This window comes from Rhineura floridana, chromosome 4, assembly GCF_030035675.1.
Source record: "Rhineura floridana isolate rRhiFlo1 chromosome 4, rRhiFlo1.hap2, whole genome shotgun sequence".
NCBI lineage: Eukaryota > Metazoa > Chordata > Lepidosauria > Squamata > Rhineuridae > Rhineura > Rhineura floridana.
In genome coordinates this window covers 54697030-54769118 of record NC_084483.1, presented here as the reverse complement: position 1 = coordinate 54769118, position 72089 = coordinate 54697030, and positions in this window count along the sequence as shown.

Below are 72089 nucleotides of genomic sequence, written 5' to 3'. Positions count from 1 at the left end.
ATTGGCCAGGAGGCCAGGTCTAGTTTAGTAAATACATTATCATTTGAATGTTTGAATCTCAAACCAATTTCTGCAATCAAGGACAGTTTTATTCAAGACTGATGAACTAAAGTAATCAACACTACCAGCACCTACCAGCTTTGGATGCCTAGCCTGATGATTCCTGACCATGCCAGTGCAAATAGGTTTCCATTATATTTCCATTTTAATTATAAATGGAGCAAGACTTTCAAGCCAAAGAAGAATGACTAGTATAATAATTGAATAGTGTGATTCCACCACCAATGTCTCTCCCAAGGGTCATGGAATGTCTTTGCAAACTGGTCTCAAAGCCAGAATGCGAGAGGTTTGTATGCTATTTCTCCTTCATCAAACATTGCTATGCCATCAGCCCTCTCTCCTTTCCCAAATGATACCATGGCAAATCAACCAGGGTGGGTGAGGGGAGTGCATGTTTGGGTAGGCAGCCAATTTGCCTACAAAAGGAAGGAAGAATATTAAAGGAATGAACTGCCAAATGCAACACTGTGAAATGTGTGTGGCAAATTGCATAGAAGATACACCGCAGTATTAAAACCATGTTGCTGGGCATTCCTTTTAGATTGTGCGGTGTTCCCCCACCTCCGCAAAAAGGAAGAAAGAGAACGGCAAGATGTTGCAAAAAACCATTCACCCTCATCATTCTCACACTAAGATGAATCACTACTGCACACATAACAGGTTCAAATGAAGCAAACAGCTGTTTAATGAAGTTTGCTTTGCAGCATCTGTCACAGAAACCTCAAAGTAAATGGCAAAATTGGCCTAATGGTTTTGTTTATTGCCCATTTTTCAACTGTTTATACCTGTCTTGAAGATAATGAACTAACAACCAGCAACTGGGACTATATGGAATGGGAATCCAGCTACAAACGCATTAATTGTGGGGCTAAAATACTGACAGAATATGTCTTACACCTTTGGACAAAATGAGACCCCTTCACACCATTTTACATGGGCTCAACTAGCGTTGTGCTGAAAATTTCTCCTAATTATTTCTTTAACAAAACATTCTCCATTGCATTCAAACATTATTAAAGGGGAGAGAAAATTTCAGTGAAATTCTTATGAATGGAATGCAGAGTTTTTATTGCACTTATCTTACTTTCAAAGTGGTCAAGGAGGGCCAATCTGCCTTGTCCCGAAGATGGGATCGTTCACACATCCCTGGATCCGTCCCCAAAGTTATTTGAGGGGGCAGGGTTAAGGGGTTTTTAAATTAAAAGTATGGTCAGGATGGTGGGAAGAAGGAGATGCTACATCTTTTTCTCTCCCCTTTCACTGAGAACAGGCAGGCATGGGAGAACCAAGGAGTCAAAGTCATTGCTGCTGCCATGACAGAGGTCCAGTCGGCCCCATGCAGCACCTGATGGGAACCACTGCCACTAAGCACCATGGCAGAATGGGGTAGTCTCTGAGGAGAACTAAGACAACAAAGAGGAAGAAGGAGAGCTGTTACAGCAGCCGCCTCATGAGAAGATGCCCTTGCATTCCCCCACCTGTCTCAGCCTACTGGCATCCCTCCCGTATGTGCCCCAGCCTAGCTCTGTCCTCAGCCCCTCACTTTGATCTTGCCTCACTCTCACACTGCCTCCACCATCGCCAGCACCACCACCATGTCCTATGTGCACTACAAGTTCTCTTCTTCTTGCCCTCTGATGGACCCAGATCACTCTGGGCCGCTGTACCAAACCCAAAGTGTTCTGCGGCTATCTGAACCCGACTCAGCTAAGCCCAAAAGCCTCCAAAGAGGCCTGATTAAGCTCGGGCCTTTTCTGAAAATGGAGCACAGCCCTAGTCCTTTCTTTCATTCTACAAATCATCTCTCCAACGTTCTGCACTCTGCAGCCTTCCCAGCTGCTTGCACTTCCTGAAAATGTTCTTATGTTCTCAGTTAGGCATTTCTGGAAGAATAGAAAGGTGGAAAGGCTTCTTATTATGCATCTGACAACCTTTCTTTCTTTTTCTTTCTGAGATTTTTTTTACTTTTAAAAAAGTCTAACGAGGAAATATATTTTTTAAAAAAAGATGAAGGGAAGGGCTTCCCTTTTAAAAAGAAATAAATCAGCAAGTGCACCTGTCTGAGGTGCTCTGTAGGCAGCTTCCCCAGCTTCCTGTGTTACAATTAAAACTCAGAGGAAGACGTGTGGTGTTTTCTCCCATGGGATATTTCTCTCATAAGGCATTTTCAGATCACTGAGGTATTAGACCAAGGCTTGGGAGCGGTGATGGGCTGGATGTGTTCCAATAATCTGAAGCTAAATCTCAATAAAACAGAGGTGCTATGTGTTCTTGGATCTGAGAGGTGAGGAGACAGCTTGTTCTAGGCAAATTTGCACTCGCATGGAAGGGACGGGCCCAGAGTTTGAAGATGCTCTTGGAGCCAACATTGTCACTGGAGGCTCAGGTGGCCTCAGTGAATAGGAGTGCATATTTCTACCTACAGCTGTTTTGCCAGCTATGGCCCAGTTTGGACAGAGTGATCTTGGCCACTACACTCCATGCTGTAGTGATTTCCAGATTGGATTATTCCAACACACTCTGTGTGAGGCTGCCCTTGAAGATGACTTGGACATTTCAATTGTTCTGAAATGTTCCCTTTAGAACTCACATAACCCCTGTTTTGAAACAGCTGCATGCTCACAACCTGTATGTCTTAGACCCCAAGTATCTGAAAGATTGCCTTCTTCCAACTTTCCTCTTGGGTGTTAAGACTGACAAAAAGGACCCATGGTAGTTCCACCTTCTCAGGAAGTTTTTTTTGGTGGGAGGCAACTCAGGAGAGGGCATTCTCTGTGGTAGCCCCGACGCTGTAGAATTCCCACTCTGCACCCCATAACTTATCAGGTTGCAGGGTGAGCTTTGCAACTTGGGGCTGAAGACTTTGCCACCATCTTTGTTGGGGGAATACAAGTGCTCGCCTAGTTCACATGTGCTGACATAGCACACTGGGGGGATGGCTGAGCTTACTTAAGCCCGTGCCATTGGCATCCCTCTCTCTTCAGATCTTCAGCATCCACCCTCTCCTCCCTGTGTAATAATGTGATTAATTTGGTTGCTATGGTGCCGACTAGGAATTTTTGGCTAGCCAGCCCTGCTTTGCCATCTTTTGTGTGTGTGTGTGTTTTCCTACTTCACACTGTGGTTAATAGGGATGGTGTCAGGGTTAGCATAGGTGTTTTGGTTTAATCTGGTCTGTTTGGCTTGTTTAATATCTTAATCTGGTCACTTTGGCAGGGAAGTGCAGGAAGGGAAAAATTGGTAGAGATGGTAGGTGACACTCTTAGGCACCTTTAGGGTTATCAGTGGCTCCAGACGCCTGCAACTCAAGACTATCAGACTTGGGGACAGGATATGGGTTGCCTGTGGGCCAACATGCCTCATCCGCTCAGAGTTTTAGGGCCCCAGAGGCAATGACCTAGGTGGGCCTCCCTATGAACCTCCAGGATCTGGCCGGAGCAGGCAGAATGGCCTACACTTGTCCTGGCAGGAGTTGTCATGGGCAGGCTTCGACTGAGTTCATCATACAGCTCCCACACTTAGGTTTTCCCTCTGCAGGTTCTTTCATCTAAAACATAATTTAATCCAATTTAATAAAGTGGCCCATTAGTCCAACCCAGCTGTTTCTGTGTCCATGTCTTATTTCAGCCCTAGACTTCAATTCTCTCCCCATAGGGATATGCCTGGCATCTTCATTGTATAGCTTTTGTCATATGCTGAAGACACACTTCAGGCCTTTGATACCTGAAATATGTTTGGAACCCACCCTATTATTCTGATTGCAAATTATTATAACTGATTTTAATATTGTATTTTTATATTGTTGCAACTCACTGACACCTTATGGTGAAGGACAAGTAGGAAATCATCATCATCACTACTACTAGTAGTACTGCCTTCAAACTTTTGCTGTACTTTACCGTAATGTGGGCCTTACCTATTTTATTACCTTTTGGAACTAAATTACTTTGCTGAACAAATAATTCTGGAATAAAGGACTGTGGAATAAAAGATCTAGTGCTGTTCTGCAACTCATTCATCCCACCTTTCTTTTCTTGTCTTGCATCCTTTGGGGACACTACTCTGAAAGTAAATTGTTCTAATCCAATTCCCAGAGGGGATGAAAATTAATCTTTCTTCCCAGGGAACTCTGGGAATTGTACCTCTGTGAGGTGAACAGGGGGGAGGTCTCCTAACAGCTGTCAGCACTCTTAACAAATGATAATTTCAGAATTCTTTCAGGGAAAGCCATGACTATTTAAAGTGGTATATCTATAGTGCAGATTGGGCCCTAGATGTTTATTGTTACTGGTTTTAGTCACTATTTTCTGCTTTAAAATCCCTAGTGTCACAAAAGAAAAACTGCAGGAAATATTGCACATATTAATTCACCTGAGGGAAGTTTTCACAATATTAACCATTCCTGATGTTCTTGCCACACCTGCATTTCCTATAAATGCTCTGAAAGTAAAGAATATTATTCTGCAGTTTACCCAATTACAGGCTCGAGCTGCAGAAAAACCCTGGTTATAGAGATTTCCACAGGTGTTTCAAAATTAGATTGTATTTAAATTTTTACTATATCAACACTGGAGATGGGGGGAGCCAATTATGTTTTTCTAGGACTTGTTTCCTCTGTATTATGCAAGACCCTAATAAATTCTTCTATAAGGAAAATTTAACCAGACATTGAATACATTATCAGCTAATGGCCTTTCACCTGGGGCTAGGCAAAACAAGTGTAATATTTGTCGCAAGGCAATTTTATTAATCAATAGTCCTGAATAAAATATATAAACTTTAAGGTTGAATTAGAATCCACTAAGGCAGTGATGGATTAGAGATATTATAAATTGTATCACATTTTACCATTTAAATGCCAAGCAAAGTTCATTAAACAGCTTTAATAAACATGCTTTCTCTCTAACTAGTTCATAATATATCTGTGCTTTCTCCCATCTCTGTTGTCAATTCCTGTTGAATTCAGATTTAGCACCAGATTTTTCAATGGTCCACATATTCTCCATCTTTGTGGAGTGATCCTGCTTGCTCTGAACTTCAGCAGCTTTTCCCCGACAGCAATTTTTTTCCTCTTGAATATTCCCTTTAAGATATTGTTCTTTTACTCATAGCACAGCACAGCAGTACTGGCAAAAGTAATGGGTAGTGGACAAAGAATGAACTCAAACTGATGCTGCCTGTTAGGTCAATAGAATGCTTTCAAAACGGCACTGGCCAACAGATCCCATCCCAAATTGTCTATCACTATCACTTCATTCTCTTCACTGCATCCCTTCCATCTGCTGCTCTTAGATTTAAGTCTTTTCCAACTCAACCTTGCCTGGTCCATATTAAGCGCTTTGGGAGTGAGCAGAGCCCACCACCGGCACTTGCTAGGGATGGAAAGGTCTCTCAATCTCAAATCTCTCAGTAACTCATTTTTCCAATCTTCAATTCAGTTCTCTGCATTTCTGCAGCAATTTGAGACTATTGTTTAAAGAAGAAATCCTCATTAAAATTCATAAGCAAATTTTGGGGAAAATTTTTCCTAATTAACACATTTTCGTATGCAGTTTTGATTTATTGACATTTTTGCAAGCAATATATAATGCACTTTCTAGGTTATTTTCACTAATATATCTATTTTGTGCACACTTTCCTCTAATATATGCATTTTTGTAAACATTGGTTGGAGAACTGCATCACAAAATTCAGATAAGTGTGATTTTAAAAGGTGGGGGTTCTTATATTGCTTCAGAAAGTGGAAAATTGATATATTCACTTTAAATGTGAACAAAATCAATTTTCTCCTACATCCCTAGCATTGGCAGGTCTTATGTGAAGGACCCATTTGTGAGAACTGGTACCTACATGTATTGACTCCACATAGGGCCACTGTATTTTACACAATCTTGCCGTACCTGTTTTTGGAACCACTGTGATCATGCACATAATGATAGATGAAACCCGTACACAAGAAGTTGATGATGGGGGGAGGGGGTGTCCAGCTAACACTCTTGTCCCACACTTCTTCATTGTGTGAGGGCTTACATGAATAGGTCTAGTACAAATATAAGTACAAAAATTGGAAAGTGAATTATTATTAGTACTGATGATTATTATTATTTATATCAGTCACTTTTTCACAAAAAGTGAACAAAAACAACTTACAAAGCGATACAAACATTCAAACAAGGAGAAGATACACAATGCTCTCTCCCACTCTCCTCCACATGATTCTAAGCGTGGGGTATGGGTGGAATGTCTGAATAGGGCCACCTTCATTATTAAATCTTGCTTTTACCATTTTCCAAATTAATGTTTGTTACCTCCATCATCTCATAAATAAATACCAGCAACAATGGTGCAAACAATTATATTAATAATAAGATTAATATTATGAGTTGGTTACCTCCAAGCGACTTACAACAGTGTTAAAAACTAACATAAATGCATAATACCATAAACATAAAAAGATGGTTTTAGTGTTTTGTTCTTTGTTTGCCACGCTGGGCTCCTTCTGGGAGAAGGGACAGGATAGAAGTTGAATTAGTAATAATAATAATAATAATAATAATAATAATAATAATAATAATAATAATAATAATAATAATAATAACTATATCAGGATTTGGGTATAAACCTTCTTGCCATAATACACTAGCCACACATTTAGTCCAATTGCCAGGGTCACATGGTTCCTCCCAGCCAAGGTTCTCAGTCAAGCAGGGAGCCTCCATCGATGCACATGTCTCTACACTGCAGAAGTGTGCTTTAACCAGATGAGAGGCTAGAAGGAGTCTCACAATCCTGGGGCTGTGTAGCTAAACACACTTCCCTGAATCCCTGCTGTACCCGTGATGCCTCTTAGGATAATGACAATGACTATCATATATCACCAAACATCTGTTCATCAATCCATACATTTTAAAGGGAAGCTGATTCTTTTCTGAGTAGCATGGCACTCAACATGATTTGGCAATATTTAGCAAGTAGTTAAAGGCAGATACAGATACCCAGCATAATCTCTTGTTAGCCAGGGAAAGCAGAAATTGTGATAAGCAAAATCACAGATCATATAAATGGTATCCACCTCCTTTATTCACTCTGCCTCATTCTGTGGAGGTCACCTGTCATCTCATTTACTAAATCATCTTGCCTCTGGCCATTCCTTATCACACCTCAATACCCTCACCTCTTTCTGAAACTCAACTGCCAAATTAGATTACTAACTTTGCTTATGATATTCCCTGTCTAGCTTCTCCTCAGTTACCCACACTAATTCCCCTGTCACTTTCTACATCCTTGTTGTTACTTGAAAGGCACTCTGTGGCATTATCTTGCTCCCATTATGATTCTTGTTCCATACCTTCATACAATTACTGGTCTTGTAACTCATCTTTCTCTCCTTCGCTGTTGCTCCTTTTCCCTGGAATTTTGTCTCAGAAAATGAAGGTTTGCCACCTCTTTCTTATCTTTAAAATCACTTATCACATTCTGTTTCTCTCATAGTATGTCTTTGAATCTTGTCTCTCTGGGGCTTTCCTTAAATGCAAACTTATGCTCTGGAATCAGAAATGCCCCCATAATCTTAAGGTGTCACCTTTGTCACTCATCTCTTTAAAGATGCTTTACACATTATGTGGTACCCACAATATCCAGATACTCCACTAGTGTTTGTAAATATGTGAACTGTTAAGGCTGCAATGTGCACCTCCAAGGATACTGTTCTTCTATATTGAACAGATTGTAGGCCATTGCATTGTTTCTATCTGTCTTCATTAACTTGCAGGCCATCCTGGAGGCAGTAATACTAAAGGGTGGGGTACAAATTTACTAAATAAATAAATGCCAGCATGCTGCAGCTGATCTTAACTACCTGAAATATGTCTCTGAGGGCTGGGAGAAATGTAGACCTCTTCTATGTTGTTGTTTTAAAAAATTAAAATTAAATTAGGCGTATATAAAACAGGAAGTTCTCATTAAAACATTAAAAAAGTTAACAATTCAATAACTATAAAAATAAAAGATATATAATATGAAGTCCCGGAAAGCTGGAAAAGCAGACAATAGGTATATTTAACCAGACAAGACAGAGATGGGGAACTTGTGGCCTTCCAGATGTTGCTAGGCTACCACTCCCATCACCACTGAACATTGGCCATGCTGGCTGGAGGGCCACAGACACCCCACTCCTGGGCTAAGATTAGACTGGAGAGACTTGCAGAGCTGTGGCCCTCATATATTGCTGGACTGCAGCTCCTATCGTTCCTTAGCCTTGGCCATACTAACTGGGGCAGACGAGAGTTGGAAACCATCAACATCTGAAGGAATCCATCAATGCCTATCAGTGACTTAATGTTTCATGAAAATGTATATGTGTATATACCATCATTAACATTGCATGATGTCTTTAATCTGAAAATAGTATCAACTAAAATGTCTTTAGTTGGAAGCTGGGAAAAGGGCAGATAGCTCTATTACTCAGTAACACTTCTTGATAGTCCCACTGCCCACACCTTAGTTAAGATCAGATATTTTTCCCTCTATTGTTAAATCGATCAATGTGTCCAAGTGAGGATTTTTTTAGGTGCAGGAAATAATTGAATTTTTACTCTCTGTAGATGCATTTAGCTCAAAGGCTACTTTGCTTATAGAAGATTTACAAAAATAGCAGCTAGTGTGACAAGGCATATGACAATGTCTGAAGAATAACCTTCTAGCCAGACTAGCTGTCACTGTGTTCTTTTGTTCCCTTTCTCGGTGACATTTCAGTGCATGTTGAACACCACCTACATACAGTACTTTAAAAAAAATCACAATGGGGCACATTCTGCCTTTCCATACACAATAAAACTCACAATATCTTCAGTGATGATTGCCTGGACTCATAGAGCAAAATTTAACCCTATGTCTCCACGGGGGGGGGGGGGTAACAATATTTTGTCTTTGAAGAAAGACATCATTTCACTGAGAAAAAGTGATTAACACATTTTTTATCAAGTAAGTTCAGTTCAAACAATTAGGCATCTCTCACACAAAAGAAATATTACGGAAAACTAACATAACTTTAATTATCACCTTACTTCGTGGTCCAGATTGGTCTGCACATCACTTAATCCATGATTGGGGAATATAAGACCTGAGGGCTCTCCCCAGGCCATGCCTCATCAACAGGCCACCCTTCTTTCCCCAGGCCGTATCCCTCTCCAGCCCTGCTTTGCACCCTCCTTAAATGGTTTTGCCCAAAGCTTCTTGCTGGCCAGGATGGAGGGGTGTGTATGAAGAATAGCAGGCTGGGATGTAGCATACAATAGTAGTCACCTCTACAAAGGTAAGTGTCACATCCGTTTCTTCATCCACTTTTGCCTCTGGCCACACCCACTTTTGTCTCTGCAGGGAATGCACTGGCAAAGCAGAAGCCAGCAGGATTGGACCTCTGCTCACCAGCTGGTCAGTGGTGGTTTCAATCCTGCTTTGTTTGGCTATACACATATGTCAACCATAGTGGGGCAAATGGGTACACTGCCCCTCCAAGCTAGCCACCACCCCTAGGATTTTTAAAGAGGCAACTTGTTTTAAGAACAGGAACCATTTCGGAATAGGACCCTCTGAAATTCAATGAATAAGGTAGGGTGAGTGCACAACAAAAGCCTCATCTGGAACACACACACCCAACATATGCTCACTCAAGACTTTCCCTGACTGAGGGTGAATTTTTCATGATCACAGTCATTCTATAATTATTTAAGTGATCCTGAAAATACCAGCCCATATAATAACATGACCCTTGAAAAGTTAAATATTAGAACTTTGTATTATGGGCTAAAGTTAGACTCCACCCCTTGGACTTTCCTTTGCTTTGCTTTTCCGTTTCAGTTGTGTTCTCAGCCCACAAACCAGGGAGAAGAGATTCCTCAAGGTGCTAAGGCCAGATGACACTGCAGAGTGGTTGAAATATTAAAAATAATTTATAATGGTCCACTATCTTAATGTGATGGTGTATTTATTTACTCTTACAGATTGTCCTTGACAAAGGGTTGTGTGATAACCTGGAACATGTTGGGTTGCAATAAATTATTTCTAATTTTCAACCACTCTGCAGTGTCATGTGCCCTCAGCAAATTGAGGACTATCCTCTCCCTGGTTTGCATGCACATTGGTGCCTTCCTGTCATTCTTGGGTGTTTTCTGCCCAGCCAGCAATAAAGGAGCATGTTTGCCTGCAGTAGGAAGTAAGAATTTGTTTATTATGCAGTTATTATGATGAACAGAGCAGGACTGAGTGCTTATTATTAAAGGGTGAAATAAAGAGATAACTTAAAGAGTTATGAAAGAATATACTACCCTAAGTTACCCTTTACTTTTTTTAAGCATTCACTATACTCACAATCACAGTGGCTATTTTTCTTCTTCTTTTGCTTGAGTTCTTGATGGCAAAGGATTAAAACACCCTCAGAAGAACAGAAAAACTGCTGTGCAGACTACAGTTACCTGGCTGGCTGGTCATGTAGGCTGTAACTCAGCTTAATTTCTGCTTTTCCTAATGTGTATAGCTCAGCATGAGGCCTTTTCAGGATTTCCAGGTAGAAAAATTAGCCCAGCTACTAGTTTAAAAAAATTGCTTTCAACAATCACTTCGTCCTTTATATAGCAACCAGTTAAACATTTTCCCTTGATTGTCCAACAGGAAGGAAATTCTAAAGGTCAGGAACAAGACTAGAAGGAGGGGCCCTAAAGGAAGAGTTAATACCTTTTGGTATCCCTTTGTTCATTGTTATGTTATTGTTATGAAGCAAGCAAACAAAAAATAACAGTTATTTAATTCCTGGTGTTTGCACTAAATGTTCTGTTAACTTCAACTTTACATAGCCCTGTATGTGACTTAACACGCTGTATGTATAGAGGAAGGGTGAAGGGGAAGGTCGCTGTCTTTTCCTTTCCATGCCTTAATCCTCACATCCTCGACCAGTGAGGGAGGTGAGGTGGATGGGCTGGTGCTACACATTTCCCCCTAAAAAATGTCCCACCTAGAAATGTGGCTGCCCTACCTAACCAGAAAGGCTGGCTACAGGGCTGACATATGCTCCTGTTCTGAAAACAGATGCATACAGCCAAAGTGTAGCACAGAGCTTATTGAAAGTCCTCTGGCAATCAGCCTGTGCTGCTCTTTGCAGAGGGTGTCTACCTCTCCTTCCCCGCTCCCTAGTATCCAGTGCCCCACCTGTTGACAGCCCCGGATTGGTCCAGGTGAACCAATATAGGCTGAGGTGATCCAGGGCTGTCTCAATCTGACTTAGCCGAAGCCTGGAGCTTCCCGAATCAATCCAATTCTGTTCAGGATTCAGCATAATCTGGTGCACAGCCCTATCAGTTATGTCGAAGTTGCATGTGCTTTGTCAGGGTGTTTTCTTTTTTTCTTTTTTCTTTTAAAAAGCCCATCTAATTATATGCAAAACTATAGCCAAAATGTATATATTATAAATATAATATGTATAAAAGATCACACTCCTTGCAGTACTGCAGTATAATTGATACATAAGTATTGATACATAAGTATTTGTATACAGTTATACGTATATATGTGCATGGTTGTTTGCATCTGTTTACTTTAGGAAACCTGTATATGAGTATAATATCAGGCATATAATAATAGTATGATAATGTATAGAATATGGGAGAAGTTTTCATATTTTTAATGGAATCGGTAAGAAAAAAACTTTCTCCTTGTCAAGATCAAGGAGCAAGACAGAAGTTACAAAAAACCACATCTATTTAGATAAACTCGACATTAAGATTTTCAGAAAATCCCACCCCTAATTAATATTAAATAAGAGTGGGACACTGAATGGGTAGAGGCTGGACCTTCAAGCAATCCTCCATCTCCCATACAGTTATGGGCAACCTTATACTGACTTGGTGTAGAGAAGCAACTCCCAATTTGCTTTCATTTCTTCCCACTACACTTCTGTTTCCATCAAGGGGATGCTCTGAAAGGCTCAGCCTCTTATGGAGTGACCAATGGGATCCTTGTGCATCCCTATCCCAAACAGATATAAATAATCCCATCTCATTTCAGTGCAAGGAATACCTAGTAAGAAGCTACCTAACACGGGGCTGTTGCTTTTAGGGATTCACAGGTCTCAGCTGTGACTTTGATATGGAAAAAGGATCGCACAATCTAAAGGAGAAAGGAGGGGAGAGACTGGGGGAAAAGGGAAAACACAAACAGATACTGAGAGAGTCATATCTGTGAGATCTTGTGAAGTACCCATAAGGACTTTGACAGCTGACATGAAAAATCACTCCTTAAGAGACTGAAAGCAAAGGTAGCTCAACGATTGTTGTGTTTGGAAAGCTCTGGAAGAGGAGATATTTAATATATTGTTGAACCTGCACAAGTCTACTGTTGACCAAAAAAGACTGGTTAAAAACTTACTACTTTTTTTAAAAAAGTAAGTTCTCATGGACCTCCCTACAGAAGTCCCTGTTACCTTCCCTGCAAAAAATAAAATAAAAAATGCAATAGTAAACTATTTGAAGCCTAACAATCTCAGGGTTAAATCCAAACTCAACTGTTGACCAAAGCACAATTAAAACAAAGGCAACTGTATGTCAGTATAGGTTCTTTTCTCAGGTAAAATCAGCTCCAACCACCTTCAGCTTTCAGAACAACAAAAAGCATTCGCAGTTAGCCATTGTTTTAATTAAACACCAGAAAGCCTGAAGGGAAGTTGTCAGATGTGTTCTGAATGTAGAACATCACTATAGAGAAGACATATGGCTCTGTGACCTTTGATTTCTCACTACTGTTAGATATAGGACAGGGGCAATGCCTCCTCTGCAAATATGAGAGACCAATGCGGTTCTCCCTGAATTCCATAGGTGCCAAAGCCACAAACACTTTGAACTGTCTCTGGAATATAATAGGAAGCCAAGCAGCCGAGCTAGAAGAAGAGGAAGAGCAGTCTATCCCAATGAAGTCTATCCCTGTCATTGAGTGAAGCGCAGCAGTATGCACAAGGCAAGCCATCTTCAGAAAGGCAGCCCTACAGTTAATACAAATATTGATCCAAGCCCAATAACAGAGATACAAATTCACAACTTGGCTACTGTAATGTGTTATGTAGGCACTCCATGAATAACCTTACATACTTGAAACTCAGATTAGCATGATGTTTCTCCACAGTTTTTTGAGGGGAATAAAGGTGCAAATTTTACACACATAAGTCTCTAAGTGGAGCATCCATGCTACATGAGCCGTGCGGTACAGGGGATGGGGAACTGGATCTGCAGGATCCCCAGTAAACATTTGAATTGGGCTGCTGTCTTCTTCTACAGATTGCTAGTTTCTTTAGTGATGGATCATATAACTTCTTTCTTATGCACAGTGCCTAGCACAGTGTTGATGATAAATGGTGAAATGAGTGTTGATGCAATGAGGAGAGTATTAGGCATCCAAAATGCTGTGGCTTGTTTTACCAGTTACCCTTTTGAAACCATTGGCAGACCTCATACTTCATACCCCCCTCCCTTGTTAGTCAAATTGGTACATATGGTTGAAAAAAATGGTTGAAGAAGAGGAGAGATATGAACAGGTGGTAGGGAAATTATTCTAATTATACAGCCACAAGAGTGGCTGTATACTGTAGCCAGCATGGATTTTTTTGCATTCTGCAATGTTAAATTGGAAATACCCCCATGCCATTCTGATGCTTCCCATAAGCTCATTTTAAAAAAAACACCTTACAAATCTTATAGTCCTGAATGCAGAAACAACCCTCTAAATTTTCATGGGGATACACAAAACAGTCAGAGAGAATTGAGAATTCACTGAAAATGGCGTTCCCGCTTTGAGGGGGTGTGTTTGCCACCACCCATAATTAATAGAAGGCTCTGGAAGGTTTGCGAAGAAAGCAAAGGGGGTCAGGTGGTAATTTTAGGGCCAATTATGAGGCAGGGATCAGCGAGTATATAAGACCTTGAAGACCTGCCTTTTTTGCCTTGCGGCACCTGCCCTCCCTCCCTTGTCAGTATGGGCTTTTGGCTTAATATTTGTTATATTTTAATAAATATAAAATTATACCATGTCTGTGTCCCGAGTCTTCTTTGGTGTGGTGGCAAACACAATGATACAGTTCACAAAGTTTTCCTTTTGGAAAGGAAAGGGGCTTTCCCTCTGCCCGGTGCCCACCCAGCCAATCCCCTCCTCTTCCTTTCCTCCCTCCTCCTCCCCTTCCTGCCCTCCTCCTCCCCTCCCTGCCCCTCCCCCAGGTCATTTTCACCTATCCTAAGCATGATTACCCAGGAGTAAATCCCACTGAACTCAATAAGCATGCAAATGATCACATCTGTCCTTCTCCCCTACTCTTCCTGCCTGCTCTCCTCCCTCTCCCCTCTGCCCTTCCTCCCCTCCCTCCTCCTTCCCTACCCCTGCCCTTCCTCTTTGACACAGATCTCTAGGATGAATAACGAAAGAAATATAATTTTCTAGGTTAGATTCTCTGTTGAAACAGTAGTAACACAGAAAAGAAGCAAAGTAAGAACACCAATGAACATACAAAAATGTAATTCTCCATCTTTGGAGATGGCAGGTGTTGCCACCAATCACCATATGCTCAGAGACACATATTACCAAATTCTTCCAAGCTACACAGGAAGTGGATTGGACTGTGAAAGACCAATGCAAATTGTGTTTGCATTTTGACAAATGTGTAGGACGGTACAATATCTCAGAGAAGAGGTCAGGTCTCCTGCTCCCCTGGTGCATTCACTATAGCTGTCCAATTCCCCTGCTTTTTATAGTTTGATAGAAATATCTCTTGGCTATAGGTACATTCTTAAACTGCAAGGTTTTTTTGCCTGTGAATCTACTTGACATTCCACTTTAATTTTAAACACACCAGTGAAAATCAAATTGAATACATATTGCTTTCATATTTTTCCTAGCTGCCCAATTCCCCTGCTTTTTAAAGTTTGATAGAAATATCTGTTGGCTATAGGTATGTTCTTAAACCACAAGGTTTTTGCCTATTAGTGAATAATATTCATTTTATGCACATTTTCTCCTAATATATGCATTTTTGTAAACATTGTTTGGTTAGACAGCTGTGTCACAAAATTCAAATAAGTCTGAATTTCAAAGACTGGCTGTGTTTTGGTTTTCATATTGTTTAGGAAACTGTAAATTTGGCTTTAAGTGTGAACTAAATTTAAATTCTCCCTCAACCCTAACCAGACCCTGAGATGAAACCTCTTAGTGAAAAGGTTCTTCTCCTTACTGCTGTAACAACAGTTCTCTAAAATTACAACTCTAAATTGTTGCCCTACCCAGAATAGAACCATGTTTCTGCAATTTTTATTCTATCATCTGAGAAGCAGTATTATAGACTGTTTTAGATTAAATACATTTTTAACACTTGCATGCAAATTCACATATACAGGCGGGACCTGCTTATACGGCGGGTTCCGTTCCGGACCCCTGCCGTAAAGCGGAAATTGCCATAAAGCGGAACCCCATTGGATATAATGGGGTGCGTCGCGGACTTCCGGGAAGGGTGACTTAGCCTGTGCCTGCTTTTGAGACGGGCTCCTGCCTCAAAAGAAGCTTATTCAGATATATCAGTCAGTTTTTTCTTTTTTTTTTGACTGATTAAACTTCTCCCGGGTAGGGAGAAACGAAGAGATTAACCTCAAAGCCTATTTTTGTTGGGACGACCAGATCTCATTAATTTATGGGACGAGGTCCAGCCGACGAAGGTGGGACGGATTTTTAACAGCAAGCTCTATCTGATAAAGCGAACGTTCACCTTATCTTCTAAGAGAGAACGCACTAACAGGCAAGCACCCTTCTTTCTATATTTTTCTTTTACTTGACTTAAATTGTTGCTGTTTAAAAGAGATTTGCCAGATTGATCAGTTTTTGACATCTCACTGGGGAGCCATAACTTCTCTCTGCTACGCACTAATTAATAGCTTATCTCTGTTTTTGTTGCAAAAAGCTGTCCTGGATTTGCATTCTAAAGATATACACAGAAGAGGGATTTCTATTCCAGATTTTTATTTTGAAAAATATTATACTGTTTTGAGACTACTCTCTTTTTGGTCTATTTTATTTTGACGAATCTGTTTTTTGACGATTGCCATTAATTGTTTCGACCCTGGGAACTGCATTTTGTTTACTTAACTATTGGAGAGATAAGGCTGTCTGCTCTGTTTATACTGTGATGTCACCAAGTTTGGAGTATTAACCCAATTGTTGCTGAAATAAGAAGTGGTTTTCCTATATTTTTCTTTTAAAATGGCAATTAAGAAAGTGGCTGAAAATCTGGAAATAACTATGTTTCAGAAAATAATGGATGAGATTGAGATAATGAAAATTGAATTGAGTAAAATGAAGCAGGAGATTAAAGATATAAGGGTCCCTGTGAGAGAGGTGACCCTGGAAGGGGTCCCTGTGAGAGAGGAGACCCCGGAGATTGGAACAGGGGTCCCTGTGAGAGAGGTGACCCTGGAGACTGGAATAGGGGTCCCTGTGAGAGAGGAGATCCCGGAGATTGGAACCAACGTGGAACAGGAACAAGATTTGGAGTCTATGGACTTTAGAAATAAAATCTATTGTTTGGAACTCAATGTTATCTCTGAAGAAATGAATGAAGATTCTAGAGATAAAGTTATCAATGGCATGGATAATCTTCTGGACTGGAATGATGTGATGGAGCCCAATATAGAGAAAATCTATGGAATTAACTGCAGCCATGTGACAATGGAAAAACTTTTAAGAGATGACCCAGTGTATTTTGAAAAAAAGAACAGAGATATGATTTTACAGCAGTATTTCAGCAACCTATTCAGAATGGATGGCAAGAAAATATTTGGGATAGAGGTAATCCCCATCAGACTCTTACTATATGACTATGGCTTTGACAGCAAGATTATTATGGAATACTGATAATGGAAGATTGGATATTGAAATTACTGGACTTAACAAGACTACTGAAGATGGAAGATGGAAAATGGAACTAATAGAGATAATAGAACAATGGCTACTGAAATTATTGAACCTAACAGATTCTGATGTGATGGATTAATTGAAATGTTTATTCTGACTATGGTTATGACAATAAGATTATCATAATTAGTAATGAGATGGATTAATCGATATGCTTATCTGGAAAAAAAAATTGATAGATATATTTCTTAAAGAATTGAAACCTCTCTTTGACTTTTTGTGGAAAGAATAAAGTAATGTTTATGAGATTTGATGATTAAGTAAGATAACTACTGGAGGAAAGTGATTTTATAATATGACTTAAGAGACAGGATTGTTATATATTATAGACTTATAACTGATTTGATCTTTGACAAATGGGAAGTCAATATTTTACTCTTTATTTTTTATTTTTGTTTTTTTTTTCTTTTTTTCTTTTTGTTTAACTATTTTTGATTTTGTTTTTTGTCTTTGAATGTTTTATGATTTTGTCTTGTATGTTTTATGAAAATCTGAATAAAAATTATTGAAAAAAAAAAAAAAAAAAAGGATATAATGGGGTGCGTCGCACAAAAATGCCGTGGCAATGCCGCAAAATGCCGCAAAAGGGCAAAATCGGCTTTAAAAAAGTAAAATCAAAGCCGCCGCATTAGCGAATCACCGGGAAGCGAAGCGCCGGTAAGCGGGGCCCTACTGTAGAATTACCTCTCATGAAAAAGGTTCTGTATTCTGCTTAATATGCTTTGAGGACTTTGGCCAAGAATGTGTGGCCTTAGTCTACAATATATATATATTTTGAAATCAATATGTATTGATTTAAGTGTAACCTGATGATGTTTTTTAGGCCTGGGTAGTGAAAGTTTTCTGCAAACTGTAACATTGGCAGGCTGAAATTCTAAATATGACAAATATCTGAATTTGCATGAGATTTTGTTTGCATTCTATGTTGCAAGGTAATTCAGAATGAAAGATGATAATATTAACAGTAATATCTGCATTAGTAAGTGTCTCATATCAATTTTTCATATGCGCTGTAGTAACTAACCTACAGCAAATAGATTAAAATGGAAATTACACAATATGCAATACTTGCTAATGGCAATGAACAAACAGGATAATTGATGTTGGGATTTTGGGACTACATATGCATCTTCTATTTTTTTCCTGAGGAAATAGCTTTATTTTGTAATGTTTTAGAATCTGTATATTCAGTCTTGCCATATGGCAAACTAGTGCAATCCTGGCTTTTCTGCTGAATGAAAACCCTGGGGACACATCACTGTTGCCTAGGTTCTTGTGTGTCAAAATAACATTCATTTTAGCTGAAGGTGAAAGTATACAATTGAAAGCCATTTTGCTTAATAATTAATAACGGTTCTTCCTAGTGCTGTGTTGAAACTTGTTCTACAATATCATGAACATTTTCTTCCACTACAGAAGAGGCTTCTGTTTTTCTGCCACATTTGCAGGATGCATCATCATCATTATTGTTGTTGTAAGGTGGGATCTAGCTTATCATTACAAGGTGGCCAAGGGTAGTGAGTGTCTTTTTCTTTCAATTAAACATTTCTCTGCAGCCTCCCCACCTGTCCATTCTTCCTGATCAGAAAAAAAAAGCCCCATGGGATGATTTTTCATGAAGTGATCCCCAGGGAAGTCCTTCCTTATATTATAAAAAAAAATCTTAAAGCAAAGATTTATTTAAAAATAAAGACTCTTAAAAATAACAACAAACGTGTCAGGTGCAGGGAACAAGACTTTAAAATAACAATGAACAGCTGACAGGTGCATGATAGACAATCTCCCTGACTTTTTGCATTTGTAGGAAAGCTTTGCTGAGGAGGCCATGGGTTTTTCAGGAAGTGTGAGCACCTGGGAGGACTGCATAATTCAAACCATGATTAGAGCAACAACTTATAGAATGAAAAAAAGGGCACCAGCAAAATGTCTTGGCAACCTGAAAAGTACAATAAGCACAACAAAAAACTTGAGAAACCATGAGAATTTCACTCAGATTTTCTCTCCCCTTTGATAATTTTCAAATACAATTTCTTTTCTCAGTAACAAAAAAATGCTTGGAAAAATATAGAAAACATTTTTGGAATAGCACTCTTAACTTTGTCTTAACTAAGGTTGCATTCCAGCCTTATGCCAGAGTGTGGGAGGTCAGGATTGAGCAGAGGCATACTTCTGCTCACTTTTGCTGGCTTAGCCCCTGGATGGGTGGATGGAAGACACACCCCTGGCATCAAAGCCTGGCAGAAAACCCTAAAATGGGACATTCTGAGGGCAAGGCAGGGCTGAGCCAGTCCAGGATCCACTAGATCATGAGCTGCTCTCACAGATGGTGTTGGGTGGCATTGGATCCAATCTGGAGCTGGTGCAGGGATCTAATTGGCACTTTCTGAAATGATACATGAACAAAGATACAGCTATCCTGCAAAATTCTCACTTCTCTGAATTTTGCAACGTAGTTCTCCAGCCAAGTAAGGTATACAAAAATACATATACTATGATAAAACTTACATTTAAATGCATGTATTAGTGAAAGCATCGACAATGCATTGTTAGGGAAAATTGCTTTGGAAAAAATGTGTATATTAAGCAAAATAGCATAAAAACATGAGTACATTAGGATAAAATTACTGATGAATTTTCATGAGGATTTGTTTTTTAAAAAAATCACAAACTGATATATAAATATACAGAACTAGACAAGATTAGAAAAATGAGAAACCTAAACTGACAGATTCACCCACTATGACACCTAGGTTGAACAGGCTTCAGTCAGACTTCAGCTAGATGACAACAACAATTTACGAGGGAAGACAGGTAGGGTACAAAGGAATGTAATTTAAAGAAAGGACTACCTTGGCCTCTTCCTCCCAGGTATCTCTGATTGGTTGATGCATCCTTACCTCACAGAGAAGAACTCACTACTGCAAGTGCACTCCACCACAAATAAGACAGCACAGTGCACTCACTGCCTCTTCATGCTACTGCAGTATGACACCTAAATTTTATAATAGCTAACTCACTTTCACCACTGCTCATGGAGGAAAAAGTAAAAAGAATTTGGGACATTCTGGAGGCAATTATTTATCAGTGAGAAGCTTGGAAAACCAGGGTGGTGCCAGGAAATTTGGAATGTGAGAGTATATGGAAAGGTCACCAAACTCCTCTGCTCCCAGCAACTTTCACGGAGCTAACTAGTGGCTTTCCACTGAAATAATTCTGTCCATGCACGGTCATTTGCCAGTCCCCTTCTTTAAATATGCTACTTTTTCTAGCCTTGTACCTTACAATAATGATCAGAATATAAACACACAGTCATTTCCAATGCATTTCACTATTGTTTCAATATATATATTTCTACCCAAATGTAATTTTTTAAAAATCTAACTAGTATTTGAGTTTTCTGACTTGCACATAGGAGCCATTTGTAGATGCACTCAGTTTTCAGTATTTTTAAAAAATGAACACTTGAACAGCGTTCTGTGCATCAATATTCCTGCGAGCCAGTAAGTCTGAAGTCTTTACTACTTTTACCAGTGAATTCATTTTCAACCCTTTTATGCTGTCATGCAAGCACTTTCAATATCACTTTCCTGGAATACAAACAAAAGCAAACGCTACATGGTAAACCACTATAGATTTTTGCACTTTGCTTTTAATGGTGGAGATTATTGATATTCTGATTGCACTGCATTTATTAACCATAATTCATTTAAACTATGCAATAACAGATTCAGCCAAGTTAATTACATTCATGATATATGGTATGAAACTGTCTAGATAGTTCACACACGCCTTTGAAAAGGTATTCTCAGAGTTATCATGTTGTACAATGGGCTTATAAAGAGAAATGCACCAATAAATATTAACACAGAGAGGCTGTGAAAATAGTTTCTCAGCAGGAAAAAATATGAAAGCAATATGTATTCAATTTGATTTTCACTGGTGTGTTTAAAATTAAAGTGGAATGTCAAGTAGATTCACAGGCAAAAAAACCTTGCAGTTTAAGAATGTACCTATAGCCAAGAGATATTTCTATCAAACTATAAAAAGCAGGGAAATTGGACAGCTATAGTCAATACACCAGAGGAGCAGGAGACCTGACCTCCTCTCTGAGATATTGTACCGTCCTACACATTTGTCAAAATGCAAACACAATTTGGGTCAGTCTTTCACAGTCTAATCCATTTCCTGTGTAGCTTGGAAAAATTTGGTGACATATGCCTTTGAGTATATTATGAGTGGTGGCAACACCTGCCATCTCCAAAGATGGAGAATTACATTTTTGTATGTTTGTTGGTGTTCTTCTTACTTTGATTCTTTTCTGTGTTACTATTTCTACAGAGAATCTAACCTATATTTCTCTCATTATTCACCTTCGAAATCTGAGTCAAATTAATTTTTATTAATTTCAAAGCCTTTTTATTGGTCAGTGTCATATGATGGTGAACACAGCCTTTTGTGCTTCAAACTTGAGGTTATGATCTATTTCTATTCTGGGTCCATTAACAGTTGACTCTGAAACTGCAGTTTGATGTAAACTCAGATGGATTACAATATGTCTCTACATAAGCAGTGATTCTAGCTGTTGGAAAAAACAAACTTCACCTGCCCAAGATGCATGTGTGCAGCCTGCTATGCTTAACCTACTCAACTTAAGGAAAGGTGGGCATGGTCAATTAAAAACATAGAGCACACCTAGAATTTTGCTGGAATATATTTCACCTTCCACTGTTTTCTCTTGTGCAAACTGAGATATTCCTCATGTTCATTGGAAACTAATCTGCAGCATAGTCAGTGCCATTATTCCACAATTGTTTTTGGAGATTTTTTTAGTGTTGCACAGTGTTGCTGTACTTCACATATTCACAGAAACAGAAGAAAAAGAAAATGATTTCCTATAGGAAACTTCACTAAAATTGCAAAGTAAAACAACATATTTAACTTGACTATCTGAACTATATAAACGGTTTTAATATTGTTGCTTCCTCCCTGCTAAAACAAGATCAGCACAGCACATGCCTTCTTTCTGTTATTTGGGCTGATTGCAGGTGTTGCCACCACTCACCATATGCTCAGAGGCACATGTTACCAAATGATTCCAAGCTACCCAGGAAGTGGATTGTACTGTGAATAGAAATATCTGTTGGCTATAGGTATGTTCTTAAACTGCAGGGTTGTTGTTATTTTTGCCTATTAGTGAATTTCTCTGCTTTTTAATCCAAGAGGTAAGAAATGGGATCCTGTGCAGGTTTGCTGTGAATTGATTGATTGTTTGCATGCTTACTGTGTTCAGTGGTATTTACTCCCCTGCAATCATGCTTAGGATAGGTGAAACTGACCACAAGGGATGGGGATGGGAAAGGGAACAGGCAGGAGGGGGAGGAAGGGCAGGTTTGATCATTTGCATTTTTATTGAGTTCACTAGGATTTACTCCCATGTAATCATGCTTAGGATGGGTAAAACTGACAATGGGGAGGGAGGCCTAGAGTGGGCAAGGGAGAGGAAGAAGGAAGAGGGAAGGGGAGGAAGAAGGGAGGAGGAAGGGAGAGGAGAGAGGAAGGAGGGGAAAGGCAGGTCTGATCATTTGCATGCTTATTGAGTTCAATGGGATTTATTCCTGTGCAATCATAGCTAGGATAGGTAAAACTGACCATTATTATTTATTTATTATTTATTTTATTCGATTTATATACCGCCCACAGCCCGAAGGCTCTCAGGGCGGTGCACAACATAGGATAAAATACAATAAAATCACAAAAACAGTAGAGCATAAATATTAAACAATAAACAACCTAATATACGTTAAAAGCTTAAAAGATAGATTAAAATGCCTGGGAGAATAAAAAGGTTTTCACCTGGCGCCGAAAAGATAAAAGTGTAGGCGCCAGGCGGACCTCATCAGGGAGACTGTTCCATAATTCGGGGGCAGCCACTGAAAAGGCCCTAGATCTTGTTACGACCCTCCAAGCTTCTCTGTGAGTCAGAACTTGGAGGAGGGCCTTAGATGTTGAACGTAGTGAACGGGTAGGTTCGTGTCGGGAGAGGCGTTCCGCTAGGTATTGTGGTCCTGCACCATGTAAGGCTTTATAAGTCAAAACTAGCACTTTGAATTTAGCCCGGAAAAGGATAGGTAGCCAGTGCAAATGAGCCAGAGCAGGTGTTATATGTGCAGACCGCCTAGTCCTCGTCAGCAGTCTAGCAGCTGCGTTTTGCACTAGCTGTAGTTTCTGAACTGTCTTCAAAGGCAGCCCCACATAGAGCGCATTGCAGTAATCCAATCGAGAGGTTACCAGAGCATGCACAACTGAGGCGAGGTTGTCGCTTTCCAGATAGGGACGTAGCTGGGCTACCAACCGAAGGTGGTAGAACGCATTCCGTGCCACCGAGGCCACCTGCGCCTCGAGAGACAGGAATGGATCGAAAAGAACCCCCAAGCTATGAACCTGTTCCTTCAGGGGGAGTGTAACCCCATCTAGAACAGGTTGAACATCCACCATCTGGTCAGAGAAGGCACTCACCAACAGTTTCTCAGTCTTGTCAGGATTGAGCCTCAGTTTATTAGCTCTCATCCAGTACATTATCGCGGCCAGGCAGCTGTTCAGCACATTAACAGCCTCACCTGAAGAAGATGAAAAAGAGAAATAGAGTTCCTTGTCATCAGCATACTGGTGACAACGCACTCCAAAACTCCTGATGACCGCACCCAGCGGCTTCATGTAGATGTTAAAAAGCATAGGGGACAAGACCGAGCCCTGCGGGACTACACAATGGAGAGTCCAGGGTATCGATCCATACTCCCCAAGCCCTACCCTCTGGAGGTGATCCACCAAGTAGGAGCGGAGCCACTGCCAAGCAGTACCTCCAACTCCCAGCTCCGTGAGTCTCTCCAGAAGGATACCATGGTCGATGGTATCAAAAGCAGCTGAGAGATCAAGGAGAATCAACAGAGTAACACTCCCTCTGTCCCTCTCCCGACATAGGTCATCATACAGGGCGACCAAGGCTGTTTCAGTGCCAAAACCAGGCCTAAAACCGGATTGAAATGGATCTAGATAATCGGTTTCATCCAAGAGCACCTGGAGCTGGCTGGCAACCACCCGTTCTAAGACCTTGCCCAGGAATGGAACATTCACTACCGGTCTATAGTTGTTCAAATTATCTGGGTCCAGGGAAGGTTTTTTCAGGAGTGGTCTCACTACTGCCTCTTTTAAGCAACTAGGGACCACTCCATCTCTCAAGGAGGCATTTATCACTTCCCTGGCCCAGCCGGCTGTTCCAACCCTGCCAGCTTTCACTAGCCAAGAGGGGCAAGGATCCAGTACAGAGGTGGTTGCACGCACCAGTCCAAGCACCTTGTCAACGTCCTCAAGCTGTACCAACTGAAACTCATCCAATAAATGAGGACAAGACCGTGCTCTGCATACCTCATTAGGTTCAACTGCCATAATACTGGAGTCTAAGTCCCAGTGGATGCAAGAGATTTTATCTTGGAAGTGCCCAGCGAACTCGTTACAGCGGGATTCTGAAGGTTCTATAATATCCTGAGGGCTAGAATGTAAGAGCCCTCAGACAATTTTAAAGAGCTCCACTGGGCGGTTGAGAGATGATCTAATAGTGGCAGCGAAGTATCGCTTTTTCGCTGCCCTCACCGCTTCTGTATACAACTTAGTGGAGGCACTTACCAAGGCATAGTTGCATCCGTCAGGAGTACGCCTCCATCTGCACTCAAGCCTTCTCCTTTCTTGCTTCATCGCTCTCAGCTCCGGGGTATACCACGGGGCTGCATGAGCTCTGCATGGGATAGGGCGCGCAGGAGCGATCGTGTCCAAGGCCCGGGTCATTTCCGTGTTCCACAGTTCGACCAGGGCTTCGACAGGAGCGCCTGTCTTATCAGCCGGAAAATCCCCCAGAGCCCTTTGGAAACCCTAAGGATCCATTAGTCTCTGAGGTCGGACCAGCTTAATAGGTCCTCCACCCTTGCAGAGGGAAAGGGCGGCTGTAAGCCTAAACTTCAGCAAGCAGTGATCTGTCCATGACAATGGGGTCGATAAAAAACTCCCCACCTCCAGATCACCATCTCCATGTCCAGTGGCAAAGATCAAATCAAGAGTGTGCCCCGACACATGCGTTGGGCCAGTGGCAAATTGAGACAGCCCCATGGTTGCCATGGAGGCCATGAAGTCCTGAGCCGCCCCAGATAAAGCAGCCTCAGCATGGATGTTGAAGTCTCCAAGTACTAATAGTCTGGGGGACTTCAACAGTACCTCCGAGACTACCTCTGACAGCTCAGTTAGGGAAGCTGTTGGGCAGCAGGGTGGACGGTACACCAACAAAATTCCCAGTCTGTCTCTTTGACCCAACACAAGGTGGAGGCATTCCAAGCCAGTCGTCACCTGGACAGGGTGCTTGATGAGTGAGAGAGAACTCCTATAGGTCACAGCCACCCCACCTCCCCGACCCTCGGATCTACCACAGTGCTGAACCGTATACCCAGGTGGGCAAAGCTGGGAAAGAGTAAGTCCTCCCTGATCACCCACCCAGGTCTCGGTTATGCATGCCAGGCCTGCACCCTCATTGACAATTAAGTCATGAACGAGGGAGATCTTATTGTGTACCAACCTGGCGTTTAGAAGCAGCACTTGGAGATCCGAGAGCTGGCTGATGGGACAACCAACATTCCTGCGGGTGTGAGAAGGACCGGAACAAGGTACAGACACAACTTGTCTGGGACGAGTTCCCCTTACCTGGCATGTTCTTCTCACAACACCATACCTCCCATTACCCGTCACTACGTTAATTGGGCCCCCCGAAAGTCCCTCCGGTCGAACTCTCTCTCCCAGGCACATGACAAAACACACATAAATTCACGCTCATGCACTCACACACATGCGGGAGGAGGAGGGGGAGGGGAAAGGAGAGGGAAGGAGGAAGGATGGGGAGAGGGGAAGGAGGGGGAAGGAGGGAATTGGAATGGGAGGGAGAGGGGTGAAGGAAGGGGGAAAAGAAGCAAGAGGGCTGGGATAGGAGGGAGGAGGAGGGGAGGGCAGGTTTGATCATTTGCATGCTTTTTGAGTTCAGTGGGATTTACTCCTGTGCTATCATGGTTAGGATAGTTAAAACAGACCTGTGGGAGAGGCAGGAAGGGAAGGGGGAGGGAGGAAGGGGAGAGGAGCAGATTGGTTGTGTGGGCACTGGGCAGAGGGAAGTCCTTTTCCTTTACAAAAGGAAAACATTGTAAACAGTGTCATTGTTTTTCAGCTTTCCCCCCAACTTTTTATTTTGCAGCGGACACATTTAGTCTCCTACCCAAATTTAAACCAAAGCTGTCCCTGGCCACATCCACACCAGACCCTTATTCCACTTTAGACAGTCATGGATTGTCCCCAAGACTCCTCGGAAGTGTAGTTAGTGAAGGTGCTGAGAGTTGCTAGGAGATGCCCTGTTCCCCTCACAGAGCTTCAATCAGAGCGGCTAACTGCTACTCTGGCCACTGGAGCTCTTTCAGGGGAATAAGAGTCTCCTCTCAGCACCCTAGTTTAATTGCGGGTGGAGGGAAAGTGTTGTTGACAGTTTTCAGGCAGTCATAAGCCTGAAGCAAGACCCAGACTTGATGGGCATTTATCTGTCTCATTTAAATTTAAATAGAAAAACAAAGAAACCAACAGTAGAATGAATGATAACATCGGTAGGAATATTGTTAACCATATCATTACTTTATGAGTGTGTGAGAGAAAATGGACCAGGAATACTAAAAAAAAACTGGAAACAGAAAAGGTACAGAACAGAACAGAAGATCCCATCCTCCATCTCTTGAAGCCATATATAACCAATTCTTACAGATGCCTGGGCTCCAATGGCCAAAGATAACAGTGTTTGGTTGGGCCTGCCATATACAAAGCTATGCAGAAGGAATACAAAATGGTAGCATTTGAAATAAAAATGTTAGGTTAGACAGAATCATCAGTGTGATCATTGCCAATTTATCCATTGTTGAAAAAATATTTTCTCTTCTACCATCAAATATCTGTTCTGATACTCAGACACACCTGTTTGTAATTATCTACATAAAGTCTATCCAAATTTCTAGTTACATATATTCCCAAATATCCCAGTCTGTTGTGGCAGAGTGGAATAGTCAGAAGATCAGCAAAGGATTTCTGGATATGAGGGGGAATGTTGTAGTACATGGCTTTCAATGGAAATTCACTTGCAAACCAGCCACCTTAGCAAATGCATCTAATTATCTCTGTAAAGTCTTTGCCATCATATCCAGAAGTGATCATGATGTCATCCACATATAGTCCCAATTTATACTGTTTGTCGCCTATGTTCATTCATTTAGATTGGAGGTTTGCTTAAGGCAGATTGCTAGAGGCTCTAGAGCCAATATGAATAAAAAAGAAGAGAGGGGGCAGACCTATTTTGTCTCTTGCAGTACTTCATTTGTTGAGAGTCTAGATTGTTAACCCTATAAATTTTGCTCTGAACTATGAATAAATTTGTGTGATCACTCTGAGAAATTTGGGGCCAAATTCCATTGTTAAAAGTACCTTAATTTCTACTCAAAGCAGTCAAATGGCTTGCAGATATCAAATGCCATAATTGTCAGAGGGAAACCTGTCCTTTTGCTGAATTCAGTTACATTTAACAGCTTCCAAAATGGATCTGCTGTATTTCTGAAAGGAACCTGACTGATCTGGGAGTACCAGTTTATTCAAAAATCCCTTGAGTCTTTTAACCAATGCGGAAGTATAAATTTTGTAATCCTGATTTGCCAGGGCAATCAGACAATAGGACTCTACTTTAGAATGGTCTCCCTCTTTTAGCAGTGTGGGCACCATCTTGGAAGGAGGTGATCTCTCTTGTAGTTCTGAAGGCATTTGGATTTGCTCCTTCTGTATAAAAAAGCTGTATAGCCCATTTTAGCTTGCCCTACTTGATCTGACATTCACCATCATTTGAGACACATTTGGGAGTTAGTTCACTGCAAATGTCCCGGGGGGGGGCAATTCTGATGTCCTTAGCAAAGAATCGGCTTCAAGTGGCCATCTTCTCCAAACCCTGGCTCCGCCTCCTAAACGTGTTTTTTATAATGGTCAGGGTGCATGTTGATTCATAGCCTAGGAGAAACTCCTTGTTGCTAATTTTATTTCCTTTTCTAACTCCTTCTGAGCATCTTCGTGCTTATACTTGCTCCTCATCTAATTCTTCTTCTTGCCTAGCTTGCTAGGGCAGTTGTCTCTGTGCACCTGTTTCCCAGATAAGGATGGAGAGGGATCTGTTTGGGCCATTTTTCATAGTGCACCAACTCAATTCGACATTTCTGAACTTGATTGCAGATTGAAACACAACTCCCAGTCAGAATGTGCACTTCGTTGGATTTTGCAATGCATTTGTGTTATGCAAAAAGTGAGCCCCAAATTAATATTTTATGCAAAAGATGTGTATGCACAGAAAATGTGTATTTTACATAACAAGTGTGCAAAAATGCATACAATAGGATGGAACAAGATAGAACTACATGCAATGGGACAGAACAGATCTGTGATTGCGACTGAGACCAAACTGGAATGGAATTAAACTCGCAGTCCATCCCTAGTCCCAGATTATTCTTGCTTCTCTTTGTTCCCCAGTCTGAGGCTTCATTGTCAGTGAGTCCCACATGTCCTCAGAAACCCAGCGTCTCTTTATACATCAGAGGTCCTTAGTGAACCCTTCACTCTTTCATGCTAGAAGTTCTTTTCACCACGGGACACCTTCTGTATCAGGTTTTCTGTTTGCCTAGTATATGGCTGCTGGGGTAGCCAACCACGGAAATCCTCAATATCTTTCTGCCTTTGTCTGTTCCCTCCTATTGAGGAAGTATTGGACAGTTAGCCTTTATTGGATAAGCCTTTGTCTTTTCTCTTCCCTCCAGTTATTAACCATGCCTGGGTTTCCTTTAGGCTCCCAAAACATCCCTCTGTCTCTTTTTATTTCTCTTTCCTCCACTTCATTTGTGCTTGACTCTCCATATGTCCCACAATGTGCTCTGCTGTCTTTTCTTCCCTACTACACATACCTCCCTTCTGCCCTGCTACCCCAGTAGCCTTCATTCTCTCTCCCTCCCACACCTTTTAATTTCCCTGCTTCTCTATCTTCACATATGTGCATGCTTCCAAATGCACACTCAGTTTTTTCTCTCCCACACACTCTTGCTCTTTCTAGCTCCCACTCCTCTCACCTGTCATATCTTCACATATCCACCCACCACCCTGAACCTCTTCTGTTTCTCTCTCTGTTTCACACTTTCAGACTCTCTCCCTGTTGTACCTTCCAAAAAAGCAATCACCTTGTGCTCTCTCTCTCTGTCCCCACAATTGCACCCCATTGCTTGCTCTGCAGCTTCACCCTCCTTTCCTCTCTGGCATCTCTCTAAGTCGGTGAGCCTTGGGATTCACCCCCACTGCAGTTCCTTAACCCTTTCATGGGTCAGGCATGTCAACTTCCTTCTCCTGATGCTCAGCTTCTGGGCCCCACCCCTCAGTTTCTGGGCAGATCACTAGCATGGGAAGATAGATTCTCCTTCACTGCCACTCCCTCTCCTCACACCCACCTGACTACTAATTAGTGCTTATTGTTGTCTCCCATTGAATCTTTGCCAAGATCCTAATGCTTAACTCTTGCTCTTTCTCCCAAAACGCTTCCCCACCAGCTTGGTATTCTGGAAGCCATTCGCCTGTTGATTCGCCAAGCTGATTGCACAGAATGGAGAGGGATGCACAAGTCAATCCCTGGCAACTACATTGTCCTTTTGTGCTGATTCAGGATGCTCCTGAAAATGAAAATAATGAATCTTCACAGTGTCCCTAGAAATATCTAATAGCATTGCATGCAATTGTTGTACCACACCTACGGAGTAGTAGGTGGCAAATATCAGTCTGTGAGCATGGAAGAAAGTTCCAGCATTGCCATGGTCTACCAGGACTGACAGGCATAACTACATATAAAAACACACACATATAGAAATGGTCCCAAACATTTCCTCTTTTGAGTCTCATCAGTGTCAAGGATATGGAACAAGAGGTGCTGCTGAAATGACTGAAATACATATGCCTAATTGTCCTGTTGCCTTATCTCCTGTAAACCAAGATGGGAAGAAAAGGAACAGGAGAGAAAGCAAATGCTTATTTTCCCATAATGTCCGTCAGAATGTATGTACAGAGACACATTTCCATTTGTTCCCCTACCATGAGTCAATATACCCAAGTGAGTACAGCAACACATTTTTCAGGCTGCAAAATTGATTTGGTTCACCCTTTCATATTTACTTGTGACTTATCCTTATATAACACCTTTCTTCTCTTTTGGAACACCATATGGTACTCAGATGGTCTTCCCTCTAAGCAGTCAGCAGACCCAGAACTGCTGAGCTTCATCAGTGCTGCTGCATCATGCACCTTCACAACATAAGAAAAAGATGGGAGAAATGGTAGCAAACTAGCAGCCAAGGAAACCAGTGACAATGGTTTGACACAAGCTGAGCCTCCTCTGGGTTTGAGACAGCAGGTCTGTATACATTTTGGACCTCAGGAACCTGGGGTAAGAGTCTTTTTCCATAAGGCTGTGAATTTTCCCCTGGGCCTGATCAAAGCATGACGGTGAGGGTTCTTGTATGTTCCTTCTTGTCACCTCTCGTGTCTGGAAGTCTATGTTTACCTAAGGAAGAAACACAAAAACATCTCGGCATTTGCGTGGTGACTGTGGGTGAGCACCCCTCCCCAACTCCCTATCGATGTCATCTGTGGGGGCCCCCCCAGCTCTTGCCTTCTCCCGGCGGTCGGTCGTGGGCACTCCTCGCGTGGTCAGCGTTCCTGCCGTGGCTGCTGGTGGCCTCCTGCACTGGCTGCTTTCTGTGAGGCGGGGCGGGGCAGCGTTCCCTCCTCAGGCAACGGCGGGTGGCGGACTGGGTTGCTGTTTGTTGAGTCTTCGGGCGGCCGTTGCCGCTGTTGTGGCCTGCGTTCCTGCCGTGGCCGTTTGCTGCCTCCTGCGGGGGCCTTCTCCTCTGCTGGCTGCCTCCTGTGAAGCGGGGCGGGGTGGCGTTTCCTCCTTAAGCAGAGAGGCAACAGACGTGGGCCGCTGTTTGCTTGGCCCGCATTCGGCTGGAGAGACAGAACGACGGAGCGGCAGATCCGATCCCGGGGAGGGGAGAGGCTACTCCTACAGCGCAGCTTGCCCTCAGTTGGTGACTCTGAACGAGGAAGATCTAAGGGGTAGAAGGACGTGGCAACATCGACGGCGTAACACGGGACACCTTCACTTCGCAGCCCTTCGCTTTTTGGCCCAAGACATCGGTGGCGCCTCCCCCACCCCGCGGCACTGATGGGGGGAGTGAAACGTCCTTCTGGCTCATGACATTGACGGAGTGGAGACATATTTCATTGTCTGCTGCTATTGTTTTAATTGTGATTGTGTTTAGTGTGAATGAGTTTGAGTCTTTATATGAATTGTATTAGTTTGAATTTTTTGTGTGGCTAACTTATGGAGTGTGTTTAGTGTGAATGAGATTGAGTGAGTATATGAGTGTATGCGTGTGAATTTATGTGTATTTTATCATGTGTCTGGGAGAGAGGGCCTTGCTCCGACCAGGGGGACTTTCAGGGGCCTCAATCAACGTAGTGACGGGAAATGGGAGGTATGGTGTTGTGAGAAGAACAAGCCAGATAAGGGGAACTCGTCCCAGACAAGTTGTGTCTGTACCTTGTTCCGGTCCTTCTCACACCCGCAGGAATGTTGGTTGTCCCATCAGCCAGCTCTCGGATCTCCAAGTGCTGCTTCTAAACGCCAGGTTGGTACACAATAAGATCTCCCTCGTTCATGACTTAATTGTCAATGAGGGTGCAGGCCTGGCATGCATAACCGAGACCTGGGTGGGTGATCAGGGAGGACTTACTCTTTCCCAGCTTTGCCCACCTGGGTATACGGTTCAGCACTGTGGTAGATCCGAGGGTCGGGGAGGTGGGGTGGCTGTGGCCTATAGGAGTTCTCTCTCACTCATCAAGCACCCTGTCCAGGTGACGACTGGCTTGGAATGCCTCCACCTTGTGTTGGGTCAAAGAGACAGACTGGGAATTTTGTTGGTGTACCGTCCACCCTGCTGCCCAACAGCTTCCCTAACTGAGCTGTCAGAGGTAGTCTCGGAGGTACTGTTGAAGTCCCCCAGACAATTAGTACTTGGAGACTTCAACATCCATGCTGAGGCTGCTTTATCTGGGGCGGCTCAGGACTTCATGGCCTCCATGGCAACCATGGGGCTGTCTCAATTTGCCACTGGCCCAACGCATGTGTCGGGGCACACTCTTGATTTGATCTTTGCCACTGGACATGGAGATGGTGATCTGGAGGTGGGGAGATTTTTATCGACCCCATTGTCATGGACAGATCACTGCTTGCTGAAGTTTAGGCTTACAGCCGCCCTTTCCCTCTGCAAGGGTGGAGGACCTATTAAGCTGGTCCGACCTCGGAGACTAATGGATCCTTAGGGTTTCCAAAGGGCTCTGGGGTATTTTCCGGCTGATAAGACAGGTGCTCCTGTCGAAGCCCTGGTCGAACTGTGGAACACGGAAATGACCCGGGCCTTGGACACGATCGCTCCTGCGCGCCCTATCCCATGCAGAGCTCATGCAGCCCCGTGGTATACCCCGGAGCTGAGAGCGATGAAGCAAGAGAGGAGAAGGCTTGAGTGCAGATGGAGGCGTACTCCTGATGGATGCAATTACGCCTTGGTAAGTGCCTCCACTAAACTGTATACAGAAGCAGTGAGGGCAGCGAAAAAGCGATATTTCGCTGCCACTATTAAATCATCTCTCAACCGCCCAGTGGAGCTCTTTAAAATTGTCTGAGGGCTTTTACACCCTAACTCTCAGGAAATTATAGAACCTTCAGACATCCACTGTAACGAGTTCGCTGGGCACTTCCAAGATAAAATCTCATGTATCCGCTGGAACTTAGACTCCAGTATTATGGCAGTTGAACCTAATGAGGTATCCGGAGCACGGTCTTGTCCTTATTTATTGGATGAGTTTCAGTTGGTACAGCTTGAGGATGTTGACAAGGTGCTTGGACTGGTGCGTGCAACCACCTCTGTACTGGATCCTTGCCCCTCTTGGCTAGTGAAAGCTGGCAGGGCTGGAACAGCCGGCTGGGCCAGGGAAGTGATAAATGCCTCCTTGAGAGATGGAGTGGTCCCTAGTTGCTTAAAAGAGGCAGTAGTGAGACCACTACTGAAGAAACCTTCCCTGGACCCAGATAATTTGAACAACTATAGACCGGTAGCGAATGTTCCATTCCTGGGCAAGGTCTTAGAACGGGTGGTTGCCAGCCAGCTCCAGGTGCTCTTGGATGAAACCGATTATCTAGATCCATTTCAATCCGGTTTTAGGCCCGGTTTTGGCACTGAAACAGCCTTGGTCGCTCTGTATGATGACCTATGTCGGGAGAGGGACAGAGGGAGTGTTACTCTGTTGATTCTCCTTGATCTCTCAGCTGCTTTTGATACCATCGACCATGGTATCCTTCTGGGGAGACTCATGGAGTTGGGAGTTGGAGGTACTGCTTGGCAGTGGTTCCGCTCCTACTTGGTGGATCGTCTCCAGAGGGTAGGGCTTGGGGAACATTGTTCGACAACCTGGACTCTCCATTGTGGAGTCCTGCAGGGCTCGGTCTTGTCCCCTATGCTTTTTAACATCTACATGAAGCCGCTGGGTGCGGTCATCAGGAGCTTTGGAGTGCGTTGTCATCAGTATGCTGATGACACACAACTCTATTTCTCCTTTTCATCTTCTTCAGGTGAGGCTGTTAATGTGCTGAACCGTTGCCTGGCCGCGATAATGGACTGGATGAGAGCTAATAAACTGAAGCTCAATCCTGACAAGACCGAGACGCTGTTGGTGAGCATCTTCTCTGACCAGATGGTGGATGTTCAACCTGTTCTAGATGGGGTTACACTCCCCCTGAAGGAACAGGTTCATAGCTTGGGGGTTCTTTTCGATCCATTCCTGTCTCTCGAGGCGCAGGTGGCCTCGGTGGCACGGAATGCGTTCTACCACCTTCGGTTGGTAGCCCAGCTACGTCCCTATCTGGAAAGCGACAACCTCGCTTCAGTTGTGCATGCTCTGGTAATCTCTAGACTGGATTACTGCAATGCACTCTATGTGGGGCTGCCTTTGAAGACAGTTCAGAAACTACAGCTAGTGCAAAACGCAGCTGCTAGACTGCTGACGAGGACTAGGCGGTCTGCACATATAACACCTGTTCTGGCTCGTTTGCACTGGCTACCTATTTGTTTCCGGGCCAAATTCAAAGTGCTAGTTTTGACTTCTAAAGCCTTACACAGCACGGGACCACAATACCTAGCGGAACGCCTCTCCCGATACGAACCTACCCGTTCACTACGTTCAACATCTAAGGCCCTCCTCCGAGTTCCGACTCACAGAGAAGCTCGGAGGGTAGTAACAAGATCTAGGGCCTTTTCAGTGGTTGCCCCCGATTTATTGAACAGTTTTTCCAATGAGGTGCGCCTGGCGCCTACACTTTTATCTTTTCGGTGCCAGGTTAAAACCTTTTTATTCTCCCAGGCATTTTAATCTATTTGTGTTTTTAATCTATATCAGGTTGTTTACTTGTTTAATAATGTATACTTTGCTGTTCTTGTGATTTTATTGTATTTATCCATGTTGTGCACCGCCCTGAGAGCCCTTGGGCTTTTGGCGGTATATAAATCGAATAAAATAAATAAATAAATAACCTGGGACATTTCATATTGCCACTTTGCTGCTCTTTGTATGTATGTATTTCAACATTATTGCTGTTGTTTGTAAACTGTTTAGAGATTTTATTATCAAGCATTATATAAAATTTGTTAAATAAATGAAATAATGAAAGATTTATACATGAAACCAAAGGTGTTCTGATGAAGAAATGCCCTATATAAAAACACACGATCATTCTTACTACAGTGTTCTTGAATTTATGTTTCTCTTCCTTAATCTTCCACTTTGAAAATGATCCTTTTGGTCAGAATCTTTGCCTACAGTGATCTTCTAGAAAAGACTAGTTAATGCAGTGCAGGCAAAGGTAGCTTGACTATAAAGCCTGGCTTCCTGCCGTTACACAACAGGGTCAGATTGTGCCCCCAGGGCAGCATGAAGCAAGGGAACAAACTTGCTTCTGGGTTGGTCAGAGTTTCTGTGTTATGCCATGCCATGTCCTGGGCTGACCAGGACCTATTGACCAATCAGTGGCTTTGCATGGCCTTGGGGGATGGGCTGTGGTATGGACCTGAAGGGAAACTTGCTCCATGCCCACACTAGACATTGAAGTCTAAGGGCACAGCTCTGGCAATGGTGTCATGGACTTCAAAATAAAACTGTGTCATAACACACCTAGGCTATTAGAATTTAATGAAAACATTATTATTGATGTGCCCTGTATACATTGTATTGTGCAGTACTTTGTAATAAAAAGTCTAATTTAAAAAATAAAATAAAAAAGAAATGAAAAGAAAACATTATTGTGGCAAGGAAGGGGATTGCTAATTTATGCTCCATTTGTCAACACTGACCACTAGAGATCACTAAACACCCACATTGCCTTTATCATGGCAACTTCCTACACACCAGAGGGAAAGGAAAGGGGTTTTAAACCTGTGTTGCTGGATGCTACCCATTACACAGGTGCCTAATGTTGAGGTGAAGATCATGGACTATAGCTCTGAATGTCAAATGCTGGGGGCAGACTGTGGATGGACATCTTTACTGGCAGGGACCATAGCTCAGTGCATCTCAGCTTCAATCCTTCAAAAGACCCATCTGAGATCCTGGAGAGCTGCTGCCAGTCATAGAAGATAATACTGGAAAAGATGGACTAATAGCCTTACCTCGTAGAAAGCAGTTTCTTATGTTTCAACTCCTGCTTGTGAACTTACACATGCATCTTTCTAGATATTGTTCTGTGCTAGAAGGACATTAGTTTGACCCAGCAAATCTATTTTTTCTTTAATCAAAACCTCACTTCCATTACAACTGCATGTTTTGAACTAATTACAGCTATGCAAACTCTGTGGTGGTATTTTCTTTTAAACTTTCTAAGACGTGTCTCACTATACATCCAGTTATTCTCTCTCTCTCTCTCTCTCTCTCTCTCTCTCTCTCATCCTATTTTTTGCCAATTAATAGTTCCTTAAAGACTGGAATATCAAATGCAGAGTGAAAAAAGAATTAAAAGCACCAGGAAAAAGTGGGAGGAAAGCTAAACAACTCCTCATATGCCTAAAACTATTGAGTTCAAGGTAATCAGATTCCCTTTGATATTCTTTATTTATTGCCTCCTTCAGAGAACAGTTAAACTTTTCATTTTGAAGAGCATACATTCATGTAGCATTATTCTCTTGTGTCTTTTCAAAGTGGAAATGGTCAGCAGTCACATGGGGATGTTGAGAATTCATGCACATCTGACGAGTACCTGAAAAAAGAAACACAGAGTGGTAAAAAGAGGACAGCTTGCTCATGCCTGTTGTCAACATTCACCAGCACAACTCCATAATTCCCAACATTAGTCAGATGCAGAGGGCTGGCTAACATTCCAGTGTGACTGCCAACAGTTTTCATATTTTGCACACTGTCAGTAACATCTATATGTGTGTAAATTGTGAGAGGTCATTTACAAAGTGGCACCTTACCACAGGTCCTCTTTAGAGTCCATCCTAAAGATGAAGAGAATTTTTACTATACATCTACACTAGAGATGAAATATGGAGAATCAGAAGAATGGTAAAATTCTTTTTACCATATGAAGGATAAACATACACTACAAGCAACTGGGTCCCCATGTGGATGAATATTCATCATAGATAAGTTACCACTTGGTAAATGAACACCCAGAGCAGGAGTGGGGAACCTGTGGCCCTCCAGATGCTGTGGGACTGCATTTCTGATCATGTTTGACCATTCGCCATACTGGCAGGGCTGATAGGACAAGGAGTTCCCCATTCCTGTTCTAGAGAGAGAGATAGTTGATGATAGTTACACAACAGAATTTCACTGACCATGAAATGTCTGATACACACACACACACACACACAGAGAGAGAGAGAGAGAGAGAGAGAGAGAGAGAGAGATGCAAAACAGGATTGATGATGCCCGCTTTTGGTAAACTACAGGTCCCTGCTGAGGAAATAATTTTTCCCCTTCTGAAAGCAGAGTCAAAAGCATAAAGAGGTCTGTGTTTTCATAGCAGTTTGTTATTTGGGAAGACTGCTTTGCTTAGACTGTTCCATGTTTCCACTTGCATTATTTAAGGTTTTTCAGAATCATTGTTGTGGGTGTACTGTTATACTGACAGTAATAAATAAAAATGGGGTGAAATTCCCTGAATGACCCCTGCTCCCCTCTGAAAAATTCATAGCAGGACAAGAAAATTCTCAGTAAAAAAAAGTTTCTCCTGCCCTAGAGGTTCTATTTCTTCCACCTCATTAGTTTAGAAGGATTTCTTCACCAGCAGCTGGGGACGATACAGTGGAAACAGGAGTCAGTTCTACCTATTCAAAGATTTAATATGTCAGGAAAATTCTGAAGGGCTTTTCACTTGTAGGTTGGATTTTCAGTTTTGATTATTTTTCATACTATGAAGGTGACCTCTCTAAGCAACATTTCATTGCCAGTGGCTCCTCCAAAAGTAGACTAGTTCTTTCTGGGGCGTCTGTCAAAGTGTTTTTCAGATCAGATAAAGTGCTATGCTTTTTCCTGTGAAGAATTACTGATTGTTGGGAAAGTGTTCCATTTTTAAAAGGCCAAATTTTGTAGAACTTCTTCTGTTTATGATTTCTCAAAATACCCATATATTTGCTTCTTTGTTTAACGATATGCTCTTCATTCTTGGTGGGCGGGGAGAGATTGGGAATCCCACAAGTTTAACAGGTATTCCAGGCCCAATGTTAAGGTTATTTGTAATCAATGAGGTATCCTTGAAGAATCTGATTTCTGAAAATTTCTGAATAGGGTTTTGGAGATCAGGTTTCAGTTTCTTCAACTTCCCTCAGTCTAGCTTATTTTTAGTTATTGCTGTGTGGTAGAACATCAGTTGATATAGGCATCTAGGATCTGAGTTGTTCTCTGTCAAACAGTTTAGAATCAAATAGTGAACGTTTTCCTGGAATGCAGTACCCTGGACTACAGAGGAGATAAAAACTCACATTTTCATGCCCAGCACCATGAATCAACCTAATCCTTCTCTCTGATACAATAATTTTCTACATGCAAGAAATTTCCATTTATATCAGTAATGCCATGAATTCTACACTTTCACTTTCTCACTTATACATTAATGGAGCATCATTCATTCCTATGGGGAAAAGGAAACCAACAAAAAAAGAGAGGAAGTACATTTTGAATGTGCCTCATCATTTTCACAAAGATGCAAAACAGATATTGCAGCACACCAGGAGGACTGAAGAAACCCACCTACTAAAAATATGAGTGCCTGCAAGTTGTATCTAAATGCATCTAAATGTGCATGATGACTGTGCACAAACAGGCCCTAACTACAAAAATGATTTGGCAAGTATGTCTGGGAAGGGCCATAGCTCAGTGGCAGAGCATCTATTTTGCATGCAGAAGGTCCCAGGTTCAATCCCTGGCATATCCAAGTAAGACTGGGGAAGAACGCTGTCTGAAATCCTGGAGAGCTGCTGGTGGTCAGTGTAGATAGTACTGAAGAAGATAGATCAATGGTTTGGCTCAGTATAAGACAGCTTCCTATGTTCTTGCATTTTTATGTTCTCATTCTGGCAGCCGGCCAAAGCAATAAAATTCTAGTTGGTTTGTTAATGTTCTGGTTGGATGGCAACCTGCTAATTTACTTTGTAGATCTTGTTGTGGGACAAAGTGAGACCAGGATCTCACTCTGAGTCATTGCTGTGGAGTGATGAAATTCCACAAGTAAGCAAAAGTCCAATTCACATGACTGCTAAAGTCTTTTACAGAAGCAGCCAATCTGGTGCCGTCCAGTCCTTTGACTGTGCCTCTGCAGTTAGCCTACCGAGCACATTTACTGTTTTCCTACTGAAGCCCCATGCAGACAGTTACTATAGATACAGTGTATACATGGCAGGAGTCATAATCATTGTGTAGAAAGGCCTGAGAATCAACAATCCATTGCTTTAAAAATCCAATGCATTTAGCAGAATGACCTACCTTCCCCAGTACATAACAACCTAATTGCCATGTTCCAAGTATCCTCCATTCACACAGGCTGAAAGTCTTCCCTGATGGTAGATTGAAAGTCTCTCCCAGCATTCACCTTTCATTTTCACCATTCAGAGGTGCTGAAAGGTGCAAATGGCCCACCTTCCCAGGTGCTCCTTTGCCTTCATTTTAGACATGCTATGTCCCAAATGTCAAAACTTTTATCCTAGAGATATGCCCAAGCCCACACAGTCATTTCTGATTATAGGATTTACCTCCCTATCAATCCCTTCCCCTGATTTTACAGGGTTAAACAATGGGGATCGTTCCCTATGAAAACTGCTCAGCTACAGAACATTATGGGTGGCTCCTGGTCCTTGCAAGCAAGTTTGAGATTCTTTTTTTATGATTGTCAAGTATGGCTAGAGGGATCAGGCTATTTCTAGCCCATTTCAGCTTCACCCGTATTTATTCATAAGCCTGTTCTGTCCCATTTCCATATTAATCTTTGATTATTATTATTCTTTTAAAAATGTGTGCAAAACGTTGTATTTAAATATTGACAAATGCATATTTTACTATGAAATATGTATTTCAATGCATATTATATCTCAATGTACACATTTCTAAACATACTTTATCCTATAGTGTGCATTTTTTACACATTGTGATTCATTTTTTTAAACCAAGAGCTGTAACCTCCAAGTGCATAGCCTTGAACTCACCAGGGCTCTGCCTCATTCCCACACCATCCCAGTAAGTAACATTAATGCTACTGTTGGGAGGGTGGCATTGCAGCACTGCCCCACCTTGCTGTACACTTCTGGGACTTGGTGAGTACACATGCAAGTTCTGTGCAATGTGATTCCTAGTCTCCATTTTGCATAACACAAATTGTGTACACTGTACACACCAAAAACCATCATAGACAAAGTGTGTCATCTGGGCACACAAAGGGAGCAGGCTTGTGGGTGTGAGCTTGACCCGTCACTACCAAGCTTCTACACTGGCTGCCCAGGCAGGGCTTCATGGCACTTCTTTGTTCTCCACAGGAGATGGCTTTTGACCACACTTCAATTTGCCTCATACTTACAGATGCATCTAACCTCTTTGTTAAACTGGCACCTGCCTTCTTGAGAGTGAGATGAAAAAAGATTAGAAAGGACTAGAGTAATGGGATTCAGAACAGGGAAAAAAGTACTGCAACGCTAGGCACAAATTCATATGAAGCCTAGAGCCTCTTGAAATTATCCATCTTATTTCTGAGGGAAGAAGCAATTCTGCAACAGTATCTCAATAGTAGGGTTCAGCATTAGCAGTGACACTAGCACAACATCTTTCTTGTTTCCTGCAGTTATATCTCTCTTGCCATGGCAAGTGGCAGCAGCAGCAACGGTGTTCACCACCTGGCCATTAAGTTGTTTTCTTCACAGTGGCCCAGACCTAGCATCATTCCAGGACATTGTAGTGAGAGATGTTGGCCATGACAGAAATAAAGGGTGAAACTACTATGTCACATCACTCCTGCCGCCCAACTAAACAGTCCCCTTCTAGTTGGTTTGACAAGGAATGCTGGGAGGTCAGGCAAAAGTTGAGAAGTCTCTATATTAATTATAGGAATGCTAAAGCAAGCCTTCTTCCACCTGAATATTATTTAGTTAAAAAGAAATACAAACAGCTAATTGTCTATAAAAAGAGACAAGCTATTCAAGAAGGATGGAAGACTTTAATTAATGCCTCCTTAAATAACAACTCGAAGCTATTCTGGTCACTAGTCACCGACGCCTTGGGTTCTTTCTCCACCTCGCGGTGTGCCATCTCTCCTGCCATGTGGGAGCACCACTTTACAGTATTGTTTGCGAATCTTGGGGATAATCCCTTCAGGGCTTCTACTTTGGTAGAGCTCAGTTCATTACCAGCCTGGCCCCCTATAGAGCAGAAGGAAATAGCTACCCTGATCTCCAATTTAAAACCTGGTAAGGCGCCAGGGATGGATACTATACTACCTGAACTGCTAAAGTCAAACACTGAATGGTGGGCCCCATTGCTTGCTAATCTATTTACCAAGATTAATCTTACTGGCAAGCTCCCTTCAGCTTGGCTCGAGGAGGCATTTAAGAAAGGAGATAGAGGTGATCCCACCAACTACAGGCCTATTAGCCTCCTCTCAGTTGTGAGTAAGATCTATGCTAGTGTCTTAAATATCAAATTACAAGCCTGGATTGAGGAGGAGGACATCCTGGGGCAAGAGCAGGCAGGTTTTTGAAAGAGTAGATCTACCATTGACCATTGCCTAGTTTTACAACATCTGGTGGAGAAATACATGAGTGTCTCTAACAAGGACCTTTCTGCCGCTTTTATGGACCTTAAGACTGCCTTCGACTCAGTCCCTAGAGATTTATTATGGGCCAAACTGTCACAGACCTCGATAGATAAGCGACTTTTATATCTGATAAATTGCCTCTATCAGTGCACCTCGATCCGTGTCCGATGTGGGGCACATGATGGTCTTACTAAATGTATTCCTGTTAATGTGGGGGTGCGCCAAGGTTGTGTCCTGGCCCCCACCCTTTTTAATCTTTTCCTTAACGACTTGAGCAGTTACTGCCTTGCAGATAATCTCCATTCCCCAAAATTGGCAGAGGTGAGATGCCCTATACTGCTTTATGCAGATGATGCGGTCCTATTATCTTACTCGAAAGTTGGCCTTAAACGTCTCTTACGTGTTTTCACATTATATTGTTAAAAAACCCTACTAACCATCAATTTTGCAAAATCAAAAATCATGATATTCTCACGTAGGTTTTCAAAAGAGCCATGGAGTATAGAAGGTCTGAAGATTGAGCAGGTCAGGCAATATAGATATCTTGGAATTATATTCTCTTCTTCACTTTCCTGGTCTGCTTATATACAGGCTGCACTCTCATCTGCCAATATCATTTCTAAAGCTACCACCCGCTTCTATTACACCAGGGATGGCCAATACATTCCAACTGCCCTTCAAATATTTAAAGTAAAAATCCTCCCGCAGCTTTTATATGGCATCCGTATATGGGTATTAAGTTTCAGCGCTAAAGTTGAGGCAGTGCTTTCGCGATTTTTGCACTCCATATTTGGGCTGCCATGCTGTGCATCTGCTGCAGGACTCCGACTCGAAGCGGGTTTTACATCAATTGAGTGTTCAGCCTGGCTCCTGGCCTTTAGATTTTGGATTAAAGTGGCCTATGCAGGACCCCTTCTAGGGTATTTACATCTAATATGGAGAGATTCCTTCATAAGTTCCTGGTCCAAAATTTTCAATGAGAAGATAAAGCGTCTTGGCCTCTCATTGGATCTTTTGGCTACTTGGGACTGGAAGGTAGCAAACTACATCATTGGCCAGCGGATTAGGGACATAGACTTACAGTACTCAATGTCCAGTTCACGAACATCATGTTCACCACTTTATTTTTGTCTGAGCTTTCTCTTCCCAAATCCTGCGGCCTACCTCGAAAAATTGACTCTATCGCAATATAGATTCCTATTCACTAGAGCCAGATTTAACTGCCTCCAATCTGCGATTCTTGTAGACCGTTTCCAGGGAATTCCCCAGGAAAGGCGTTTCTGTTTCTGTAAGCCGGGGGTGATTGAAACCATCAATCACGTTCTATTCAACTGTGAATTATACAAGAATGCTCGTATCAAACTGATTCTCCCAATTACTAAAACTTTCCCGGGTAGATCTATTGAATGGCTATTGCATTACCTTCTATCTGACAAGGGTAAGGCCATTACTGAATCAGTCGCAAAGTTTCTTTGTATAGCCCAGATTTTATGAAAAAGGAAACTCGGTGCTAGTTCGAATTTTTAAACAAAGCATTATCGTTGATACTGTATTGAGTTTTAATTTGCTGGGGAAATTGTTTAAATCGCTTGTATTGTGGGTCATTGACTGCATAATAAAATTTGATTTGATTTGATTTGAAATACAGGGTGGAGAATATTCAGAGGAAATTCTGCTAAATTGATTTAGTTTTCTAAGGGAATGAGAAAAAGAAAAATCTCAGAAATGTTGGGTTATATTCAACCATTAAGATTCCATTTGCACAAGGATTTCTCCTCACATGACAGAATAATCTCCCGGTCTCCTGCTTCTGAACACTCCCTAAATCTGTTCTGGGGGTGCCCCCAACCCTCTGAAGCAGATGGGGAAATTGTAGAGAGCATGGGGAGGAGTAGAGAAGGGAACTCCCTTGGCGCTAGCTATAATCCTTGCGCTAGTGCAAAAAGTTAGTTAACACCGCCCTTTGTCAGGAATTGCTTCTAAGAAATTACAGCTCTGCTCTAATCTAAAGAAATTTATAGAATTGAATAGAATCCTGATCACTCATGCTTGCATTTCCTCCTAAAAAATGGAGGTGGGGAGATAGTAGTATAACACATACATGGAATTAAATCATTCATTTTGGAGTACCCTTTGAGTAATCATCGCGTATGAGGTAAGGATTTCAAGACAGGTAAATTTTATTAAGATATTTTTTCTATTTAATCATTCTTTTCGCTTACTATAAACTCCTATATTCTTGAGTTCAATAAAAAGCAACCTTTATTCTATACTACCTAGCTGTATTGCAATTTATTCTATTCAGATTTTTTCCCTTTTGTGATAACAAGGTTTTTGAATGAAGTGCATCAATAGATCTTGCTTTTCATTCTTTCAGGAGTGAATAAAAAATGGAAGTGGACTGCCTTCAAGTCGATCCCAATTTGTGGCGACCCTATGAATAGGGTTTTCTCCATTCATAACACTGGGTTTGTACTTCATTAGCTATACCTCAAATACCATTAATAATTGGAATGAAAACTTACAATACAGTATTGTCATGCTAACACTCTTTTTCTATGAAGGTACAGAAATTTTAATGTACATTTTAATAAGATGATTAGGAAGTCTTTTTTTTTTGGCCTTCTCTTAATAGATGGTCTTTTTTCTAACATGTGCAACAAAAGCAAGTTTAAAAATAGCAGTAATAATTGTGAAATTTCAATATAAATGTAGAGGTGTGAGCACATGATTGAATAAACCTTAGCTGGATCAGCAGGGCGTAGTTTTAGAAAGTGTCTGTGAGAAAAATAATTGATTCTGTTTCTCAGATCTTAGGAAAGAAAAGGGGAATACTTTAATAAACATTCTGGGATATTTAACACAATCAAATCACAAGGTCAATGTTGCATTTAGCCTAGTGAAAGGTTGGCCTAGTTATCAGAATCTGGTTCTCTTCCCAGTTGCCTTTTCCAGCATCTCCTCCTCTCCCAGCTGTAGATTACATTTAGATACAGGGTGGATTTAAATGTAATGTAAAATTGTAGAAACAGGAAAAGGGAGGAAAAAGTGATGCTGAAATTAGATGGACGTATATGTGCCCCTGTTCATTTTCTTTATCAGTCTCCTTTATTGATTGTCAGAACTTATTTCTTTTGAAATCAAAGACCCTTTATACACTACTGTCAGTGCACGGGAGTCATTTCAGTACCTCCCATTCAGCTGGGGTAATATTTAAATATCAAAACAATCAAATTGAAAAAACCAAAGGGGTAGGTTCAAATTAGTCTTTCTTAAGGCCAGAAAAATAAACCTGTTGCACTGTCTTGTTCCACTTTGTTTATATTTCATGAACGTAATATTTGAATGTTGGGTTTCCCTTGCGCTTGCTGGAAACTGCAGTTAGTGCAGAATGCTGGAGCATGGCTGCTGGCAGGACACCCCTGCTCAGAGATCTGCACTGGCTACCAATCTGTGACTGGGCAAGTTCAAGGTGTTACCAGGTGTGTTTAGGAGGGGGGACACGTCAGGACTTTGTCCTGTTACTTTTTCCACAGCCGCCCCCCTGCTGGCCTCCTCCAATCCACCATCCACCCACCCACACACACACACACACACACACACACACCAGGGCGAAGTAGGAGGCGGGAGGGGAGTGGGCTCCCCAGCCAAACCACACAACAGAGGCTTCTGCGAAGCTTCTCCGAGCAGGCGGAGGGGGAAAAGGAAGAGGAAGTGCAACACCGCGGGGCAAGAAACAGGCTGCAGGCAGAAACTGATGAAAAATCTGCTTAATTCCAATGTGTGGGGGGGTTGGAAGGCAGTTGGAAGCAGACATTTGCCCACCCCAGCCTGTCTCTTGCCTCACAGTGTGGCTCTCCCTCTTCCTCCCTGGGCTTGCACTCCTGGAAATGATATTGCTGGTGCTTCTGCTATATGGATGTGCCCAGGGGGTGCTTCTGCCTCCTCCTTCTCCATGGTAGCGGTGTGTGTGTGTGTGTGTGGCAGATCTGTTGCAGCGCTGTGTGTGTGTGTGTGTGTGTGTGTGTGTGTGTGTGTGTGTGTGTGTGTGTGTGAGGGATAGAGGTGGCATGAAGGGACCTTGCACTTGAGAGACGTTTACACTGGAGAATGGTGGCGAGGATGACAGAGGGTTTACATGGGGGGGGGATGGAAGGCAGTTGGGACCCCAGGAAGGATCGTTTTGACTCCAAATCACCCAGCCTAGGAAGAAATTGGATGTTGTGCTGGCTTCATGGGTTTTTTACCCCCTCCCAGAGGTGATAGACCAGCTCATGTTTCAGAAGAGGAGGGGGGGCACATAAGAACATAAGAAGAGCCTGCTGGATCAGGCCAGTGGCCCATCTAGTCCAGCATCCTGTTCTCACAGTGGCCAACATTAGTTGCAAAGCATTCAAAAGGGATGAAGAATTGTGCCCTTTCTCTCTCTCTCTGAAAAAAAGAGGCTTTAGAAGAGGAAAATTAGTGCTTCTTGCTTTGGTTTGTTATATGAGCAACATATTATTCAAAGCAATGTCTTCCCTTCTCTGACAAACTCTGCCCAGACAAAACTCTCTCTCTCTCTCTCTCTCTCATTAACAAACTTAGGCTGCAATCCAATAAATATTTACCTGGGAATAAGTTACATTGAACAGTGGAGTTTACATCTGAGTAGACATGTATTGGATTGCAGCCTTAATCTGGTCCCTGTGGTGAATGGATCCCGCTGCTGTGGGAGGAGTGGAAGCAATATTCTCAGCTAAGAAGGCAGCAATGCCAACATGTTAAAGCTAACTTGGGATTTATCCACACAGGAGCCTAACTTCATACTAAAGACTCTGCTTTTACAATCGTAATAGATTTTCAAGGCCCACACTTTTTGCTCAATGGTAGCTTCCAATCCACTGTTTTCCATTCACACAAGTAGGATGCAAGTAGGATCCTCTAGGAAGGATTAGTGTTGTTGTTTCCTTGTGGTCCCATCCTCTAATTTTACATGTTTACTCCTTCCAGTTGTTCACGCTTCAAAGCTGAAGCCGGAAGAGCTCCTCAGCATGAAATTGACAAGAAACAATGAAACTGACTAGACTCCCCTCCTCTTCTTGCAATGAAAGCATTCTGGGGAAAAGGCTGGGGGAGAAAGGGGGATTAGATACTCTGGAAATGGAGCCCAGCACTTGCAAATAATAAACTCACTTGATCAAAGTAAAACATGGAGATAGGGAGGGGGGGTTGTTGTTGTTGTTTAAAGTGGCTCCCACTGGACAAAGTTCTGTTGAAAACTATTAAATATTATTATGGAACAAAGTGGTGTTGGTGTAAATTGTTGATGGGGGAGAGCTGCGATTGGTTGGGGTTTTTTTGCCCACACCTATTCCATTCTGTTGCAGCTTCCCATTACAAAATCACCAGGCAAGTCTAGGTGAGGCCCAGTAGCCTGGGACAGAGCCACACAACAACCTGTTGTGCTCATTCAGCTTCCTCAGCCCCGGTGACTGGGATTGATTTGCAAGCCGATCCTTCTGTTTTCTTAGTGATTTAGACTTTAATTTCCCCCAGAGACATTCTCTCTCCTCCCCCCCTTTTTTGTCCAGGGCTTACTCTGAAACCAGGAGAGAGCAGCGGAAGTTGCTCTTCAGCCCAGAGGATATGAAATGAAAGAAGGGAGGAGGAGGGAATGGGCATGGAGAGGGTAACGATTGACACATCCACCCAAGAGCATCAGAGCAAAGCGTCTGCAAGCCCTAGAGATACGAAGTGAAGACATTTTTCCCTTCCTTTTTCAGATTATATCAGGATTGGGTTAATATGGATTTAAAGGGGGAAACTGTGTGATAGCTTCTGCTTGCCTGCAACATCATGTAAACCATGCAAATTAAAAGAGAATGCAAGTAGCACCAGATACACAGTGCCATGTGGATAAGCCCTTGGTTTACTTGGGAGTAAGCTTCATTGATCACAGTGGGGCTTGCTTATTAGTAAACATGCAAATGATTGGGTTGCATGATTCTATAGCAGATTTATCTTGAAAAAATAGGTTATTAATTTCTTTCTTTGGCTGGATTGTATGACAAGATTAGAGACAAGAAGAATGATAGCTAAAGAATGACAGTTAAATAATTCATGTGAGTTAAGGTCATTTTATTATTCTAGGTACATAATCTTGGGGTGGAGAAAGCATGGAAGGATCTTTCAACAAATGAGCTTCTAAAGCCACAATATGCTTTAAAAAAAAAATCCTTGATGAAAATAGGCTTTAAATGGGAAAGGGCCATAGCTCAGTGGCAGAGCATGTGCTTCCCATGCAGAAGATCCCGGGTGGAATTCCTGGCATCTCCAGGTAGGGCTGGGAGAGATTCTTGTCTGAAACCCTGGATTGCTGCTGCCAGTCAGTGTAGGCAATACTGAGCAAGATGGACTCAGTATAAGGCAGTTTCCCATCTTCCTATCTACCTCGACTTGCTTAACTTCTTTCTTTAAGATATTGATAAAGAGTTGTCTCCAAAAAAGAAAATCAAAGTTACCAGTAGTAGTCTCATCTGACAAAGACTGGCCGGCTTATGAAGTCTGTGACCAGGCAGGGTGGTTTGTCAGGGACTTGACAAAATTCCTATTTGAAATTACAAATTTCTCTATGAAATTACAAAAATGCAGGTTGTGAAGTGCGTATAGGCCACAGTACTTGGCTAGTGAGTGTTTTTTTGGGGGGGGAGATTATTATCATGTGGAAGGCCAATGGGTAATTTTGGGGCTAAGGGAGTGTGCAAGGGGTTGCTTAATCTATATGTGCTGGTGAATCAAATGGGAAGGGATCCATCCATGAGGACTGAGATGAGAGAATGAAGCTTCCATACAATACCAAGGGTTTTTTTCTTTGTTGCTGTAACTTTCCAAGTCAGTTATGCATGCCCCAATAGTGTCAGTGGTATAACCTTAGGAGGGGTGGCAGTGGGAGGCGAGGCATGTCTCACAAATGGACCCTGCACTTTTTAAGTTGCCACTACACAACTGCCTATGATCCAAACAGCATGAAAGGGGAGTATGTTGGCCACTGAGCAGAGTCTTCTAACATGCATCCTTGTCCTTTCCTACTGATTGGAGCCAATCAGTGAAAGGAGGTGAATCAGCTACTGAGAAGACTCTTTTCAGTAGCTAACACTCTCTCCTTTCATGCTTATTGGCTCCTAGGTATGTCTGTTGTGGGAGAAAGTATTAACAAGGATCTCATTTTCAACCCAGTAGCAAAAAAGGGGCGTGGCTTTAACTATAATCAGGGGACTCTGCATTTCTGAATTTGCCACTGCACTACTGGGTGTTACATTTAGTACATAAAGCCCTTAACAACTTGGGAGCAGTTTACTTGAAGGATTGCCTCACACTGTTTATGCCCTCTTGGTCACTTTGATCTGAGGAACTGGCATTTGTAAGGAATCAATCTTTTAGTGGCAGCTCCTACACTCTGGAACTCCCTGCCCATTGACAGTAGGCAGTCACCTTTGCTGTATTCTTTTTGGCACTGCTAAAACCTTTTTTGTTTAGGCAAGCCTGCACTAATTTTTTAAAATTTTATTTCAGCTATTTATATACCACTGATCACCAAAATTTCTAACCAGTGTAGATAAAAATCTCAAAACACATACACACACAATGGATAAAACCAATTAGAAGTAATTATAAAAGAAAGTGCGTGGGAAAGACTTATACTGATAGGCGTCCACCCAATAAAAAGTTACCTCATTTGCCTATTTGATACATGTTGGGACCTCTTGTTATATCTCTCATGGCAAAGCAGTTTCCACGTGGCTAGAGTATTTAAAGAGCACCTCCATAAATCCATCCACTTCCACTGGATTATGTGTCTCCATTGCCACATTGACAAATAAAGCAATTCAGATCACTCAGCATTCTGCTCCATGTTCATATTTTATATTCATCATGTTTGCCCACCAAGCAGATCTAAGCTCCTTTAGATAAAGGAAGCTAATCTTTATTGCTGTGGGTTTTTTTTAACCTGCTTATCAGGTTATATGATTCATGATCTTTTAATTTCCAAAGCACTCCATTTAAAGCATTGCTTCTTCATTTTAATAAGGCATATACCAGAAGAGCATTCTGAAAATTGGGCTGTCTCATCTTCTCTTCAGACGAATTAGGATTTTTTAAAGTGCTATTTTGGTTCCATGGGACTTCTTTGTGTGTGTGTGAATTCCTTTTGTAGCCACACATCTTAAAAACCATCTCATTTTCTGGATGAGAAGCTCTCAGCTTTCAAACAGAAAGACAGATCAACAGCAGTTCAGAGATAAAACATCCTAGGGCTAATCTTAGGTTCAGGTAAAAAGGTTAGTATTAGAAGAAAAGTCCCATGGCGAAAAATATATATCAGAAATGAGTTACTCAGAATGAGTTCCATCTGCACACCCAGTAGCAGCAATGGGGTCTATCAAAGTGCAATGCTGCTTCATTCAGCCTCTTGGATCGCAAACAGTTCTGCATGCCTTTGGATCCATTCTCACTTGAATGGAATTTGGGATTAAAATAACTGAAGGAACTAAACATTTTTGATACCAGTTTGGAATCTAGCACGCCTCTTTCTCTTGTGTGGGATACTTGTAAGGCTTTTAGAGGTTTGGCTATTGATGAATAGCACTTTTTAAAAAAGTGCTATAAGGCAACACATGATAAATTAACAAAAGAAATTGGAACAAAGGTATAATACTGGATTAAACAGGTTACATTGCAAATTAGGAAAGAGATGGAGGGTTTCAAAATCAATGGTATACCTACAACAGAAGTATTATGAATTAGGAAATAAACATTCAAAATTATTGTTTAATGCTATAATGAAAAGGAAAGTACATGGTAAGGTATTATCTCAACAATGGGAAAAGCTTGGATGATCCAAATAGTTAATAGATTTCAAGAATTTTACAAGGATCTATGTACCTCACTTCATCCAGCGGAGCAAGCTATATAATCATTTTTGGAGGGGATTCATATAGTGCAGCGATTCCCAACGTGGGGGCGTTACAGCCTTTCAGGGGGACGTTGGTGTGACTACAAACTTTAGGGGGGCATTTGGGTTCATTAGGGGGCGTTGACATTTGGCGGTCTGATGAGACAGTTGGAACATTTAACTTTAATTTTATTTAATACAGAAATCATTAATTTTTAAACTGTTTTGTCCACAGTTAGAACGTATTTAGTTTCAATTCATGGAAATAACACTATAAATAGTGTGTGCTCTTTAGTAAAGAAATTCTGACTAGCGGCCAGTGTCATATCCAGAAATGGGGATATTAGCCACACCCCGACACTAGGTAATGTTCTGATGCTGTCTTGAGGGATGTTGCAACCAATCATGAGAGAGTGTTTAATAAGCTGTGTGTATTGGTGGAGGGCGCATTCTTCCAACGGATGAGTGCCGTGTGCGAACAGGTGACATAGACCATCAGTTATTTGCTGTTTTTCTTCAGGAATGGGACACACTCGCTACCCGTTGTTTCTGTGATGTTTAAATGAACTTGTTTAACGAAACAATGCCGGTAAACTGAATGAGTTTGCTGTTAAGTAACACAGTGTATTCTATTGGTTCATACTGTGTGGACTTAGGCTGTTTTCACCATATGAATTGTGTATAATTATCCCCTCCACATTTAGCATTTTATAGGTGAAAGACAATATACCTGCTAAATGGAATTAAGATTGTTTTATTGGACTACAAATACTCTTGATTTATTTATTTATTGATAAATAAATGTTAAAAAAATTATACTGATTTTAATTTGCTAATAAAGATTGTTATAATTTTTTTAAAAGTGCAGAGCTGCTTCACTCAGCCTCTTGGACCACAAACACTTCTGCATGCATTTGGATCATGACTTCAGACTGAAAGGAGGAATGAAGAGTAAAGATAATGACTTTTTCAAGGCTGCTGGGAGAGATCAGAAGTATGAACCACCAGGAGATAAGTCCAGCATGCTAGACCGCAGAGAGAATTAAATAATTTAGACCCCAGAGTCTATGGTGAAAGGTTAACCATGATTTTATCTCGGGTGTTAGGCCTGGAATACTCAGATAATGCGCTGCAATTTTTATTCTTACCCTTTCCAGCAGGTCTCTGCATACATTCAATACAGCAGAGTGTAGAAGTGGGAGATGGGTATACTTAGTAATAAATGTGATAAAGTTCACCCAGTAATAGCCATTGAAATGTTCTCCTTGAGTTATGAAGAAGAAAAGATAGCAAAACAAGAAGCAAAACATATATTTCACTAGCTGCTCCACTCTCAAGGTTGCACACATTGCTTCTCGTCATTTTCAATTCCTTCCCAAGGTCTGTTTGTATCACATCTCTTATCTCTCATGTTGTTTTTGTTTTTTTCTCTTTTTGCCAAGACTATAAATTCTTCAGGACAGATCAATGTTGAAGACTTGCCACTGCTGGACAGGAGCATTGTTCAATGCTTTGCTGCAGGAGGCTTGTACATCTTCTTTGGGATGATAGAGAGAAAACATTCGAAAGGTTTCCTGAGCTAAAAGATCAGTGCAGCAAACAGGGTGAATGGTTCTAACAGAGGAGGAAAGCACACAGGTGCCAACATGTTGGCTGTTCTAATGCTTCTGTGTCTATTCAGCCAGTCTCAGGTGGAATGTCAGAAAAAAGTCTGGATGTGGTTAGGAAGATTAGGAAGATGTTATCCTGCTGAGGCCTGTGTGTCAAGAGACCTGCAGTGAAACACAATATCTCTGAGAAATACAACATTGTACTTTGAATTTCCTATATGATGGAGAACCTCTCAGTGTGTGTTGTCAGATGCTTAAGAGCTCAGGTTTTCTGATGCAGCTCAGCCATAATTCCAGCCAAAAGATTTTCTTTCTTTGGCTTCTGAAATGTAACTCTATAGAAGGCTAGATATGAAGTCACATTGTGCTGCATCTGCACTATACCTTTAAAGCAGTATCACACCAGTTTACACAATCGTGGCTACCCCCCCAAAAAAAATCCTGAGAACTGTAGTTTGTTAAGGGTTTGTTAAGAGAGAGCTACAATTCCCAGAGTGGTTTAACAATCAGTCTCCCTTCCTAGGGAACTGGGGTTGAATTCACAGGGTTGAATCTTTCTAGGGAATGTAGTGAGCTTGGATCCACAAACGCTTGTGACATGCATTTGATAGTAGTTAAGGTGTCACAAGTCTCTTTGATTGCTTTTGCTGCAAGAGTGAGCCCCTCTGGAAATTCATATCTACTGCAGCTCTTACGGTATTTTATTTTTGTTTCCTTAATACTCCAAGGATATTTTAATATAATTTCATCCAACTATTAGCCCTCATACTAGGGGTGTGCATTCACCACAAGACAAAACCAGCTTTTCTATAACCAAATCTCTGAAGTACCCTCAGGTGCTTCAGAGAGATCCTGTTTCAGCTTGGACAAGCTCCAAATCTGCCCAAAGCGGCCTCATTTCAATTCTTGATTCAGAATTCATCCAGATCTTTTGCACACCCATACCTTATACTACTCACCACATCTTTTGCTCATAGCGGATCTACCCCAAAACATAATTGTCTTGGGTCCAGAGTACCCCTTCCAAAAATGGAAAGGTTCCTTTTGTTTGTGGATAGTCTTGGATCCAGCAGATAATCCTGCTGATGGAAGGGGACAGGAAGATTACTTTTGCTACTTTACCCTTCAGTCTCCTGTGTCATCTCAGATTCTGTTCTGAAGGCTTCTCCAATACCTTGGAGCATTTGCGGGTGGTTTAGGGGGGGAAGGGAAGAAGGGAATTTCTTTCCCTTTTCCCTCCATGAGTGGGACTGTTCCATTAGCAGATGACCAATTAAAGAATCTCTTGATCCAGCCCATTTTGTCCTATTGTGTCATTGCCAAATTCTCTTCATTTCCATAAATAAGACCCACAGCTTGGAAAAGTTACTTTTTTGAACTACAACTCCCATCAGCCTCAGCCAGCATGGCCACTGGATTGGGCTGATGGGAGTTGTAGTTCAAAAAAAGTAACTTTTCCAAGCTCAGATAAGACCTCATCAGGGATTTGTACATTTTTCTACTGGTGATATCTTGTTTTGCATATATTTTTCTACAGATTTTTTAAAAATCCAAAGATTCATGTGAAAATTGGGCAGAATGCACATAAGAATGAACACATGCAAAATTGACATGGGCTGCATTCAGACATGGAGTTTATTGTGTTATTTTCCCTGATTATAATGCTAGCAGTTCTGTTGTGATTTCTATTGTTCCTTTCACACTGAAGTAACTGTTGTGTTATGGAACTCTTCCCCCACCCCATCAATATACTTTCCCCCCATCAAAATACTGTCATGCTATATAGTGGATAGCGAGATAGGGCCTTCTCGGTGGCTGCCCCCAGGTTCTGGAACTCTCTTCCTAGGGAAGCACGAATGGCCCCTTCCTTGCTATCCTTCCATTGGCAGGCAAAGACTTTTTTATTCCGACAGGCTTTTGGACTAGAAGATGTTTAAGATAGGGCCTCATAAGGTCTGTTGTATTGTTCCATGGTCCTATTCTTAATGTTTTAAATTGTCTTAGTATCTTAAGTTTATGTTTCATGGTTTTAATGTTATGAATAGTTTAATTCTATTTTAATTGTATATTTTTGTATGTTTTTTACCTATGTGCAGTTTTTATTTGTAAGCCGCCCTGAGTGCCAGTTTTGGGAAAAGGGCGGGGTAAAAATAAAGATTCATTCATTCATTCACATCATCAGACATGTCACCCCCTTCACCTTTTATGCACATGTATACTTCTGCATACCAGAATACTGCCCCAAATTTTGTAACATGAGTGGCAATGGCATGACCCCCAAAATTACAGGAAATTTAAAATGCCAAACTCCCACAATTTTCAGGTGAGCAGGGCTGCAAACGGATTTTTTTTTTGCTGGAATCAAACATGGTAATGAGCACTAAACTTCCACTTGATTCCACTAAATTTCCAGAAGTGGCTTTTACATCATGTGAAAGATCACATAAAACATGAACCTTGGCCGGTAAGGAAACATCAGGAAAACAGAATGAATTCCTGTCTGAATACAGCCATGGACTGGAAACTGATTAATTCATTCATCCCTAGTATTCTGTGAGTATTTCCACATGAATCAATATCTATATGATTATCCATTCAAAAATAAGCAAAAATCTTCAGATCTCTCATTCTTATTGGTACATTCCATTCTTTTCATTCTGGTATTCTGTCTATTTTTGCCCCATTTCATCAGCCTCTGAACACCTCTTACACACCCTACCATTCATTAGGTCTTCTCACCCAGCTTCCCAGTCCTCAGCCTCTCTGCTTAACCACATAGTTCGTATTAAATATTTCCCCCCAGAAATTTCACATCCTTCACAGAAGCTATAAATATCACTAATAGGCAAAAAAAACCCCTTGTGATTTAAGAATGTACCTATAGCCAACTGATATTTCTATCAAACTTTAAAAATCAGGGAAATTGGGCAGCTGTAGTGAATGGACCAGGGGAACAGGAGACCTGAACTCCTCTCTGAGATGTTGTACTGCCCTACAAATTTGTCAAAATGCAAACACAATTTGGGTTGGTCTTTCACAATCAAATCCACTTCTTGTGTAGCTTGGAAGAATTTGGTAACATGTGCCTCTGAGCATATGGTGAGTGGTAGCAACACCTGCAATCAGCCCAAATAACAGAAAAAAGACATGTGCTGTGCTGATCTTGTTTTAGCAGGGAGGAAGCAACAATATTAAAACAGTTGATATCATTCAGATAGTAACTTTAAATATGTTTGATTTACTTTGCAATTTTACTGAACATTTTAGTGAATTTTTTTCCATTTATTTTTTTATTCAAAGTTTCAAAAAACAAAACAAAACAAAAACAAATTAATAACTAATACAATAAAATAAAATGTTGACTTCCGATTTGTCGCAGATCAGTTATAGGTCTATAATATATAACAAACCTGTCTCTTAATATATTGCAAAATCACTTTCCTCCAGTAGTTATCTTAATTAATCATCAAATCTCATTAACATCACTTTATTCTTTCCACAAAAAGTCAAAGAGAGGTTTCCAGTCCTTGAGAAATATATCCATCGATTTTTCTCCAAATAAACATGTCGATTAATCCATCTCATCAAGTCTGCTAGGTCCAGTAATTTCAATAGCCATTCTTCCATTATCAGTGTTAATTCCATCTTCCATCTTCCATCCTTGCATCCATAATAATCTTGCTGTCATAGGCATAGTCATATAATAAGAGTCTGATGGGAATTTCCTTCCTCACAAATATTTCCTTGCCATCAATTCTGAATGTGTTACTGAAATGTTGTTGTAAAGTCATATCTCTGATCCTCTTTTTTACGAAATGCACTAGCACATCTCTTGAGAGTTTTTCCATTGTCACATATCTGTAATTAATTCTATAAATTTTCTCTATTTCAAGCTCTATCACATCATTCCAGTCCAGATTTTTTTTCGAAACATTGATAGCTTTGTCTCTGATATCTTCATCAATTTCTTCAGGGACAATGCTGAATTCCAAACAGTAATCTTTATCTCTAAGGTCCATAAACTCCAAATCTTTTTCCAGTTCCACATTTGATATATCTGTTCCAATCTCCAGGACTTGCATCTTCCCTTTAATTTTTCTTTCTTCTTCTATTGCTTGTCTAGTTATATGTTTGATCTCATCAACCTCCTCTCTCATAAAATCCCCTATTTCTTTCAGCTCCTGCTTCATTTTGCCAAATTCAATTTTCATCTCTTGTTTGCCATGTCTAAGTTCTTGTTTCGTTATCTCAATCTCATCCATTATTTTCTGAAACATATTTACTTCCAGGGTCTCAGCCACTTTCTTAATTGTCATTTTTAAAACCAAGAAGAAGAAAAAAAAACCCTTCAATTTCCAATATAGCACTATTCCCAAGCAAAGAGCAATTTATTTCTTTTTCCAGCAACAAAGGAGTTCATATTCCAAACCTGATGACATCATAATGTAGACAGCACAAACTGCCTTATCTCTTATGTGTCCAAGAATGCAAAACAAATTTAGTTCACAGCATCCAAATAGTTAGTGGCATAAAGAACAAGCAGATTCGTCAAAATGAAGTAGACCAGAAAAAATAGTCCCAGACATATAATACTCAAAAGTTCATATAATCAAAATTTTTCTCCTCAGATTAGATATCTCTCATCCGTTTGTATCTTTATTATTCTCAATTCCAGGCCAGCTTTTTGCAATAAAAACAAAGATAAGCTATTTCAATTTGCTTCCACCTTAATTCCGTGTATAAAAGAGAAAAGTTATAACTCACCCAGGGATTCTTTACTGCTGATTCTTTTAACAAATCTCTTTACTGCAACAACTTAAGCCAAATGATAAGGATAGAAAGAAGAATGCTTGCCTGTTAGAATCTGTTTTTCTTTGAAGAAAAGAAAAACGTCTCACTTAATCAGTTTGAGCTTGCTTGAAATTCCTTGGCTCCGTCCAATGTTGCTGGCTGGTCCTTCGTTCATAGGCAATCCTAATGAATTCAAGTCCCCCAACAAACACAACGAAGCTTGTGGATGATCTCTTCGTTTCTCCCTTGCCTGGGAGAAAGTTTTTACCAGTCAAAAAAACCTTTTGACTGGTTTTAAAACTGAAAAAGCTTCCTCTGAGACGAGAGCTCGTCTCAGAGGCAGGCACAAGCGAAGCAATCCTTCCCGGAAGTCAACATTTTAGTGAAATTTTTAATTAATTTCAACAAATTGTGAGAACTCAGAGAAAAGAGTCCAAAAGGGGTCTGGTTTTTCTCTCTTTTTACACTTTGAACTCTCGATTCTCTCTGACTGTTTTGTGTATCACCATGAAAATTTAGAGGCTTGTTAAGCAATTCAGGACTATAAGTTTTGTAAGGTTTTGTTTTGAAATTAGCTTATGTGAAGCATCAGAATGGCATGAGGGGTATTTTCAATATAACATTGTGGAATGCTAAAAATCCATGCTGACTATAGTATACTGTAAAGGTTCTAATAGCTGACACACTTAGCATGAGAAGTTGGAATGTTTATGAACATCTTGTGTTCAGCTAAAGGCTAGTGAGATGGAGAAGAGCCCACATTCAAACAGTTATTCCATACTACCGGCTAACCATCCAACTGCTGAGGAGTAAGGACAAGTGTATAGAAATCTGACATTAGAAACTGTAAATAGGTTCTGTGCTCACACCCAACTAAAAATGTTTTGGAGTGAAACTGTAAAGAGATAAAAACCAATCCTCTGCATGATGATGATAGAATGATTACGAAATGAAGAAAGGGGAGGGGCTAATATCCTGTCAAAATGTTGTCATTAATATTTTGCTATACAGTTGAGCAACCAGTTATATAATCATGCCAGAAAACATTAGCAAAATTTCTAAAGGCAATGGGTAGAAACTATGATTTTTATATACTGCCTACATCAATACTTAGGTCCTGCATTCATTGGATTGGAAATGTGCTATATAATTTTACTTTCAGTTATACTGGTATCAAATCAGAACACACCACTGAAATAAATATTGTTTTTCTGACTTCACACTGATTTAATTTAAGGCCATTCTTGCATACACGTCCTGTGTCATTTGTCCTTGATAATGCAAGAGCTGAGGGTCTACCATTTCTGCTTTGTGAATAGTATTTAAAGCATGACAAAGTCAGTGGGACTCCTAATTCAATTAAACTAATGGCAAAACTGCCCTGGCTGCCACTGGGTCTGACTTTCTCTGTTAGCTTTGATTAATGCTTTGATTGAATACATACTTCCTTATTTGACAATTGAATATGGGGCTGGTGCGCAAAGCACATGGGGTGAAGTCCCTAGTATGTTTTATTTTTAGATAATGCTATAGCCATCAATCTCCATTTTCCTGATATCTTCCTTATTCTAATGTAGACTTGTTCACATGATTATCATTTTTAGCTATAATTGTGACTTCAGAGCCTCTAATAGGAATTGTTAAAGAGACCACCTTGACTGTGTCAGAGACCACCTTGACTGTGAGTGCTGCAAGACCCTCTCCCTGCTTGCTGGCATCTTTCCAACTGGCCTGGGAGGGTGGGGCTTTGACTGGCTGTGGCAGCTATAAAAGCTGCTACCAGCTGAAGATGCCAGAAACCATTTTGACTGTAGAATATTGTTTAAGGGGTTTTGGGGGGGCTAAATTCTGCTGGTTAGATATTTTTCCTGTCATGGGGATAATGTTTTTGTATTTATTATTGAACATTGTGTATTATAAAGGTATTGTTTCATTTTTTTGTATATTTCTTGTTTTCTTTAACTTATAGTTTGACTTTTTGAATTTTATTTTGTAACAATGAATTACATAACTTTTTTCATGTTGTGAGCTGCCTTGAGCATAGATTACTATGGAAAAGCGGTATACAAATAAACCATGATGATTATGATTTTTGGCCTTCTAGATGTAGCAAAATAACTAGCAGTTATGATGAAATAAAGCCTTTTGTGGAGTTCTGCTGGCATTAACAACATACATTTGCTGGATTTAACTGAGGAAATGGTAAGTAATATTTAGTGTAGCATCCAAAAAAGCTTTCCATTCTTGTAGTGTGTGTGATAAATTTGAAAATTGCAAACATACAAGTCAACCAAATGTACATTTGTTTTCTTAAGATTTTGTGCATAATTTAGATAACACACTGAGTTTCTTTTGTCTTATTTTACTGCAAGGAACAAGGAAGTATTTTGGTTTGTGTTCTCTCTTTGGAAGAGCCTTCCACAAAAAAGTTGAGAATATAATATTAGGACCAATACATTATAATTGCCTATTAATATTAAAATACTCTTAAATTTTGCTGTGAGTTTGCTCAGCATTCTTCTTTGACCCCAAACCCAAAGAAATTAAGTTTAACTCCCAGGTGCCCAGCTGAAGAGCTCTGTCCCTTTTAATTATATTTATGGGTAAGTCTTACTTATCCCCTGTAGATTTTCTTGGGCTCAGATGCACAAGATCGGAGACATTTGGTTTGCTTGCATTGCTTTCTCTTTGTGCACACATGCATGCACAAACACATACCACTGTTGGCTTGACTGGACCATCATTGGGCTCCTCAGCTCCCAGAACTGCCTTCTTCAGCGACTATTCTATCGTGTCATGATATGCTTGAATTTGTGATGCAGGGCTGTTGCGATTGAGCCCTTCTTGTGGGCTTTTCAGAAGCATCTGATTGGTTTAGGATTACCAGATCTTTTTTTCGGCTTGAGAAACCAGTTTTGGGGGGTTCTCTCTGGGTGACTCACATTAATCTCCAGACTTTCAGCTTTCATTTTTTTAAAAATTAAGTTTCTAGGTGGTCTGGTACCCAAGATATACACTAAAAAGTCAGCCCCCCCAGAGCTTAGTTGCTCTAAGTTCTGCTCTAATCCCTGCCCTTGCAGGTTTTTAGCCAATAAGAAGTCAGGGTTGTGATTGACAAGGAAGTAACTATAGAGCCAAAAAATGATAGTCACAAAACTTGATTTTTCCTTGCAACTCAGAAAGTTGCTTTTTGCTGCTTTTCTGAAACTCTCACAAATTGAAAAATAAACTTTCAGTCTTTTTTTCTCTCTTGCGTGTAGGAGTCAGGCAGGTTTAAATTTTGAAGAGGGCAGTGTTTTGCAAACCTTCCCAATATGAAACTTTAATCCAGTACTTGCTTTTCCAGAGTAAACATATCCATAGTAAACCCCATTGAATTCAATAGGACTTCCTTTTGAGTAGACATGGTTAGGATTGTGCTGCAAATTGATGGAACTTTTGAGTGAACAGAGCAAAGAATTGTGTTTGTTGTATATCTTTCTATCCTTCTCCAATCCCGTTTTTAAAGCAATTAGTCAGGGCTTACTTAGATACAGTAGGGCCCCACTCATACGTTCCAGACCCCTGCCAAAAAGCAAAACCCACCAAAAACCGGAACTTTGTCAATAAAATGGCACCCAACACCCGAAAAACGCTGTAAAAGCAGAACAACTGCCATATGAGTGACGCCTTACTCTAATTGAAAGCTGCCATATTAGTGGAACGCCAAAAAGCAGGGCCCTACTGTATCACTGTTTTTATTAGGTAGGAAACTAATACTGATTTTTTTATGTTCTGCAATGATCAACTTCTTGTTGTTATGTCCCTTCAAGTCGATTACGACTTATGGCGACCCTATGAATCAGCGACCTCCAAGAGCATCTGTCATGAACCACCCTGCTCAGATCTTGTAAGTTCAGGTCTGTGGCTTCCTTTATGGAATCAATCCATCTCTTGTTTGGTCTTCCTCTTTTTCTACTCCCTTCTGTTTTTCCCACCATTATTGTCTTCTCTAGTGAATCATAGTGAATCTACCATTCTGTATCATGGTGTTAATTCTTGGTTGAGATGGAATGGAAGTTTGATGTAATTGTTGGCTTTTGCAGTCATGTATGACATTTAGCCTGCAATAGATAGATAAACAAAAAAATTAAAATGACATTTTTAGATTTAATGGAATAGGGGCAGTGCATTTACATTTTCCAAGCTCCTAGAAGCTTATAAGGGGTTTGTTGCTTTCCCAACAAAGGCAGATTTCTTTGTTCTGAAAAACGGAAAGACCCAGTGGCCACAGTGACTCTAAAATTTATTGATGTATTTTAATTACAACATTTATATACCACTTTATTGTAAAAAAAATCTTAAGCAGTTTACAGAAAGAACTAAAACAAAAATATTTTTGGCAAAAACAGTTAAAGACAGTTATTTAAAAATATTCAAAATAATAAAACCAACATTGAGTAAAAATAGATAAAAAATAATAGCTTCTACATGCCTGGGTAGGCTTGCCTAAACAAAAATAGTTTTAGAAGGTGCGAAAAAGAATACGATGAAAGCACTTGCTAATGTCAATAGGCAGGGAGTTCCAAAGTGTAGGTGCTACCACACTAAAGGATTGGTTTCTTACAAGAGTAGAACAAGTACTATCTGGCACCCGTAACCAGAGCTTGGAAGTAACTCATTATTTTTAACGAGTTACTTGTAATTCGTTACAATTTTAAATAACGAGTGGGTAATTCCATTACATTTGGCAAGTAACGGAATGACTAGTAATTTCCCTACTTTTCAGCTGCGACTTTAACGTTTCCACGTTAGGTTGGATGTTACTTGGGGGCGGGAACAAGGGGAAGTCAGCTCCTGGCTGTGATTGGTTAACACAAGACGTGCCTCACACTGATTGGACCTCTGTGCAGACTCTCTCTTCCCTCGTGATCTCGCAGAGCTTGGAAAAGTTACTTTTTTGAACTACAACTCCCATCAGCCCCAGCCAGCATGGCCACTGGATTGGGGTGATGGGCATTGTAGTTCAAAAAAGTAACTTTTCCAAGCTCTGGAAGAGGTGAATAAGCAGGGCCTGCTAGCGTCTGAGAGGAAAAAATGGACGCTGGAGGAAAAAGCCAGGGCAAGGACAACGGAGGAGAAGGCAGCAGCAAAATGGCGAAGAGCTGTGGAGGTGAGTGACGATGATTTGTGTGTGTGTGTGTGTGTGTGTGTGCCTCTCCTTACCTCACTGCTGCCTCTGTGGCACCTTCTGCCCCCCCACGGCCTACTTCTCTTCCTTCCCCCCCTTTTTGAACTCTCCCCCTTGTTCCCATGCATACCTGTGTGCTGTATTTATCCAGACAGACCACTCCTGCCTTTTAAAATGCCGGCTAGCTTTTTATTGTATATTTATTTGAACTCCATCTTTCTTTTTATTTGTATTTTTGTCCTGTTTAATCACAAGACTGAATTGTATGTGGGACAAAAACTGTCTCAGTAATAATAATAATAATAATAAAAATAAAAAATCATTAGGCGTATAATAAATGGCTTAAGGTTGATTTTTTTTGTTCTTGGCAGAGATGAGGTGAGAAGTAGGGTCCTTGCAGCTCCTCCTCTCAGTCCCCCAGCTCTCAAACTCATGTTCTGTGAGAAAGAGAGAGATTCCCAGTCCCAGAGAGAGACAACTCCTGTAAACCCCATTCTCTCCAACAGCATCCCCAGGCGGGGTACCTGTGAAGATCACCTCTTGTTGAAAAAAATCCATTTATTGCAGCTGAATATCTGGGCAATGTAAAATTAAAATGTTTAACTGATTAATCCTCTCCCTTTCAATAAACTGATCAATTACATTTCAGTTGATTTTCTTATCACCAAGACTTCAAATCTATGAGAATTTCCAGAATATAATAATTAAAAGGAATGCAAGACAATGAAGAATTCAATACAGAAGCTCTAGGGCACACAGTTAAAAAAAATCAAGGCTGATCTTTGTTATTGTTTCATGCATTACCCGTTACAGTAACACACAAAATTACTCTAAAAACAATAAGTGTCTCATATTAAAACTCATTCTTACCAATAAAAATAGGCCCCACTGATTAATCAACTCTCCTTTTCATTAATTAATCTGCTGAAAATTAAAGCTTGTAGCCCTAGAGTTGTTGTTTTTTTTAAAAAAAATCATTTGACCCGGAAGACAAGTACCATTCAGTTCGCATACAGTGAATTTCAGAGTTGAGATTAATCTGTTCTCATCACAGCCCAGGCTTGTGTATTTATGTGCAAGCCCTTTCTTGATGACATTGCCATGTGGTGACCAAAGCAAGGAGGAGAGAAGTCTCAGGCTGTGTGGTGCAGTCACTGCAACACAATTGCTGCCTAGAAAAGAATGTGCAGGTGCAAAAAGTAGAAGCTCAAGTAAGCTTCAATAAGATGAACAGTGCCAAAGCTGCACAGGCTGCAATAGGCAATGTTGAGGGGTTTCATCATTACTGCTTTTTAGGAAGTGAAGGTTAACCACTGTCAGTGCAGCCCTGGGCTCCTACTGCAAGGAAGGGCGGGATATATATAAATATAAATAAATATATATATATACAGAAAGAAAGAAAGGAGAGATGTAAAGGGGAGTATTTCTTTAGATGTTAACCTACTTTCCATTTGCTTCTAGCCCTATTCTGTCACTCTCCAGTACACATGAAGAAGGGGCAGTGAGGGCAACTCCCAAACCTGGGTGTTGCGCCTCCAAGTTAGTTACTTAGAACTAGGTATGCCTTTCCTATCTACGATGTATTTCTATAAATGAAATAGCTTTTCTTATTTTACTAAGTCTTAAGTCTCAGTGATCTCAGTGCAGGGTAAAAGCCTGCCACAAACACACACATTGGCACACACAAACATCATAGACTGTTGACAATCTCTGCTAATATCTATACAAATGTACATAACATGCATCACCTGAACTCACATGATCTAGAGTTACCTTAGATATTGCAAGATCTGCAAATGAGAAGCAATAGGGTTTTATATTAGTTCTGATTGTCTATTGGGCTATCATAGGTTATATGTTTTTTTCATTTTCTATGGCAAAAACTCCAACTTCAGTGGAATTTATGTGATGTGTTCTAATCATTTGAATTTGGCTAATGAATGCTTTATTCTTTCATCAGAACTTTAGCAGTAGTACTAAAATATTAATAAAAAAGAAAAGGGAAAGAAAAAATACTTTACATACATCATTCAGCTGTATTGCTAATTATAGATATAGATATAAAAGATAAATGGCATTTTGTCAAAAGTATTCTTGTCTACATTTTATACCTCATCCTTGGTTTTCCAAGCTTGGCATGGAATGCTTCTCATACAGAATTAATTTGAAATGCTGCATATTTATTATCATAATCATCATATTCAAAATAAAAAATATATGTACTGCCTTCAAGTTGATTCCAACTTATGGTGTCCCTATGAATAGGGTTTTCATGAGGCTGAGAGGCAGTGACTGGCCCAAGGTCACCCAGTGAGCTTCATGGCTATGTGGGGATTTGAACCCTAGTCTCATTTTGTTCTCACAACAACCCTGTGAGATAGTAGGTTAGACTGGTCCAGGCAGGGTTATTCAGTAAGCAAAAATGATGCAAATAGGATCTCTTTTAATTGTGCTATCGACCTGCTTACTTCCACTGTGACTGGGGGATCTTGCAGCATGGGGAAGAGATGGGGGCACATCACAGCTGAAGTTCACCTATATAGGAGCATTATCTCTTGTTTATTACAGAGACGCCTACTGCAGGTTTTGCTGCTGAGAGCAGCAGTCAGTTAGTGCAGCCACTTGAGTCACAGCTTGCTGATCCTGAGGAGGCAAAACTAGAAAGTGAGGTTCAGAAAGGAGGCCCTGTGCATGAGGAGGAGGAGGGCATGAAGCAGTGCCAGTTGCCCACAGCCACATCTGCAAAACAGCAAGTACCATGGTTTGGCTTTGAGAAAGCTTGTACATTTGTGAGCCAGAGTGGGGAAAATGTTGTTGTACGATGCAATTACTGCCTTCCAAGGATCAAAAATCTGAGATCAGCTGTTTCCTCCTCATCCAATGTGAAGAAACATTTTGAGGTAAGCCTTTGTCATGCTGGTCCTCAAAGAGTGTCCATTGGCTATTTATGTTTAAATTGTGAAGTTCCTCTTCCATTTTTTCTTGGATTCATGCTTTGTTCTTCTTCCTCAGAGGGCACACCCTGAGAAGCTGAGAGCAATTGAAGAAGCAATAAAGGCAAGGAGACGTGGCCTTCCTGAACCAATGCATGACACCCCTCCTCCCAAAATGCTGAAGCAGCAGCAGACAACCCTTGAGAGGTGGGGATCTGGCAGGGAGCCTGTCACCCAGAGCAATCTCAACAGGAGAATCATTGATTTCATTGTAGAGGAGACATTACCACTTCAGACTGTGGACAAACCATCATTCATTAATCTGGTTCGCATTGGACTCCCCAAAGATCTCACCATCATATGTGCCAAGACTCTGAGAGACAGAATTGAGAAGAGAGCATGCCACATGAGAGAAACTCTTGCAAACCGAATGGGTGCTGTGGCATATATAGCAACCACTGCAGATTGCTGGACCAATGGCAAGAAGAGTTACTTTGGGGTAACAGCACACTGGATCAACCCAACTACCCTGAAAAGTGAGGTCGGGGCCTTGGCTTGTAAGCGTCTGAAGGGGCGCCATACATACGATGTCCTTTCAAAAGCACTGCATGATGTACATGTGCAGTACAGGATCCACAACAAAGTTATGTGCACTACTACAGACAATGGCTCCAACTTTGTGAAAGCGTTCAGAGTTTTCATGGCCAAAGAACCAGTGGAAGCTGCAGGCACCAGTGACGATGATGGTGATAACCAGGAGGAGGAGGATGCTGAGGTGGAGTTTGTGCCTATCTGTGAGATCCTGCACACAGGACCTGAGGCAGAGGAAGAAGCTGCAGACTCAGGAGAGGATTTTGTTTTACCACCACACCAGAGATGTGCTAGCCACACCCTCAACCTTGTGGCAACACAAGACATAGAGGCCATGCTTTCTGACTCCTCCAAAAGTAGTCTTCTTGGTCCTTTCAAGAAACAGTTTCGTTCCTTGATGGGAAAGTGCAGCAAGTTGTGGTCCAAGCAGAACCAGTCAGCCCAGATTGCTGAGTATATCCGTGCGCAATGTGGTGTGTATCTGAAGGTACTGAATAAGACCAGGTGGAATTCCTTTGATGCGTTGAAGCAACTACATGAGCTCCTGTCAACTGTGCCACTAAAAATGCATGCCATAATGGACCACTGCTGCTTGTCCAGGATCACAGCTGCTGAGATTGAAGTGGTACAGGAATACACAGAGATTATGGAGCCACTAGCCCAGTCCCTAGATATCCTGCAACAGGAGAACGGCATGTTCATGGGGTATTTGCTACCAATGCTCTGCAATCTGGACCGCAAGTTAGAAGGACTGGAAAACAAACCTGAGAGGTACACATACTGTTTTCAGCTGCTGAGAGGTGTGCGCGAAGCCCTAAGAAAGCGGTTTGCAGCTATCTGGGAGGACAAGAGGCTTCTTCTGGCAGCCTGCCTACACCCTCGCTTCAAATTAGATTGGCTGGAATCGTGTCAGGCCACCACCCATACCAACAAGTAAGAACATTAGGGAAGCCCTTTGGGTGGATTACTCCAAGGGAAATGTTGTCTCAAGGGAGGCATCAGAGGGCTTAAGGTGGTAGGCAGGGGCTGGGCCTTTTCTTCCTGGGGCTCCTCATCACAACCTTGGGTTGCTGCAGGTAATCCTTAAGGGTCTGCTGTGCTGCCCCATGAGTGTGGTGACTTGGTCACCTTTCTACCTTCCATGTCATCATCCACAGGCTCAGGCTGGACCCTGAACCAGAGGACATGACAAGCATCAGGAAATGAAGAGCAGATGATGGTTTCCTAACATATATGTGTTAACATATCCTCTCTCTTTCTTAGATACACAATGGAAGCCTTGTTGAAAGCTGAAATAAAGATGGGTGTACTTAATGAGGACAGTGATCAGTCTTCAGATAAAGACCAGGAAGGAGATGACTTAGAAGATGACTTCTTTAACTTTCTGCCCCAGGGCAAGAAGTCAGCAGTGGACACTGCTGAGGAGGAACTGGTGAGGTACCTGAGGTCTCCCAGCAGGGAAGTGTCATCACTCCATGGCTTTCCACGTGTGCTGCGGTGTTTTTTGCAGCACAACACAGGCATGCCTTCAAGCGCCGCAGTAGAACGCCTGTTCAGTACTGGTGGCAACGTAATGACTGTAAAAAGACATTCCTTGTCTGACATGCTCTTTGAGCATCTTGTTCTTTTGAGACATAACAGAAACATATTATAAAAGCATTTCAAGTGTAAAATTTGATTTCAAGAGTTGGGGTATCATCATTGCTTGGGGGAATGTGAGATTCTGTTATGCCATTATGTTAATCTTACAGATAATTTTTTTTATTCTACTACCCCCTGTGTGTGTGTGTTTATTTTTAATATTGTTTTAGGCTTCTTAGATGTGCAGCAGCCAAGGCCAGCACCTTGTAGGAGTTTTTTTAAAAAAGTAACTGAAATGTAATTGTAGTGATTACTTTTGAGAAAAAGTAATCAGTTACTTTCAGAGCAATTGTAATTGTAATGGTAATTACTACTTTTTTGGGCCAAGTAATTGTAATTTATTACTTTTTAAAAGTAATCTTCCAAGCTCTGCCCGTAACATGGAAAGCACACCTTGAACTTAGCCTGCTAGCATATTAGCAACCAGTGCAGATTTCAGAGCAGAGGTATTATGTGCTGATAGGGTCTCACTCAGCAATCGTGCCACGGCATTCTGTACTAACTACTGCCCCCTGGGTCAGGTTGTGCTGCATGGGTATTTCTGTGATATTGGCTAAATAGCTGCCAGGATTTTTTTAGTTTTTGGTTAGGAATCCTGACTGGTTGTGGGAAGCTTAGTTTTCTGCCTCACTCATAGGAATTTTGTTGTGGTTGGTATGGTATTGCATTTAGGAAGTCATTGCTGTCTTTTGTTTTTGTTTTTCTATATGCATTTCATTTATCTTTATCCTCACTCTGTTTCATCCATACAAGCAACAACAGTGGTTCCATGTGCTCCGTTCAACCTTCTTAAACCCATTGATGATGCACCTTGTTGTTTATTTCTTGTCCAACAGTGGTAAAAGAGAATTCACATACTGGGCAGCGTGGCTACAATTGTGGTTGTTCCCAAGCTGCTGCCTATGAAGGCAGACCAAATCATGTGTGCTTTCTCTGCGTCAATTATATTCACTGGAATTGTGTTGGCTGATGAAGTGAGTTTATAGCAGCCCACAGGGGGGAGAGAAAAGGGTAGAGAATCTTCTTATTCATTTCTCAGACCTGTTTCTGAAGTGAAGGGTCATATCTGTAAAGAAATTTGGATGTTAAAAGGTAGGGGCAGGACATTCCAGGTAGGGGGTTGCCAACTCTGCTTGGATATGGATATCTTTGCAGAGGATCCCTAGTCAAGCTTTACGAACAACACAATCCAAACCATATCTACTGAGAAGTAAGGCCTATTGAGTTCTATGGGGCTTAGTCCTTTAGTAAGTGTGTTTAGAATTGCAGCCTTCAGGGGCATCTTTACTCCCGAATGCTCCCATCTAACATCTCCACAACACTAGGCTCCTTTCTTCCTACAATGGCCTTCTGATGACTGGCCTGGCCTGAGGGTGCGCAAACCCTTTTTGCCAGACGCGAGTTAGCTAGATTAAATATTCTCTACTCAGGCTCTATCTTTTTGCTAAGATTTCTATCTTAATTTCCAATCAGATAAATGTTTTTGTATGAATTGTATGCACCAAGCAACTGTGGTTGATGCTTAATGTATCATGCTTAATGACGTCACTCAGACCCGCTTTGTGACATCACTCGGACCCGCCCCATGACATCACTTGGACCTGCCCTGTGACATCACTCAGGTATGCCCCCAAAATCTCAGGGTTTGGGATGCTTCTGACCTGGTTACCCTAGATTGGCTGCTGACAGAAGCAGGCTGCTGGACAAAACTGACATTCAATCTGATCTATGTGTGTGCATCAGAGAGAGGGGGTGTAAGCCTGCTGTAATAAGAGAGATGAGAGAGTGAGAGACCAGTACAGGAAATGTAAACCAGTCTAAATTTAGGGTAAGGGGAAGATTATCCATTTTAGATATATATCAAAAGAACACTGTTAATAAGAAGTTCAGTAAATGTAAACTTTTTCTTGAAGCAGAGAGGTAATCTTTAAAAAATGTTTAGAAGGTAAATTTAATTTCATTTTGGACCCTATATCTCAAGTATGCATACTGGGGGAGCACTCTAAAAGATAAATGTGTCCTGCTGTTAAAATAAACAGGCTAATAATTATTTTTAAAGCAGTGCTTTGATCTGCCAGCTGACTTTGTTTCCCATTACTATAACATATTTATCTGTTCATATTTTCAAATATACATTTTATCTGGGAAATAAATTGAACTTTATAAAACTCTACTATGGGGTTAATAATTTTCCTACTCTATTAATGTGCAAGATATGACTGAAATAAAATAAAGCTACAGAAACAATCTAAGCCAGGGGCAGGAAACCTGTGGCCTTCCAGATTTTGTTATACAACTCTCATCATCCTGACCAGAGTCCAACAATCTCTGGAAGGCCACATCCCTGATCTAAGTACACAGAAAGTAATGATGCCAATGCAGCTTCCATAGTACCTTATTCTTATTTATGTTTGTTATGCTTAGATGTGTTGGAAGTGGGGAAAAGAGCAACTCCTGTTTTGTTCTTTTGTTTGTGCTCCAGAAGGAAGATAGAGCTAGGGTCCTCCAGATGGACAGGCGTGTTTACCTCTTACCTGTGATGCTCTCACTGACTTCCTTCTGTTGCTGGACTGTGACGTCTTTAGGGAAGCTTACCTGCCCCTCCTCCTTCTGCCCTTTCCATTCCTTTGTTCTCAGGCTGTCCAGGAGAGAGGAGACATCCCTTTCTCTCTGCTCTCTCTCCAAGCATGGGGCTGACAACCCACACCTGGGCGTTATGCCTCCAACTTAGCTAGTTAGTTAGAACTAGGTATGCCTTTTCTATCTACTATGTATTTCTATAAATAAAGTAGCTTTTCTTATTTTACTAAGTCTCAAGTCTCAGTGATGCTGATGCAGGGTAAAAGCCTGCTTTCTTAGGCAAACGCACGCACACGCTGGCACACTCGCATTTCAACAATCTGCTGTTACTTTCTGCTTGCTGTGGTGCTGTTTTTAAACTAAATTAAGCAACACAACTACACACAGTGCAACAAGATGGAGTGACAGTCATTTCCTATTCCCCTTGTAGTAATCCCCAAGTCCACTTAAAACATTCCTGATAAATGCATGTCTAGAATTCTCATCATCCTGTTCCACTGTTGTCAATGGACACACATGAATGCAAGATATATCAATGCATCATTGATAGAGCTTAAGCTGTACTCAAGTGCAAGCCTCAACTTAACATAAAATGGTTACAGAGCAGCCACTTTGCTTTTATGCTCAGAATATGCCTATTACAAATCTCTTCTGATTTTATGTTACTAGAGATATGAAATTGACACTAACTATATGCATTTTTCTGCAGCTGACAGCAGAAAGAGTGGGGGTGGGAAATGGTGACATACTGCTAACTTTAAATTAAGCAGACTTTGTTCTGGGGGACTGCTGTCCTCAGCTGGAGTGATACAACTTCAGACCAGGGCTATACAACTTGCCGGAATTCAGTCCCTATAGCAATGTGCACCAATGCCCAAAGCTGGATGCTATACCAGAAAAGGTACCTGGCTGGTGAGCATATGGGCTTGACACTATGCCTTGTTCATTTACACTAAGCGTGGTGGCTACATTACTTCTTCTTAACACAATCCATTGAGCAAACTGTTCCTGGCACAGACTATCCTGGCCAAAGCGATTTGATTCCCCACCATTTATGAGATGTAAAGTGCTGGACTTTCCTTGCTTTTCTTTAAATCAAATGCTTGGTTTTTATAAATTTTATTTTTTTGTGAAGTTTGTATTTTTTTCCAAAATTACATTTCTGGGGGCGGGGAGAATAGTAAAGTGCTCAGGAAGATCGCGAGTATCAGGAAGATACTGGTATCAAGTTAAAATTTGACAGGGAAATAGCCTTATTAGAGAAAGAACTGTTTCAAAGCCCTCATTTTCACCTTTAAGCATTACTATGGAAAGTTTCTTTGATTTGATCACATCACAAGCATTTCAAAACTGTCCTCTCTGAATTTGAAATATATTCTGAATATTTTTCCAACTCAGCTGTAAACTATATTAAGGAAGCATAGTATTTTCAGTTACTAAGGACAATTTTTAACCCGTTGTGTCCAATTCACATATACTGAGTGTTGAAAACAAAATAAATGGGTTTCAGGTTATTGCAGAGGTAGCCAACATTTTGCCATCCAGAGGTTGTTTGACTCCTACTCTCATCAGCCCAGCCAACATTGTCAATGGTTAGGGGCAGAGCTTGGAAGTAATTCATTACTTTTTTGAGTAATGAGTGGGTAATTCCTTTACATTTTAATTGTAATAGAACTAGGAGTAATTTTACTACTTTTGTGGAGTAATTGTAACATTTCCAGAATTACTTTTGGGCATTACTTGGGGGGGGAGCAGGGGAAGTCTTCTGCTCCTCTGATTTGTGGATGAAACTCATGTGCCTCAAACTGGGCTTCTGTGCAGTGTCGCTCTTTCCTCATGCTCTGTGGATGGGCAGGAGGCGACGAGGGAGAAGGCGGAGAGTGAGATGGGGTGGAGTGGAGAAAACAATTATTTAAAAAATGGATAGTGGTGGTGAAGAATGGAGGGGGAAAGGATCCGGAGGTCAAGAACATGGATAAAGGAGGAGAAGGAGGCCACAGCAGAATGGAGATAAAGAACAGTGGAGGTGAAAGATGACAATGTGTGTGTGTGTGTGTGTTCGCACTTGGCACACAAAGTGGCCTCCACCACCCTCTCTGGCTACTGTGCTGCATTTGCAGTATTCTAACTTTTTTGTGTCTCAGGGGAAAATGTTTGCTTGAGTGAGTGTCCCTTAGTTGGTGGCAGGGCAGGGTCCGGGAGGTGGTTAAGTGAGAGAGATTATGCTGGCTGGCTGAGTGGGGGGTTG